This window comes from Perna viridis, chromosome 8 (genome assembly GCF_037379345.1).
Source record: "Perna viridis isolate PV_CMFRI_1.1 ecotype Kerala chromosome 8, ASM3737934v1, whole genome shotgun sequence".
Classification (NCBI taxonomy): domain Eukaryota; kingdom Metazoa; phylum Mollusca; class Bivalvia; order Mytilida; family Mytilidae; genus Perna; species Perna viridis.
Genome location: NC_142452.1, coordinates 36,461,640 through 36,514,796, shown reverse-complemented (window position 1 = coordinate 36,514,796; position 53,157 = coordinate 36,461,640). Strand labels below are relative to the sequence as shown.

Below are 53,157 nucleotides of genomic sequence, written 5' to 3'. Positions count from 1 at the left end.
GTCAAGTAGGTTGAACATTCAAATGTAAGGCTTGAATTAAATCAACAGGAAGATTTAATTGCAACGGTAACTTGTGTACATGTACGTAAAAATAGCATTCTTGAGATGGTTTCCAGTGATACCTGTAAGCCTAACCGGAATATTATTCAAAATGTACAGTCGTTTTCAATGAACGCATTCCTGTATTTTTTTTCTGCTTCATGAAATACTCATGAAAAAATTCAAGAAAGTTTGAATGTACTGAAAATTGTACTTACGCGTCTCTCTATGCTATTCCACTGGCTGTTCATGAACCTGAACCGCATTGGAAAAAATATAGTCCCGACTGTATTGTTTTCAAATCATAACATAGCTTTTCTAAGATGGGGTAGGCAGTCATATTTGAAATTTCTGTAAAACTGTCAATTGCGTTTACCTTACAGGTTATGTGAAAAATAATCCCACCATCCGCGTACATATTCTGAATTGGACCCGCTTAATCTTTAAATGGACTGCTAGTAGTAACGTTTTTATATAGTGCTGAACTCAATGAGAATAAGTAATCCTCTCCTCAATTACTTGTTTAGTGATCAGGTACAATAACATGTAGTATATCTTATTATACTCGACGTCACATACAATACATTTTCGAATTGAAGCTCTACTTTTTAAACCGTCGGGACTTACCGCTAGAGTTGTCTCTCTTTTATTTAATATGAAGATAGTTCGCATATATGCTTGACGTGTTAGTACCAACGAGTCGCTTATTAGCTTAAATCATGCGTAACAAATCCTTACGGGAAAATCCCATACTAATATCCGCCATGTTGGTTCCTACGGCACGATTTGTTTACAAACGAAGTTCGTAAGTTCCCGTCGAACACCGGTGACAATCGTCTGCTTGATCAACTTCTCGGTATTGTACGTTGTTAGCGTAAAATAAATCCGAGATATCCGAAATAACGCCGAAATGCATTCTGGGTTCTTCGGTTTTTGGACAAACCATTTAAACGTAAACAACATCTCCTAGCACCCGATCACTGTAAACATGGCCGACTTTTTACAATGTAAATATTGGCACCGAGAATTAAAATCTGACAGGAATTTAACGATTCAATGTTTAGGGAGAAGCCGTCTGGCTAAACGAATGAGCAGGTCATTTAAGACAATTTAAACGACGGTAGGTGTCAATAAAGTCGTAGAAAATATTTTTATTCAAATTTCAACAGTATGTTATTTATGTGACGCCGAGTATAGTTTTGTCCTCCATATTATTTAAAAAAAAAATCCTAACAAAAATACCTGATATTTGATTCAATCTTTAGTGGACCTTTAAACATCTTAGGTTTCCGATTAATACACTATAAAACATGTTACAAAGATATTATATTTCCGTGTACATTCAAATGTAGCTAAACTTCAATTGCAAATAAAGTTCTTATGTTTGCAGATATTCGATTGGATTTTTACTCTATACAAAGGTAATCAATTTTACCGGGAAACATTGAAAAATGAACTCAAGTTTCTGATATTAAAAAAAACAACACATTTTATCATGAATGGAGAAGAAAATGGTAGTTTTGTTCCACAATTCATAGTGAGTGTAAACTATGCACAAATGCTGATCAAACTTTTTCGTCACAAATTATAAACCGGTATTTGTTTCATAAAGATCAAATTTGTGAATTTATTTTGCGTCGCACCTATATGCATCTGTTTCCGCCGAGATAATTTATATTTTCATAGTTCCGACCATGACAACTTGACTTGAGATGCTTGGAAAAAAATCATGAATATGTTAAATATTTAAAGAAATATAAGTTTTATATCAGTGCAGACGAATATTTAGTGGCGCAAATAATTTGTGTTGTTGAAAAAAAACACAAAACAAAAAAGCAACATACAAACAATAAACAAAAACTCCTAAGAATAATGAAAAAAAAAACAAAAACAAAAACAAAAACAAAAACAAAAACAAAAAAAAAAAAAACAAAAACAAACAAACAAACAAACAAAACGAAACAAAACAAAACTCAAATCTTAAGTTTCCAATGTTTCTTGTTCAAATAAAGGACATTCTTGTTATGTGTGAATTCATGTTATTTACAGTCAGATATAAATGCTATACACTATGAAATGTAAATTAACCGATAAACACAGACATTTCATAGGTATCTTCTCCAATGACTTCAAGTTGGGAGTCTGTCTAAAAATGAATATAAGGTAACAAGGGTAAAAAAAGGCATATTCCTCTTGACACAATATTATAAACCAATGCCACTTTTAGTATGTTGGAGAATGAATTTACGTAATTCCAACATACAGTATTTTAGATTGATGATAATAATGAATAAAATTCACCATGAATTAGTGTCTACATATAGAAATCATCTATCCCGATCTCTATTGCAATAGCCCTATTCCCCGATACACCTTTCCCTCTTGACCCATACTCCCTTTATTTGGATGTTTAGTTTTCCCTTTATAGGTACTGTACATGTATATAGTGAAAAAAGTTGCTGTTCCTTCTATCGGTACTCTTCCGTCATCAGTGAACACAATTTTTATTGTCGTTCGTATTCTGGTTTTCTTGATTTTCCTTCATACTAAAACATCGACTAATACTATTATATGGGATATGGGCTGTCTCTTATATTTCCATACTTCTTCACCATTAAATGGAACAGAATGTAAATTTGTCAGAATCTGTATAGCATACTCATTTTGTGCAACTTCTAATTGATTTTTCAAATTTTTCCGGGGTTTAATTTAAATATGTTTGCAGGTGGAGGGGTCAATTTAGTGAGAATTCTCATAGTGTTTAATGTTAAGATATATTCTGCAAAACTATTCACTTTTGTAGTTCGACGTTTTCCTTTTTTTAATAACTGTTTTGCATAAAGTATTGATAACAACATGCAAACGCAAGTTGCCTTATCTAAATATATAAAACATGTTTGTTTCATGTATGTAATTTGAAAAAAAGTAAAAAATAAGTAGGCATATTACAATTTATCACTAATATTTAATCATTCAAAAGCATTTCTATCTAATATTAAAGAACAACAATATACCAAGGGAGGACGGATTAAAGAAGACACAATATATTTGACTGTGTAAAATCGCAATTTCGAATTCATTAAGTAAGTCTCACTGCTGCGTTAAAGACAGTAGTCATTCCATTAGCAGACACTGCACGGACAACAATATATCCGGTTATGTGTTTAACAGACTTTATCTTTGATGGAAGGATAAATTCTAAGAAGGTGTTCTTCGTTTCTTGCCATTGGATGATATCCACACTACCTAAAGTAGTTCCGGCTGATACTTCGTAATATATTGGTTCTGCTGCCTTGAAGTGGTCTTTCCATGACGCTGTGAGTGTACGATTGTCGACAACAAGCTTCAAATCTGGACTATCTGAAATCCGTATTAAGAAAACCCTGAGAAGAACATCATGCATATGAGAAAAAAATGTATGTTAAATTCGATAGAACGAAACTTACATAAAGAGTAAAATAAGAATATATAATACCACTTCCACTTTGATGTAAAGTTATGAAAATATCAGTAAAAAATACCAACTCAAATAACTTAAATGCATAAGAATCCATGGCATAAACGTGAGCACATGAACAAGAGACGTTCTACATGCACAATGTAACGAAGCGAATAAAAATGATAACACAAACAAGACGACACCCATAAAACTGTTACACAAAATAAAAATATGACCTCCCACAAAACAAAAAAAAAAAAAAAACAAAAATAAAAAAAAATAATAAAAAAATCTAACAATGTGTTAAATGATGCAGAAGGGTTTTTGTTTTTACACCAATTGTGTTTTTTTTATGTATTTATCTAACAACCGTTTAAATAATACCGAAACCGCAGCTACCTGTAAGTTGTGGTCGTAAAGGAGAAACTACTAATTCATCTTTGACAGGAGGACTTCTAAGGTACATCTTATTGATGGCTTTGATACTAGCGGTATAGTTGCCCATTGCCATTTCCAGCCCTTTGAGAAAACAGTACGATGTATCCTGCTCCTCTGCAGTTAACGATTTTGTAAATTCTGTTGTTGGGTTTTGACCTCGAAACGATAACTGAAAAATGATAAGTGATTTAAAAAGCAAACATAGTATACTTTGCGACTATTATCTATTGTGAAATATTTTGAATTAAGCAGTCTTGATCAGAGAATATAGTTAGAAAATAATAAATTTAATTTCTTTTTCAAATAACAAATATATATAAATAACGATATACACACAAAAATAATCACAACAATAAAATGAATGAAGCAGTCGACGATAACCTCACCATATAACTATCTATCCCTGTCACATCTCTAAAGCCTGTCCACTTCAGTCTAATTGATGATGTATCACCTTGGTAACGACCTCTTGCATCGTACTCGGTTAAAGATTGCGGAAAAATTTCAACCTCAGCATAAGTAGTATATGGGGGTAGATTTGATATCTTAACACCGTTAGATGATAAAGTTGATTGTAAACCAGCATTATTTCTGCATCGTAATGTGACGTGGATCATCTTCATATATAAAAGACGTTTTGGAAACACTTTGGAAATAGTCTTTATGTCATTCGGTATTTTCTGAAATGTTTGGATCTCATTGCCATACGGTTGAAGCCCTGCAAATAAAAATAAATGGCAATACCGGATTTAGAAAAGTAAATTTAAATTGATTTAAGCAACAACACGAGCACATTTATCAAGCGGTGAATAACATTTTCATAGCCTTAATCAAATATTGGTTTTGTTCACGTCAAAAGGGTATTACCCCAAAGTTCAAAAATACAATACCTGCCAAGGTAGAAGGCGTTATCTATAAAGTGTCTCCACATGGGATAAAATATTCCCTTCAATGTTAATAAATCACTTGCCTGCTTTGTGATGCATCATTAATGTTACAATCAATATCACTGTACCATGACCACTTCATAAGGATAAGAACGGCTATATAACCAACTTGATAACTCTAATGCAACAATTAAAATAATCGGTCATTTTTGTGTTTTAAAACTAAATTGTAGGAATGAAGCTTTGAAACTTACCTACAGCCCACTCACAGTAATGTAGACCAGACTCTGGATCACTGACGTCCCAATTTGCTGAGACTTCTTCTGTTGTTTGGGCAGCTATATCTGGACCTACAATCAAATGAAAAAAAAAAACATATCAAAAGTATATCTGAATATTACGATTTTGAGTGAAAATTTGCAATTTCAACAACAATAAATCATAAGTCAAACTTTAATCTGCTTTACACTAAATCCCTTAAATTGCATTATTTTTTAGATTTTTTCTTAATTTCAAATTTTATACTGTTACTCAATTTCGTTTTCCATCAAATACGAGCTTAAGTACCTATTCCGTCATTTACAAATGATATTTCAGGTGGAGTGAGATCAACAAGAAGATCCTCGGCATGCGCCTCGTGCACTAATCCAGCTGCATTTGTTGCTACAACTGTGATATGTATAATTGAGGTATGAGCCAGAGTCACGTTGTAGTTGTAAGCAAAATTACTGAGTCCTACGCTTTTAAATCCCTGGATTTCAGTACTCCCTTCTGTGTAGCCTAGGAAATAAGTAACATTGATCACAAATAACTTTTCTCCTACGGAAGAAAATTTTAAAATAATATTTTACACTAGTATATGTATCATCAACATGATATTTATACAACAAAATGTTGCATGCTGAGTTATATGAAGAATATTATAAATCAACCATTTTATTATGTTAGTCATCATTCAAAGCCATCGTAAAAGCAAAATACCAAATAGCTGAGTTTTCTCTCTAACAGAAGCTGAGTCATCTGTTACAAAAAGTTGTAGTTAACGGAAGGAAAGGCTAATTAGAATAAAGAATAAGATTATGCTATTAATCTTCATATCACTTTGTTTCAAATATTGTTAAACAGCATTCTTTTGCCGATTACAATAATATTTCTTCTATGTTTTCATCATGATTAACATACCAATAGCCCACATATAATCCACAATCGGACTCTCCGGATCCATGAAGCTCCATGATGCGTGTATTGACGACCATTGGTGAAGGGAAACGACATGTGCATGGACATGTTTACTGTTAATGATATCGTCATTTTTGTCATGCATGACTGTTTCTTGAACTTTCAAATCATCAAACAGGATACCAGTATTGCCTGTCATGCTTCCGAGCTTAAGCAATACTTCCTGCCAGTGTGACCGGAAGTAATAAGTGTGATGATGCCAAAAAAGACCGTCTGATGACATTGCATGTTTATCTTGTTTTGTGTAAACCATAAACACGTGACGTCGCCCCCCAAACTCTACATAACCTTCTTTATTTGCAAGAACTGCACCAAGTAACGGAGAATGTGAAGTATAGAATGCCATTCGGTAGAATGTGTCTACTTTAAGTTCAGACAGGATTTGTGATATTTGTCCGTCTACAAACAAGAAGGAACGTCCATCCATGGCCATATTCCTGCCAGATTTCAATACATTTACGCAACTTCCAATTGAAGTATTCCAACTTACTGGAAGTGCTTGTGGGGAACCTGAACAGAGACTCACATTCTTTATATTCTCCCAGTCAACGGGAATGATATTTGTATCCTCAAAAGACGGATTAGAGACGATGTTATGTTCTAAATGCTCTAATGATGTTGGTTCTGGATGGGTAGTGTCAATAACTACACCATTAGACTGAACAGTTGTGGATTTATGACCAATGACATCTACTGCATAGACCAGACTTTTGTACTCAGTTCCTGCAACAAATGTTTTCCCTTTTAAAAATATATAATCCTTTTCAAGCCCTTTAGACATGTTTTCTGCTTTTATATAAATGTTTTGATTATTGTTAACCTATTATTTTCTTTCACATAAACTACTTCTATTATTTACTCATTGAATTGAATTATTAGTTCCGAACAGTTACCTGATGACAAACTAGAACCGTTTAAGTTTCGTGATACAGACTTGTGGATGCCGATATTCTCCCAGCCTCTTATATCGCATGTCCCTTCTGAAGACGACTTGGTCTGTACACACCACATATAGTGCGATATGCCAGAATCGCGGTCTGAAAAGTCGCCCCACAATGCACTTACAGTAGAAGATAAGTTCTGATAATCGATGTCCTTTATACCTGAAAAAAATATATTTCATAAAAACTGGAGGGCATTTCCTTACTTTATTCTTTTTTTATTCTTTTTCATAAACCATGTGGCTGGTGTTATTAGGAGATTTGTTATGACCCTGCTTTTGGTACAATACATCAGGTTATATTTCAGGTGATCAGGTGACTTCCCTTTCCATGGAAGGGCATCTTTAAGGTCAAAGGCTAAAAGGCGAAACTATACCGACTGCGTCGGAAAGAATGACAACCGCGTGAAAACCTGACCTGTTTGCGCTATCTTTGTAAATATGCAAATATGTAAGCACTTAAACTATAGCATTTTCAACTCATACATCATGGTAGTGTCTCCTAAATGTGGTTATGATGATACAATGATGTCAGATTGTTGTGTTTAATCTACAATTATACCGCCAGTTTCGACACAAATCGTTCTAAAGATAAGAGGTAATGGTTCTATCACTTTATTGTCATATGATTTTGTTAACCTACCAGGTCTGCCATGGATCGTTCAAGTGAAATGATGTAGTTGCTGTACCATTTAACTATCAGTTGTCTATGTTTACTCACCAATTCCATCACAAATCGTTCCTAAGACGGGAGCCAGTGACTCCACAGTTTTACCGCCAGATGATTTTGTTTAATTGCCAATTCCATCACAAATCGATCATTAAACAGGAACTGGTGACTCCAACATTTTAACTATAAGATAATTCTGCCTACTTACCAACTCAATCAAAAATCGTATAAGAGACAGGAATAAGTGACTCAGCCATTTTACCGTCAGATGAATTTGCATACTAACCAATTCCATCATGGACCGTCCCAGCGACAGGAGCCAATGACTCTACCATAATACCGTCAGATGATTCTGTTGCATGGATACCAGACCGACTGTAACCGACAATATTACTGTAGAATACAATCCCTGGTGTCATTGGCACTCTGCTGATGTTATGTGATGTAACAGTTGCCGGTAAATCTAATTCGACCGCATGAATATCATGTCCTAAAATTGAGAAGACAAATTAAAAAAAAAATACAGTTATCATTACAACATTAATATTACACGTCAACCACCAAACACGTGTATTATTCATAACATGTAACTGATGTTTTAACTTTTTATATGAAAGTAAACAATGCTTACCGCCAGGATATGTGCTGACATATACTTTGAATCGGTCGATAATATCAGTGTCATCTTTGAAAACATTTGTCCATCTGATTGTAAATGGTGCACCTGATTTAACAAAATCAACATCTTTCTTCCAATGACCCGGGATCTGTTCGACAACCTTTAAAGTAAGCATTCAATGTATTAAACGATTCAAACAATTACCTGAAGTTAAAGGATGTTTTTATGCGGTGTATAACAAATTCGGCCCTGGAAAAAAGTTGCTCAAACTTGTGTAGACATTGCTTAAAATTTAATAACAATTCTGCTTTAATTGATAACAAAGGCTTTTTTGTTGTTCAATTATACAAATCATTGAAACTTTATTTTCAAGTGGAGTTATAGATAGTTGAATTATGACAAGTTTGGAGAAAATCTCATAGTTTAATTCACATGCTTCGACGAATTCAATATTTCAGTGGAGATAGCTATTGTAGCGGTAGAATATTTTACCAGATATTTACTTGTTTTGGAAATGCATGTGGCCAATATGTTCGGAGTGAACACTGATTACTGATAGTTGCATAGGATACTTTGTGCGGCAGTCTGATACACTAATGCATTCAAAACTCGGGCATATAAATCTATATGTCCATTAAGTAGCACTGCTCTAATAAATAATTAAGAATGAACACTTTAATATCATTGAAAAAAAAGTGATTTGTTTGAATTTTCATTGCCATCTCCGAAAACATTGTTATGTGCAAATATATCTGCGGTTTTTTGTAAAGAACGCTGAATATCACGATCATGGTACACGCGGATATCAATGATATGAAGAAATATATGATATTATAGTGCAATCATGATAAAACAGTACAATATACAGTAAAGCACAATAAAACTGCTTTGTATGGTTTCAACTTTCTATTTCTTATCCTAATTTCGGGGATTTGATACATCGCATCTACCCAAAAAAAATTGAGATAAAGGATACTACAGACACTGTGAAGTCAGCCTCATATCTTGACCTATACTTAGAAATCGATGGTAAAGGAAAACTGTTGACCAAACTTTACGACAAACGTGATGACTTTTCATTCAGAATTGTCAACTTTCCTTTCATCTGTGGCAACATCCCTTCGGCTCCTGCGTATGGAGTGTTCATATCACAACTCATACGTTATGCCAGAGCTTGCCGAAACTACGCAGACTTTTTGTATCGCGCTAGAACTCTAACAAATAGGCTTCTGGAACAGGGTTATGTTGCTACAAGATTGAAGTCATCACTACCGAAGTTTTATGGTCGTCATCATGAACTCGTGGATTATTATGATGTATCCATCAGCATCATGAAACTGATTTATTCAACGGGTCATAGTTTTCCTTTCCTCGTTTGTCTACCCCGGACTTGACTTTTTATTAGCAACTCGGCGGGTGTTTCTAGAAAAGCAGAGGACGCTTACCCTACCGGTACACCTGGTCCATGTTCCCAGTTTTTGGTGGAGTCCGAGTTGCTCATTTACTTTTGTTACTTTGTATGTATAATTTTAGTAACTTTATGTTCTTTGTTGTGTGTGTCTGTTTTCCATGTCTGGTCTTTGCCCCTGGATTATATTATTTTGATTACCGCTATAACCTTGGTTCCCTTGATTACTCTTTCAATACTTCAAAAACATACCGCTGATCCTCTTATTTTCCGTCTTGGCAACGGCATGGACAAGGCACACACTCCATCTGTCTTAAAGTCGGCATATGCATCATCACTGTACCATGCACGGATGACCATAGAGTATGCTATATTTGGTTCCTTAAGAAATCGTCCTGAAATAAGTTGATAAGTTGATAAGTAATCAAGTAGTTTCATATACCTCATTTCAATATGTTGTAAATAAACAGAAAATGACAGATATTGTAGCATTTCAATACGATAGTTCATAATACGTTACCATGTATAGAAATGAGGGATGGGAAAGTCTTCCTAGTAAATACAGTAACAATTTTGGTCATCGAATACTAAACTCAAAATAAATCTTTTCTGGATCTTTAAGGGTCATTTGATTGAAACGTCATTATCTATTGTTTTTAAAAAAAAAATAATTTGCTGGACATTTTACAAAATAAAATTACTTTTCGTGAAGATGTAACTTATATACTGCTAATATTCTATTTTATTGCAAAAAGTCCAACTAAAAAAATGTAAACAGGTATCACAACATAAAAAGAATGCAAAACTTGATGAAATTCATAAGTTTGAAGTCAACTTACGTGGATTTACAGTGGGGGTCGAAATATAATAGACACGACACCTCTTTGGAGCTCATTGTTTTGTAAAATTCAAACTGGACATTGGGTCGGAAAGATGCTCATGTAACTGATGTAATAAATGTGCCAAGTGTGTATCACAAATGTGCCCAGTGTGTATCACAAATGCAAATGAAGTGAACACATGTAGAAGAATCTGTAACTTTAGTTGTCATAGGAACGGAATTTACTACGATTAAAAAATTCGTACTATATATCCATCATTTAAAATAATAATAATAATATACCGTTTGTAACATGTAATATGGACGGAGAGTCTGCGAAGTTCTATATATATGTGGAACGTAAGACCAGAACTAAGAATAGCTAAAAGAATATTCTGACGATGGTGAAAAATTTGTCGACACGGAATCAGACGATTGCGTAAGTGTGGAAGCGTTGTTTTGTCTATAATACAACATTGACCTCCGTCTGTAACATGTATAGACAAAGCTTAAAATCATATTACCTCGTTTTAGATTGAGTATTGCCTGATCATTTTGTCCTGCATGATGCCAAACATCATCAGATTCTGTAAATATCCCCTCAATGTTAGTTGACTGTGTTAATCCAGCACTCCATTCATACCTTAAGCAGAAGGGTTAGTTATCCAGACGATTTGTTTAGGTTAAAAGAAGTTATTATTCAAGTCGTATTTTTAGATACCTATAATAGTCTTTTGCGAACTCTGATACAAGTTAGTTGTATTTATACTTTTGCATAGACATACAAAATTTACATGCATTATTTCTTTTACCTATTTTGCAAACCTATCATAATATCAAACTTTGATATAAGAAAGTTGCCTAAAGGATGTTTGATAAACTGAATATAAACTTTACTTCTATGCTTCTATATGTTCTCACCGTTCTACTTGATGGACTCAATTAGCCGCGCCTTTGGCTTTTCTCTCTGAATTGGTTAAACTTAACGTTTGAGATTTTGAATTTGCTCGTGACACCCTCTCTTATTTTGTTGATCACAGTGTATACGTATGTATTTCTTCAGTTAAGTTAGAATTAAAACTGTTTTTCAAGAGTAACTAATATCTAAAGCCTATGAAACGGGAGTTTATACCATGGGCCAAGGTATAATTTTTATTCAAGTCGATTTATAGTACAGTACTAAGGTATACTGTAAATATGACAATTTTGCATGAATATGCCTTCATTCAAAAGTACTTTAAACATTAACAAATAAATGAGTCAACGCGTTGCCAAAAAGTTAACACAAAAATGATAGCATGTTCCATAGGGGTTTAAGTCCTTGCGCCTGTACAAACACCATATTGTCAATTTTGTTAGACAATATAGGATCATATATATTGCTTAAACGGTGAAGTTAGATTTTAATCAAAACGAAGCATTTCAATTTTCACCAAACAATGAAAATAGCTACTGTGTTCCTGACTTGGTAAGGTCGTTTCAAAAGTTAAATAATAACAATATTACCGAGCTAGAAGACACACAGTAAGAAATAAACAGAAGGAATACGATACAATAATGAAACCACACAACTAGCAAATATTTATATACCATAGGGGTTTCAGTCCTTGTGCCTGTACAATGTGCCATTTGGCAGCCAGAGCTACGTTGGACGGTGTATATTTAACATCAATAAATGTCGAAGTTGGCCTAACGTTAGTTATGTCATACACACGGAGTAAACTGTTGTGATTAGCTGTGAACAGAGAAAAGGGCATACTTAACGCCATTACTGTAGTATGATATTTCATTGTTTATGTTACGCATCATGCAAAATTTTATTTTACAAAGTGAACAACATTTCGTCCTTTTCGTTCACGAAATTACCATAATATTATGTAGAATGGCAGTAAAAGGAATTGATATGCATAAATAATCATTATTTCAGACATATTCCTATAGGTATGAATACAGTATGTATAACGTCGAACAGATTGCTCCTTTTGAGGAGAATAATTAGTCACAAAATAAAAAACAAGTTGCCATATATAGGGATAAACTGTCTTCATATCAATGTTGCACTTTAATATTCTGCAGGTCTATCTATTTTGCATTTAGTTTATGTTTGCAATACAATGTATGTTAACAAGTCATGGAAATGTCAAACAAAAAGAAAACAAAAAACAAAAACATTCCGAATGACTTTCAGTTTCAAAAGATATCATTGCTTATGAACCTTAAGGAGTATTACAAACCACATCGTGATTTCTAAAGTTGCTTTTTTCAAAATATGGATAACTTAAACAAAATTTACCTAGATTGAAAGCAGTTGGAGATTTGTTTTGTATTTATTCCTAGAGAAATGTAAGTTTTTTACAATATTTTATAAGAAGCTTCTTAAGTATACCTTTAGATATGTCTTGACATTTTGTTCCATTTAAAGAGCATCTTTGTCCTTGTGCTGCACAAACACAATGGCCTTTACATGTAACTGCTGAACAACGACGTATAAGTTCAAGTGCACCACCGGGAACCAGTTTAAATTGAGAATGTATCATCATACTTGGAAGACCAATCTAAGGAACAAAAAGATTAAGGACAAGTTTTTTCTTTATATTCAGGTAATAAAAACTGTATATAAGGTATTTCATTTCGATGAAAAAAGACTTTTTTATTTTCCTAGACAGCGTCTTGATTTTTGCACTGATTCTTTCTTTTTTGACTTTTTTGTTATACGTGCTCAGTTTTGATTTTTGGAATAAAAATAGTTATATGTAAACGAAAGATTCATTTTAATTAATAGAATACCCAATTTGCACTAATTTTGTAGTCTGTACCTTACATAGAAAAGATTTGGTCAAATGAAACATTTATAAAATCATATATATTTTTTTAATGTAGTATAAGATATATTGTCAGTTATAAAGTATAATTCGGACACTGCCAATGGTTTAAGATATGCAGTGCAGAAAAGACGAAAAATAAAAAAAAATAAAAATAACAAACACACATATAAATAAAAGAAAAAAAGAAAAAATAAATACGTAAGCGAACAAAATGCCTAATACCAATATTTTTACGTTACAATAGTCCTTACTGATTTAAGATCGGAATATTTGAGAAAACTATACAAAAAGTTACTGAAATTACCCAAATAAAGTCAATAAGTTTTGCAAAGTACCAATACCATATGCATTCTTTATATTTCTTATAAAAATGCAGCAACCTAATGAGAAACTAAGATCGGTTATCTATCCTATTTCTATTTTAAGTGTAAGTTTGAGCACGAATGGGAAAAATCAGTAACAATATAATTGCTTTCTCTAATTGGAAATGCCATTATAGGACCGTTATATATCACTTATGAAAGCTCAGAAATTGCTCAGTAGAATGTAAGAACAATAAGGTTCTTGACAGAATTATCTGCTCTTGAAATATTAATTTTCAGTGCATTTCAATGAATCTGTTTCTCAATTTTGCCATTTCCTTCATTTTATGATTATGCAATTACTTAAATCAAAGTTTCAAATTTTTCGTGCCACTACTGATTCATGCTAAGATTAACATTTAATAAATGTACCTCATTTACAGCCCAAACACTGACAAACACATGCTCAAATTTCGCTAGACTCTTCATGTCAACTTCAAAGGTTTGTACAAATCCTTCATCTTGCTTATCAACGCCTGATTGGTTGTGTAAGAATTCTTGTGGAGAACCAGACATCTGAAGTATGAATTATATTTCCTACAATCTGTTTTTCATTGAAATATGGGCGGAAATAAAATATGATATAATATATAAGTACATCACATTAAGGTTACACCTGTATTATTTTCTTTTTATATCTACATGTGCTTCCTCAAACAAAACATGTATTGCAATTTCAATATTCAGTTAATAACAAATGAAAGACCAACACGTGATTAAGATATCTTTTATTAAGTTTTAAGTAATTTATTAAGTGCTATTTTTTTCTTTCCTTTTAAACTTTCATATAATTGGGTAACCGTCCGAATTATTAAATTAATATAACATACAATGCCCCGTTCTCAATCCCAGATTTTCAATCCTCATTCATATTCAATATATAATGTTTATATTAGTAATAAACCGGAAATATACATGTTAACACATTTGTTTATTAATTATCTTTATTAAGTAGCAGTCTTTGTAAGAATCATGCAAATTCTGCAAAAAATATTTTTACTATGTAATTTAAGTTGTTGTATAGGACTATATTATGAAATTATTCATTCCAAATCTGTCTGCTCTCAGGAGATAATTCACATTCAAAATCTTACAGTTTCTATTGTATTTAAGTGTCATTTACAGAGTTATCTCCCTTAATGATGTATACTACAATACGTTCTATATATTTTTTTCATCTGCTAAGAGCACGGCTTATATGAAAAGCCACATTTTAATATGTGTTTACTATATGATATAGATTGTACACTTTTAAAATGTGTGCATCATCAAAACTTGCCTAACTTAGGTCATTTTGCATTCTTTGCCCCACGCCCCTGTCCATGTTCCCTATTGACCAGTACCCCGTTAATATGAACGTTTATCTATTACAGTTACCGTGAAACAGTCATTTAAGTGTAATTTAAATCTGTCTACCTTATTCAAATCATCAATCATATACTGACTACCAACAGATACATAATATTTGTTTATTCCTGTGTGGAGATCTGCGAAACCAAGCCAGGACAACCATAGTTTGTATCGAGACCATGTCATCCAGCCCTCAATATGACGATGTAAATCGGCAGCATGATCCGTCTTTATGGCAAACATACCTGTTTAAAGAGCTTGTAGTAACTTTGTGTTATAAATAGAAACTACTGTTTGTTTTTTCTTTATAGGAGAAGAATCCCACATAGCTGTAAATTGTTAAATATTATGTCTTTTTTTATGTTTTTTTTTTATAGGAAACAAAATCATTAAATCACTGTTTGTTAGTCTGCATTTTATGCTTTTGTTTGGTGTTTAATTTCGCATTTGTACTATCTAATTTGCAAAACGTAAAACAGAATACAATGTGTGTCAAAATGTAAAGACAGACAATATTTTTTTTATAATACTATGTGCGAAAGGTTTATTAATGTTATGAATGAGCAGCTGATCTTTAAATTACGATTTTATCCATTGACATGTGATATTTAATATTTCTCACTTCATTATACCTGGTGTAGGAGGGGAGCTGTCGACTGTGATTTCTGAACTCTCATCCTCGACACAAATCTTTGCTCCGTTACAAACAATAAGTTTTACTGTGTAATCTCCGCCATCGTGAAGATCCAAGCGTGAAAATGTATATTCTCTTATAATCCCGTTTATCTGCAAATAAAAAAAAAACTTTGAATTTTCTGTCAAAGCGCCTTTATGCTTTTTTTCCTTTGAAATTGGTTACAAACAAGCTAAAAAGAACAAATAATTTAAATCCTTTTAGGAATGAATAAGATATCGTATGATAATTGAAATGCTTTTATCATGGTGACTAAGTTACCTCCGTTGAAGACGTATTGAAATGACCTCCTTTATGTGACGAAATTGACAAGTACTGACGTTGTATGTATGATTCGGGATCTTCAACTTCCCATTTTACTCTGATTGTGTTTCTGAACACCAGTGAATTATCCTTAATTGATCCAAGATCCGTCGACAGGTATGGTTTAACATTAATTTTGGGAGGTGTATTATCCACATAGAATCCATTAGAGGAAGATTCGGTGCTAAGTCCTATAAAAGATTTGATTTTGTACAAATAGTGGTTCTTTTTTGAAATGATAATTAAACACTAAGTTAAAATTGCAGATATACACCAAACTGAACAATAACACGAAATTCTCCATCTTGAGCCCACAACAATCTTTAAATTAGATTTGATCACATATAATTCAACTTGTGTTACGCGTCATTTCTATATATTTACTATGATTTCTGTCTAGTCCTTTTCATTGGATTACATTGTTTTTATTTCCGCGTGAATCTTGGTTCGTTCCTGAGATCATTTGTTTGGTCATTTTCACGATAACAATAACGTTGACGTAAAGTGGTCATTATGAAAATGGAAGTTCGTTGATTATTTACACATTGTGATCGTTAAGTTGTTCTCAATTATCGTTTCAAATTGTCGATTTTCAGTTATAATTGTATACGAAACAAATTCATACCAGCTTTATTATAAGCTTTGACAGTAACATAGATCCTTTTTCCTATCGGTAAGTTATGCTGAAGATCTGGTTCAACCATAATATCAGTAAGAGATAGATGTGTTGATTTGACGATATCATCAATCCCAGGCCGTGTCCCAGCTCTCCAAGTAAAGTGATCCAATTCTGATTGTGGATCTGTAAATCCATACCATCGGGCCGCTATGTAATTTCTATGGCAAAATAACAGTTTATGAAATCATGACACAATGAAAATGGTTTGTATTACACAAATAAACTTCCATTTCAGTTAGTGGAATAATCATTTTATAAACAGAATCACGAAAACAGGAGGATAATTGAACATTGGAAATAAATATGAAGTACCTTAAAGACTGATATTCAATATCATTTGTGTCAACACCATCTAGAATAATTCCTTGCGTGGGTGGGCTATTGTCAATAACAACACCGTCTGACGTTACAGATGTACACAGATCAGCTGTATTACAGGCAGTTATCGTGGTGTAATACCGGATCCCTGGACCGAGATGCATATGACACAATGTAAAATCTGTAAAATATTATATCTTTTTCTCAAATATCATTCAAAATGAGATATTCTGAGTGCAACGTTGTAATTACTGCTACGACTAACGAAGAACAATCTTTGCCAAAATCTGAACAGTTCAATTTAAACGATACTACCACAACTCATCAAACAGAAAATACAACATGCCAATGATTGGCTCTGAACCACTGAAAAATATGTACACAATATACAAGTATTATGAATAACATCAGCTGCAGATTATTTCTTTTACATAATTATTGTGTTTACATATGTCGTTAAAAATACTGATGTTCAGTTTTCCAATTTACGAACAAGATACCTCTTTACTGAAACCATTGCCTATCTTCAAGTCTGAATTAAATAAAAGACAAATCATACTATTTGATATTCCTATGCCTTGATTTGTTAACACATCTTCGCAATTGACACAAGTCCCAATGCTGACATAATATGCCTTGATTGTGGAGTGTGGATCGTGGAATCCTTCCCAGTAGCTAGATAATGTTTTTGTATCCGTTTGATAATCAATATCCTTGAAATAGCTTGGGACCTTGTCTGGATTTCCATCATATACATGGCCAGGAACTGGTGGAGACATATCATAAATGTAAGCCCAGGACGAAGTTGTGCTGACCAGTTTTGCTCTGTTTATGGCCTAAAAGAGGGTCGACTGTATTGATAATTTCATTTTCAACTACATCTTGTAGTACAAAATTAAAAAGAATTCTATGATACAAGTTTATATCATATATTTGGTTATTTGGTTTAACATAAACTATAGTAAAACAGTATAATATGTATGCTTGGATCAAAATATAACTAGTTTGTATATGTATGATAAGTGCTTATTTAAAACCTATATCTTCTACACTTTGTTGCATACCAATATTAAACCTCTAGACCTATATCGCATAGCGTATATCACACCACTAGACCTAAATCGCATACCGTATATTACATCTCTTCACAAAACATACCTGAATTATGGTCAGAATAAATGATAAAATGAACATGACTTTTTAAGATCTGGATCGCATACCATATCAAACCTTCTACCTATATCATACCTCCAGCCGATAGCCCTTTGTGTGAAATATCAGTTTAGAAGTTTTTGGATTTGAATGAATATGATACAGAGCTTAGTATGTTAAAAAATATATATCATTCATTTATACATTAACCAATTGATATTTAAGGCATGTATGCGTATCATAAATTAACAGGTGTAATCTGCAGTTTTTGAATTTTAAAAAAAATTAAAGGGAAAAATACGAATATGAAATAGCACCTTTCCATCTATGTTTTAAATTCCTTTTAAATGTCACAATGACCTTTATATAGTCAAAAAAAAAAAAAAAAAAAAAAGGAAATTATATCAGACCAATTACTTTTCTTGCACATGTAATTATAAATATGTTGGGAATTAAAAATAAGTCCATACATTACAATTTTGAATTTTGTTGCAATGTTTAATAAAATACCTAAGTGAATTTAAATCGGAGACACTGAAGAATCTTTTGATTTTATGAAAAGTGTAATAAATTGATAAGTTAAAAGCAACCTTAACGGTAATAAAGTAAGCGTGCCCTTCCAGTATGCGAATTGACTTATCCTCCGCCGATACTCCACAGTCAAGTGGTGTCTGCGTGAAAGAAATGATATCGTCATGTCCAGGATGTGAACCCACAGCCCATAGATAGTGATCTATACCACTTTCAGTATCCATGAATACGTCTCTCCAACTACAACATAGGTTTATAATATTGACCGTAGTATCGATACAAAAGAGTAATCAAAGGAACCAAGGTTATATTGGAAATCAAAACAATGTCATGCAGGGACAAAGACCAGACATGGAAATTGGACACACACAACAAAGAACATAAAATGACTAAATAATACATACAAAGAAACAAAAGTAAATGAGCAACTGGGACTCCACTAAAAACTGAGAGCACGAGCCATGTACACTACTAGGGTAAGCGTCCTCTGCTTTTCTAGAAACACCCGCCAAGTTGCTTATAAAAAGTCAAATCCGGGGAAGACGAAAGAGGAATGGAAAACTATGACACATTGAATAAATCAGTTTTGATGATGCAGACTTAGCTTTAACTATGTTTTTTTTCACAAACTTCACATGCTTGGAATTACAATTCATTGTAGCGTGATTTATGTTATTATCACTAGCGTCAAATAACAAATTAATTAATTATAACAATTACATCAACAATTTATAGAACTTGTTTCTATGACAAGTATGTTCATTCTCACCAAGCGTCAATTTCATTCATATTGGAAAGATGTCTTCCTTCAATTGTAATTGGTTCGGTTGATATTTCTGGTGGGCTGCTGTCAATCTTGATCGGGTGTGAGGTTGTTTTCGAATCCCTCTTTGCCAAATCAAATGCTAAATACACAATATCAAATAGTTAAAAGAAAAAACAAAACAAAACAAAACAAAACAAGTTACTATTATAACAATGATAAACTACTGTACCTTGATTTATGTTTGAAAACTAGAACTGAAAATTTTACGAATCAGACAATACAATTATTGATTTTTATATTAATTATATTTTAAAAAAAAACAGATTATAAAGTTACTGAAAATTCTGCAAAAGTGTGTTTTTCAAGCAAGTTATTACGTACTACACTTGTTTGTTTTTCTAACAGGGTAAATGACATGAGAAATTTAAAGCTAGCTGTGCACCTAACCTTTAACAGTAGCATAATACTCATGCCCATCCTGTAATCTAAGATTATGAACGGTTAAATGGTTGACAAGGCTAACTGATGTATATGGTACTATATCTGTTCCTCCTTCGGTAGAACCTTTTGAAACAATTAAATTTGGTTTTTATAAAACTGAATAAAGAACCTTAGAATGAAAATCAATTTTGCAAATTTGCGTTCTTTTTTTCTGAACAAAATAAAAAAAATTATAAGATTAAAAAACCCACCCGTAAAAAAAAAACCCGAAAAAAAAAAAACAAAAAACAACAAAAAAAAAAAAAAAAACAACAAAAAAACAACAAAATACAACAAAAAAAAAAACAACAAAAAAAGAAAACAAAACATATTTATGTTTTGCATATTACGAAGGGTAATAGTGGAACAGTATGGAATGGTTTAACAATGAAAAACAACATTGATAAAAAATTTTCTCTTTGACTTTGATTTCAATACACTATTTATTTTCACAAATATAACTACTTTTGTACAATATCGCTCTATGTTTTTAATTTAAATACATTCTTACCAACGCCTATGAGGTATCCCTTTATTCCAGAGTTGTGCACAGTGTTTCCGTACTCTTCAACATCAGTAAAAGATTCCCAGCTTATGAACATATCCGATGTTGAAGTCTTGTTAAAACAATAAAATAAAAACACCTTAACTTCTATGTAAAATACATTTGTAGATTGTTTTTCTTTTTTAGGGTTTTAGTCAAGTTGTTTGGTTGTTTGCAAATATTTTAATTAATTGCTTTTAGTGAGTTGGTTTCAAGTTCTTTAATCTGTTCCGAAGCATATTATTGGAGTGTAAAGGTTATAGAAGTATTATATTTATTGCAAGTGTCGATTTAAGAATGAAATACATAATAGACGTTACTATAAATATTTTTTATTTATATAAAGTAATTTTACCTGATATTGTTTACTAGGATCGATACCAATCCAAACATGTCCAGGCGTTGGTGGCGTCAAGTCAACAGTGACTCCATCACTACAGCTTTTCACTTCGTCCAGAACTTCAATCCATTTTTCGTATTTTATTTCTCGTATTGGGGCATGAATACAAACAATATAACGTTTACCGTGAATCAACTCCTCGTTAGCGTTGAAGAATGCATTCATATATTCCTTTTCTGTAAAATATATAAGTAGTCGCTTCCGAAATTTAAAAATAAATTTCCCCACTCCTTCTCATTTAAGCTACGCGTGACTATTGAATATTACATGTTAATTTGTTCATCTTTGTTAAACCATTGTAAAGGAATGACCAATGAATAGGAACACTGGAATGCATTAGAGATAGATATCAGGTAACTCTTTATACCATAACTACATGTGCAATAGATATTTCAATAAAGCATATACGGTTTCATTTTGTTTGATAAGTTATATGCTATGCGTTTGTGTATTATCATGACAAACGATGTATGATAGGTGGAGTTGCGATTAACGATTTTTCTCTTAGCTAAGGACGGTCTTATATATAAATAAAAAATGAAACATATATAAATTGTTGTCTTAAAGTGGTGTTATAAAACAAATATGGATAATTAATTTCAGTCCAACACATAATGGTTTGATGTACATAAAGGAAATCGAACACATTGAGACATTATTTAAACGATAAAAGAAATTGAACACATTAAGACATTATGTAAACATAGTTTCAATGATTTCTCCTAATAATTGTTTTTACTGATGTTGTTCATATTTTGAGTAAAATGTCATAAATATATATTTGGATACATATTACCGGTATTTCCACATTTAATTGCATTAGGATGTGAACACGGATTAGCCAGCTGTAAGGTGTCATCATCCTTATAATAGCTTGTTACATCTATATTTTCAGCATCAATAACAGCCCACGTATAATTGTGATTGCGCAAAAGAGGCCATGTTGCCGATATGACGTTTTTGAATGGTGTGTAATCTACATCTTCTTCTTTCCAACGGTCGTTGATTTCTAGATACACGTCCTTTCCGTAGCCATCATGCTTTATTCCATCTAGTTATCAAAGGAGATCAACCATGATTCAAGAAATCTTAATATTCAGCAAAAATATAAAGATATTTACTAATATCTGCAAATGTCGAAATATCAATAACATGATAATTCAGCTCCATCAAAATCTTATTACAGAGTATTTACTATCTACTTGCACCTGTCGAGTACAGTATAACACGATATTATAAAGAAACTGAAGATATGAAAAAAAACGTAGTACAAAGCCCTCAAGCAAAAGCAATATTAACTGAAAAACAACATGTTTGGTGGTAATGAATGACTTACATGTAAAATAAAAAAAATAATAATAATCTTGATACATATAGGGCAACTCAACTAAACAGTTGATCTTGAAAAACTCAAATTGGTAACTTATGCGAAAGATTGAAATATGTCGTGGAACTAGTAATTCCTTCAAGATTGTAATGCAATTAGAAATATTTGTTTAGCAAATATAATAAACGGCCTCCTAAGGTTTTCAAGCTTAAACGATTGTGTGAATATTATTTTTGCACTAATGTATACTAAAGATCATACCTAATCCGGCTTCTTGTTGCCCAATTGCATCGATTACTACATTTGGAATAATTAAAGAGTTTTCATCCACAACGGAGCAAGCTTTCATCTCTTTAGACACTGTTGACCATACTCCAGCCTTATTATATCCTCTTATAAATATTTTACGACATTTTGAAAAGTCAACGGTAGTGTTAAGAGGAATTTCAAATTGTATCTGAAATGTGAACAAGATAGTCAATAAATTTTAGTTCAACTTAATCAGTTGCATGACAGAATATTGCTTCATTATACTTGTTTAATAATGCAAATACAAACTGGATTTTGAACTACTTCAAACTTCAATTATGTAGATTATTAATGTACCACACGTATGTGAAAAGTAAACCTGGAATTTTGGACAAACAACAAAACTATGTTAGTCATACAGCTGTTAAACATTTGGAATAATTTTTATTCCCTATGAAACAACAAATTAATAAATAATGTATTTTGTGATAATGCATTTCATATAACAATGTAATAAATGATAATGGCCTACAACATATGATACCAACAAAATGAATCCAAGATATCAACTGATATTTGAATGTTCATTACAGATTCTTAAGATTTTATCTATACGTTTTTATTTTTATTGTTAATGAAACTAGGTTGTGTTTTCAAAGTTTATTTAATGCAATGCATTTGATCAATATCAAACATATCAAAATAGAAATGTTTTGCCAATAGAATATCAATAAATTCTATACTAATTGAGTAAAACTAGTTTTTAAAGTATAAATATAAAATAGTGTTACATGTATGCATATCTTATACAAATACATTTGAATAATCTTATATGTTTTCTATATTTTTTCTGAAAAATTATTTTTTATATATGTACATATTCTTCCTATCTTACATGTTTCTTGTTCAACATTGTAAAATTGTCTAGTGCATGCCAGATTGTGTGAATGCCGACATTATCGCCAATTGCCCATTCATATACATTGACAACGTCGGCTGCCTCTTCATACTTCTTGATATCTGGATCAGTCATACGTTCAAATTGTACATCCAACTGCATGAAATGTAAATATTGTCTTTATTAAAGGTAGAACAAAAATCTGAGGTCGGCCTTTTACTTAAAAATGTTTCACGGATTCACATAATGTATACGTTATATGTTTTTTACAGATATTAAAATGAATTTAAATAATTTTGTTTAAGACTGTACATTTGAGGAATATTGCAATTTTAAGTAGTACTCCAGCTAAGCATCATGCAAAACGTGATTCATGGTTGGAAAGCCATCATATTTTTATGTTCGACATTCTGTTCAAAATGTTATAGTGACCGGGAATTTACGTGTGGGTTTTCATACATATATAACCTCTGTACATAGGAGATAATTTAGGGAGATAACTGTGTAAATAATATTAAATACAATAGAAACAGTTGGATTTTTTATTATGGATTATCTCTTAAGATCAGACAGATTGGAACGAATGATTATACATTTCATCATATATACGTATAAAGAAACTGAGTAACAAAAATAAAAATGTCGAGGTTTTTGAGGATGTTTCGCATATTACAGACTTTTACATGATTCTTAGCTGGAGTACTACTTAATACATAATGACTTGGTTGGTGGCAGTTTGCACAGCGGTTAATGAACTGTATGCTGTGGCCACAATTAAGATATTATCAGTTTAGAAAAATATAGCATTACTTATGATTTAGTTTCAAATGGATAATAGTCCAAATAATCAAAATGAATTCGTATTTAATCTTTGTTTTGGATTATTTGTTAGAATCGCTTACTGCAGACCTGTCCATGTTATTGCCTCCGCAGTACTGAACCAAAAAAAAAAAAAAATGCTAACCAATAAACCAGCTTATCGTGTTTCTAGTGATTTTAGTGTCATACCGCATTATGAACTACATTTTGGATATAACTGAAGTTGCATTATATTGATAAATTATATAATGCAGAAAAGCACATTTACATAAACATTTCAGTACTCGCTGATATCGTTAAAAGGACGATTTACAAACCTTGTTTTCTTTAAGAGCTACGGAAACATTTCCTGTCTCTGGTGGATTAAAAATGACTGTAACCCCATTACCATGAATTACAGGAAAACAATAACCTTCAACGCATAATTTCAAAATAGGTCTGTATGTCTTGCCGGGTTCTAAGTTAAGGTTGAGGAGTGTCACGTACATGTGCTTTCCGACAAACTGAAAATCTGAAAACTTGAGCCATACATCTGAAAAAATGTAGTTCATTTCAAAACCTGTATTAACAGAATAAGAGGAAATTAACAAAGAATCTTAATTGCTTTCTTATGAAGTTTTATGCCGAAATTCTCAACTTGCTTGAACTTGTTTTACACAAACAATGTTAAATATTTCATAAACTGGTATAAATGTTGTAAGTTAAACACTTACGATTCCTCCCATTAAATTGACAAAAAAGTGTAAAAACTAGAAATGCCCACAAAGAGAATACTTCCAACCCACACTCAGTTCAAATGATCCTTAATTTAAAATGCTTGTTGGATTATCTTCATTTGGAGTCCTCAACGGTAACTTCATTCATAAATAACATCTACATATGATACCCAACATTGCTTTGAAATTTGAATAAAATCCTTGAGCAGTCCAGGAGGAGTTGCAGTTATGATGTTTTTACATGTTAAACTCGTCAACTGGATAATTTTCCTTTGGTGTCCTTCAATAGTAATTATGTTTCATCAATATCCTTTGAGGTGTTTAGGAAAAGTTGGATTTTGCGAGGTTTAAACATGTTAAACCCTTAATTTGGGTTATTTTCCTTTTTCAACAGTAAATTAATTCTTGTACATGTGCATATGATATCCAACCTTCCTATAATAGTACAACGAAATACCTTGATTGGTTAAGGAGAGATCATGCTTACAATGTTTCATCATGTAAAACCATTTGATTTTTCCAACAATAATTCAATTCTTTGTTGCGCATTATATTCTTAATTGCACAAATACATATGTTACCTTCCTAACCTTCCTATCAAATTTCATTAAATACCCTTCGAGTACTTTAGGCGAACTTGAGCTTACAAGATATGTGGACAAACGAATAGACGGATGAACAGACAAACAGACGGTTTAAGCACCTGAACAAATCGTGCTTATTGAATATTACAAATTATCAATAAGTATAATTGAAACTGTACCATCCACTAATCTATATTCAAGTTTGACCCAGGCTTCCCTGACAAAAGATTGATATTCATCCGGAATCGTCCAGTAAATATCCAAGGATGTTACAGAAGTCTGGAAGTCAATATCTTCATTGCACTTTGGACGAGTATCCTGCAATGCAAGAGATTATTTTCCCTTTTGGACTACAAACGCTGTAGCCATATGCACAATAACTTGTATGATCAAAACATTTTTATTCGTTGATTTCATAACACAAAAATCCCGTTTCTTTAATTCGAAAGAATAAAACAAAACAACATTTAAATGCGTTAAATTTGCAAAACAATGTTAAATAATTGTTACCTTTGAGAAAGAGTAATCAAGGGGACCAAGGTTATAGCGGTAATCAAAAGAATGTAATCCAGGAAAATGTATAATATTTTTGTGATATCAATGTGCATGCGTTAAACGCTTATTATATTTCCATGTTTTTTCCTTACGAATACTACAAATTTAACATTTCAAACGATACTGCAATGTTTTGCTTGTAGATTATCAAATAAGTATTATCTTTATATAACAGTTTATGTCAATTCATATGCATAGAATATGGGAAAAACTGTGACTCAATCATGTTGCATGCTATGATATTACCTGTTGATGGTGTTGCATATTCATTTCATCCGCATCTATATATAAAAACAATATAAAACCTATACTAGTATGTGAGACATGAACAGGTTTACATTCAATTCATTTTACACTGACCGTTTAAATATTTTTACTGTTTACTTAAAATTATTGGTATAAAACATACTCGAAGTCAAGGTTCGAGTGGTAATCAAACGAAAATATTTCAGCAATGAAGGAAAGACAAGGAAAATAGTCACAGACAACAACAACCGTGAAATAATGAAAATAACACGTACAGATAAAAAAACACCAACAAAAAAAAACAGAGTAAATGAGACTCCTCTAACAACTGTGAGCATGAACTAAGTGCTCCGGTAGGGTGCACTTCTATAATGACGAAAAAAAAAAAAGATATACAAAAAATGTATAAAACAGAACAAATCAGTGTTTAATACCTGAACAGTTATTTCCTTCCCTGACCACTATTCCCGTTAAATTTCGACTAATATCCAGTATCCTGATACCATTTGTACTGACTGATACACTCCCTGCAGAGGTGGCAGCCTCGATAGTCACATAGTACACCTGGATGTAAAAATAGGTGTGTTTATGCGTAATATGAGACACCTTTACATACAAATTTCCAGTTACTGTGGCCTGACTGATTACCACACAAGTTATATTATATTTTGGACAACTTGTCATAGGTCCATTATATTCCTTATGTTATCATACAAAACTGGCATACTTTACATGCAGACTATTTTTCTTGTTTGGGAATACTCGGTCATTTTGTCTACAACTATTCCATAAATCACAGTAAGTTTCATATGTTTGTTGTGATTTGTTTATAAACAGGGTAAATAAAGCTCGACAAAACAGGACTGATACATTCGAAAACCATAAATAGATAAAATAAATAGACACTTTAGGCATTACCTGAAAACTATGCAGGCTAAGTCCCGTAAACGTGTGTAACTTCAATAATGAGGAGGCTTGTACATATTTTTGAACGTTGCAAGACTTTGGAGATGTCCCAACGCAGGCACTGTAAGTAACATCTTGATGTGGATGTAAAAAGCCCGACCATTGGACCGACAGCGCTGACTTGTTTGTAGTAAAGTCTATATCTACTATGTCCTACAATGGAGTAGAATGTCATAATCTACATAGAAATGTCAAATATGTAGCATAAACACAAAATAGAAAAAAAAAAACACTGAATTGATATCCCCACTCCTACATCTGATAACATGAACCTTTTGATCTCAAATTGATTTGGATAGAATTATGTAGGAGAAAGATAACGATAATAAACCATACAGAAGTGTAGTGGACATTTCAAAACATTTTTCTTTTTCGAGTTTCGTATAATGGTATGACTCACAGCAGTTTTCAGTCTCATTTGAAAGAAACAAAATCTTTGGACTTTTGAATACGCGTTATCTCTGACTCATGATAAACCCAATTTCAGTTTACATATGTTGAAAAATTCAAAATAAACTGTTCAAAAGATACATTCGATTTACTACTTGAAAAATGGTCCAATTTGACCTAGTTGTTTCACTGATTACTACATACTCGTATCTAACTTGAAGTTCACACTGTCCAAGTATTAAAAGACGTGTTTTTATGTTATATATTTAATAACTACTTTCATGTTAAATGAAGTATATACATATCTGATTAGTTTCATTGGTGAATTTGCTGAACTGGATTTGTCACTAAAAATTGTCCTTATCATGAATGTAGTTGTTGCTTGAATTATAAAGCCAGGACTTAACTAAAAATTCATGTACCTGCTTTCATCCGGAAAATTTTAATTTAAAGGATGTTGGGCGGTTACCTTCATATATTATCTGTACTATTGAGTTGTAAAAATTGACATATTTGTTTTTTATTTATTTGATGATCGGTGATAACAAAATTACCGAATAGATAAATTTTGGGGAAATGTAATGAGCATGTTGCAGGTTTTACAGGTACTTTATGTTAGCATTTAGTGATGATAGGACACTATGCATGGTAGATTAGGACTAAAGACAGTCCGATCGGTTTACAGAGAATGATTTTATTATTTAATAGGAATCAGAATGTTTGAAATAGTTACTTTCTTTTTGCTAATCATGGTCAAATTTGGATAATTCTGAAAGATGTTGGCTGGAGCACTTACTTCCAATGCTGCATTATTCTTTGTAGGAATAGAGGACCTTGATTATCCGGCAGACGTCCTAGTACGAAGTTCAGTATTATTTATAACTGCTTAGGTCAAGTTGGAATGGCCTACAGGACGTAATTCACATACCTGAGACATTGGCATGGTTGATGTAAATGAGGGTTAATAGCAAAACTACCGAACATATAAAATCTAGGTAGAAGTCAAAGGGATAGTTTAAAAGGGAAGTATATATAGGAAATGGCAAAATCAGGGGAAAACGGGAAAATTGGAAAACTACCGCATTTATCCTGACTTGGTAAAGGCATGTCAAAATGAAAGGTGGGTTAAACAAAATTTTATATATTGTAACACGCTAAACCGCTCTCTTCTATTACGGTTCATTATTTTCTGGTATATATCAACACGAATGGGCAGCAGCAAATTGCTACCAGTCACATCAAAGTCGTTAAAACCAGTAGTAGAAACAGAACAGAAGGTACAAACAACTAATAGATGAAAATAAAAGGAACTTAATACAATAAACATGATGTAAATACTACCATAATAGAGTTTCAATAGGTCGTGAACTCATGTTCGAAGATGCGTTAAGTTCAAGATGGAATAGTGATAACATACAAGTACAAAATTTGTAGACAATATTAAAATCCATCATCTATAATCTGTTCATAAAAAATCATAAAATATGGATATCGGAAATAACGACTTTGTTGGTTAAAGCTGACTGTTAACACATTAAAATCTTACAGGTTGTTACCTGTAATGCCACTCATTCAAAGGTACCACACATTTACTTCGAATATAATGAGGTCATTTGTGTTTTTCGATGTAAATTCTTTTTTAATATAATTCTTATTTTTTTGAAAGATACAGTGTACTTTGTAAGTACAGTATTTGTTCTGTAGTAAATTTTATTTTTTGATTATAAACCATGTTAAATAGAAATAGCACGTAGGAAATACACAAAAAAAAAGAAAAAAAAAAGAAAAAAAACTACTATTCTTTGTCCAAGTCGCAAAGTCCAGTTACACAAGTTTGTCGTTTTCTTATAAAACATTTTCACAATTTTAAAATGTTGTACATTCAAAATGTATTTGTTTTACAGTGTTTTTTATTACAAGGACAGAACATTCAATTCTGTAAATGTCGAGGCTACCTTTATGTTTCAAATGTATAAAATGTCAAACTTTGACCTCTACTTGATCAAGTCACTATATCACTGTCAGAAAATCAAATTATGTTAAATATTGTTACATGTACTTCAAAGCAAAACTTAGATGTGAAGATATTATTTGATAAATGCATGTTTGATTTTTTTTATATATAAAAATAAATGCGAAAACACGTTTGGAAAAAAAAATACATTTTGAAGAAATAATTGATTTCGATCGTCCCCTGAACACGATGGACAGCGACAACATCAATATTGCAATGGGCCATCATCTGCTTTATCCAAGGGTATGAAATATAGCCGTGTGTTATACTATTAAGGCAAAACTACCCTCCTACCTTACTAATTAAATTATTTTAATATATTTATTAAATTTGATTAAGCGGCGTAGAAGTAACAAAACAAATATGGATAACTCTTAGTAACAGCAGAAAAAATAACCAAAAATTAAATAAATAACAAAACAAACATAACATAAAATTACAAAAAAAAACAAAAACAAAAACAGACACACTTATCACTATTTACTCTGATTTGCTAATATGGGCATAGAAAGAGTGGAGAGAATAATTACCATAAATTATTTAAATAAATGAAGAGTCGGTTTCGTCAGGTTTTCAACCAATGTAAATAAGACAATCTATCTGCAAAGACATATTTACCTTTTCTTTTTCTTGTAATATCGTATCTGTTGGTACATCAAAAACAACACCCTCTGCTGGAAGTTGTATATCATGTTCATATGGATCAGATGCTTGATATACGGAAAGCCCAGCAAGATTTGTAGCTTTCAGTGTGAAATAATATTTATGATGACCATGGAGGGACCATTTCAGGCTTGATATAGGTAAAGCAGTACATGTTGCAGGTATCGTTTGAAGACATGGTCCATCAAATATCAACTTACTGAATGACAATAAGTCCTGCATATGTGGCTGATGACCTGCACAAATGATTAATTTGAAATTGATATAAAAACAGAAACAAAAAAAAACAACAACAAAAAAACAAAAAAAAAAAACAAAGAAAAATAAAAACAAAACAAAAAACAAAAACAAAAACAAAGGCAAAATAAAAAAAACAAAAGCAATAAAAAAAAAACCAAAAAAAATAAAAAACAAAAACAAAACAAAAAAAAACAAAACAAAATAAATAAACAAATAAACAAACAATAAACAAATTGACAAGTGTAAGTTTATTTGAAAATGTTGTCAATTTATTTTGTTTATATCGTTACCGTACTGCCCTCTGAATCCGAAAAAAAAAATCATGTTTCAATTGACACGATAAATGTCGATTAATTTTAGAATCAATAACTACCAACTGCAAACTTGAATGTCATTGGATACGGATCATTCACGTCTTCGAACGCTTCAGCAGACCAGTTGGCAACTAGATAATTTCCTACCAGTTTTAGGTCAATTCTGTCTCCAGTAAATTGTGGTTTAGTTGTATCAACTATAAAGGGACCAATACTCTGTAGAGAAGATAATAATATAAAAAAAAATATTTCTAAACCTGTATGACAAATATTGTAAATGTATACATTGTAGAGGTCACATTAATAACTTTATTTTCGATAATGCAATGAAGCAACCGTGAACCAAGGAGTTGTACAGGAAGAGATATAATACATTATATGATGAATTTTAATATCACTTATGAAATCAAGCTGTTCCTATGATGTAGACCGCACACTGAAAACTTATCCCACGTAACTGTACAAAGATATCTGAGAATCGACAATGCATGGCTCAGAAAATGATATTTCCCTTTCCCTTAGAAAGAGTTAATACTCTTTTAATGAATTGCAATGATTTTTTATGAACTCATTTTTCTTATAACCGTTGTAGTTAATACTAACATACAACTTTGAGAAATGATACATTTGCGAAATGAAATAGATATTTTAGAAAATTGACTAGTCATGTACTATTCACTGCTCAGTTTTTGCGTGGGAGCCCTCTTAAATAATAAGAGGTAAATTTCAAGCAAGAAAAATGCATCCATGGTTTCATATAACATAACCTTAACATGAAATCAATAATGTAATGCACATTCCGAGTTGACATTTTTAAACTTTCCCCCGCATCTATGTTTATCGAAAACATTCAAGATATCCCAAGTAAATTACATTAAAAGATAATTTGTTTTTCTTCAAATTTTGCTCCTTCAATCATTTTTTTTCTTATGACAAGAATATGACCTACATATGATGAATGTACGAGCCTATATATATTGGGTTATACTAGGGAATATCCTGACTTTTTGATATTCAAATAAAAGATCTAACACCTAAAAGTGTTGACCAGTTAGACATTACCTGTATTCCTTCCATTCCACTTTTACTAACAGTTTTTATTTCGATGTAAAATTCCTTGCCGACCGGAACATCCGGGTGATTTATCCGGAAGTGCGTGTGGTGTTTTGATGTTCGAAATGGAACAATGTCAGGCGCATAACTATTTTCTGTGGATGATAAGCCGACTTCATAGTCATAAATAAGATGATCGGCTACAGTTGATTTCCATGACATTTTAAACTGAAATGTATATTTGGTTGATATCAATACTAAAATGGTAAAAAAATATACCAATTTAGAATGGGACAGAAAATGATGACTTTTTCCATTTTTGAAAAATTCCATAAAATAATATTTCTATTTAGAAAGCAATAATGGGGAACAAATCCATGAAGAGGAAATTCAGCTTCATGGCAATCATTGGTCCATCGGAAATAATATATTCTTCAGGTATGCACCAGTCAAGTGCTGATTAGTGGACATCAACACTAATTAAAGTGATCTAATTTCTTATTCAGAAGCAGTTCTAGATTACAAAGTTTGACAATCCCTGGTTGCACTGTTAAGATAAACATCTAGATTGTGTATGATATTGGCTCTTTAATTAATTAAAGTGGGCGGTAATTATATAGTTTAATAACAAATACAAATCTAAAATCCGAAAACATCAATAAAAATATTGGAAGTATTGACCGAGAAAAGCACCGTTTTTGGAAAATTTTATAATGAACCATTAATTACGACTTGTTGTCGGCAAAACAATTGCAAAACGGAAGTATACCTGTGATATACGGCGCACGACTGCAAGCAAAGGTAATGACTTAGAAATGGCACATTCATCAGGGGAAAGTTCGGATATTTCGTGAGCTTCAGGCAAAATGGATACATTGACAGCCATCCCTGAACTGAAATAAACAAACATTTGTAAAAACAAAATCTTTTGTTTTAACTCCAGTTAAGTGATTATTAATAAACTGACCCGATTTCAACTGATCGTAAAGAGTAACAATATTCCAAATGATAGACTGATAAAAGGGGAATACTAAAGATAAATGGTAATGTAGAGATAAAATCAGGAAAGTTGAAAACAAAAAACACAATGGACCATTTCTGTTGAAAATGGTGGGTAAAACCAAATTTTATAGTGCGCTTAACCCAGTCAATTGTGTTCGGTATATATTACAATATAAACAGGCAGAATGATATATAAAGAATCGCAATAAAGACCTACCCGCAACTAAGCGAAAGATTAGTAACAGCATGACGTCGAAGAGCGCCATCCAGATACCATGCGATACCTCTGTCATTTACAAGCCTAGGGTTTGTCGAGGCACCATCAAGGACAAAGTCTTTTACATGTGGTACTTCCGTTGTTATGGTTACACCATCGGAACAAACAACGTTTGAGTTTTCCTTTGCTCTGTTAACAGCTACCACAGATATGATGTATGTACCCTTAACAGGAGCGTGATAAGAAACAAAGGTGTTGTATGTCTCTGTTGTCTGAAAGGATAAACACGTAATTTAAAATCTGAATATGTTCACATGTTTGTTTCATTTGAACATACTTGAACTTGATGAGAATGATATTTGAATCGTTCCAAATTACACTGTTAACTTTCGAAGTCTGGATGAGAAAAGTGCTGTTGTTATGTCCATTTTTCCTGCGCTTTTACCCATATCCTGTATCCCATCAAGCAATCCCCACTAGTATGAACACATTAAATCTGACGAAAAATCGTATCTATCTATACGAAAGACTGAAAACTGTTAGAACGGATCATTTTTTAACATAAACATGAATCAGTTAATTGGTTTAATCTTATAATAAATATGTTGTATTCATTATTTTTTCTACATTCAATGTGGATAGAGCTAGTTCGCTGAAAAAACCTATATACGTTATTCTAAATACATTCGTACCTCATTACTGATTCTAAACTCGTTGTTAGTAAAACAGTGGTCGCTAAAAATATACTCATAGAACTCAACGCCGCTTTCCCTGTCGAAGAAACTTTCCCAATGGGCATTCAAGTTCAAATCCTGTTGGTAATCAACCTCAGGATTCCCTCTTATTCCGTCATGAACTGTGCCTTCATGAGGTGGTGATACGTCAATGGTAATCTGTGAATAACAATATTTGCATTTTTTTACAATTCTCATGACCATTTCGAAACAACGATTAACATACATTTAAAGCATTGGATTCAAAGTATGATGTGATGAGGTATTTACAATACAAGGCAAGATTTATTGTTATCAGCCGCCTGATATCTTGATTTCGGTCCCGAGAGACAACCGATGAGTGATAACAAGGACAGTACGAAAAAGGTAATGTATTAATCGGGTTATCACATATTTTTATATCGATAATGAATTTATTTACAAAATGTCTCTTTTAAAACTAAAAACAATCGTAAAACAATTAGTAGTGTAATGTCTTTTTTCTTGATTCTATACTTTTTTTGTTACACTGACTTTTGTGTTTATAGCAACATGGTACTCTATTATGAGAGCAGATGATTATATATCAGAAAGTTTTTTTTCATTACTCTTATTGCGTCGTGCGTTTACTGATCCGCGATTTCAACTAACAACTAAATATCAAATCGACTGTGACGGGAGCAATAAACATTATAACGTTTTGAACGTCGGTAAGGTTCACGATAAGGCAGATACTGCATTATTGCCCTGGAGACAGATAATATACATAAAACAATGTCTTTACATTGAAAATCCATGTTATGTCAATGGAATGTATGATAACTGCTTTTATCTTATCTTGTACATGCATTTTTGTATATTTCAAATCAAAAGAGAAAAAAAATACCTATTCATTGTTTCAAACCTTAGTGATTCCTAATCATAGAGAAACTTGCTTACTTGAACTTTATTAGGATTGTGGTAAACTTTCGTGTTATACAGGTGATTTGTGCAACAATTGTTATAATCGAAATAATAAAGAAAAGTATCTGTTTATGATGATATTAATTTCCGTTCTCAGTGTATCGTTCAAATGTTAAATGAAGATATCTAAATTACCAACCGTCGCAAAATAGTATACTACAATTGGTAAGAAACGTAGATATGCCGAATGCATGAAAGTATTTCTGATTACGAGTGAAATCCTAAATCGTTCTTGACTCAAATGGTTTTATACCTTATTATTATAATTTTTGTAGAAAATATTATCAACATTTTGAAACAATACAGTTTGAGTATGAACTATCGGAGATACATTCACATGTGATTTATTGCAATGTACTGCCCGGTGCGCAATGCGATAATTCCTCGTTATTGCACACAATAATGAACACATTTATACCTTTTTAGACAAAACCGTCTTTAACTTGGCTTTGTTTACGACAGTAACCTCAATGTAGTAGTCAGAATCATGCACTCCTTTGTCTTTACCAACAATCAATCCCGAGTGATTGTTTATCTTTGGAATCACAACAAAATGTTGGTGAAAACATCCATGGAAAGAAGTACAGTAGCAATCTGGTCCTCTGGGTGCATTTTCATATTTCCTTTGACATTCACTGATGTTCTTAAAAATTAAAACAAGCAGATACATTCGCCAACTATGCAGATGAAGTATTATCCTACTTGCGTGTATAAGTCTATAATTTATTTGCCGTGAACATTTTTGTATTGTTAATACCTATGTGGGCGTAATATAGGATAGTGTGCACCTGGTCCATGCTCCGGGTTTTCAGTGGATTCCAGGTTGCATAGTTGCTTCTGTTTCTTTGTACGTGTAAGTTTGGTTATTAGCTGTTTTTGCAGTCTAGTATTTATCCTTGGAGTATGTTTGGTTACTCTTATTCGAAATCTACTCGGACTTACCATTGCATTCCCTTGAGAATGTAAAGTGTCATGACCATGTAAAATGTCTGTCTTTGTGAAATTGTCAAATAATCTCCATTGTACACTGTCTAGGCCACTGTGGTAGTCAACGGCATTCCATTCAATCCTTACAAAATAGATTAAAGTTATAGAAAGAAAATGACCCCTCCCAACTCTTAAGAGTGTTGTTTAAAAGCATAAGGTGGTATGAAAGTGAAAAAAATAGACCCCCTAAACATGTTATTGTTATCTAATCCCTGTCAAGTGATTAAAACAATCACGTAACTATTACAAATCGGACGATTTTTAGAAGTTATTTTATCTTTAAATATGACCAATTGCTTATCGTATTTAAAGTCTTAATCTCATAATCATTTATTACAAATTTTGTTTTGAATTATATGATTGGCTATGTTTTTAATGTCAATGACTTGACAGCCGAATGTTACCAAAATTGGCTTGTGTTGCGTATAATATTGTTTGCAATTTATATCATTTTGTCTAACATATCATGTTTATAGATACTTACGTCATTTTTGAAAAATCGTCTACACTGTGAACGGACACATTGACTCTATTACCTCTTGACAACCAAAGATTTTCAATGACTGGTGGCGTCGAATCCTTATAAACTGATATGCTATCATCAACATAGACATTAAGTATGTCGAATGCCCTGACGGTTATATCTAGGCGATCACCATCATTCCATGTAACAGGCAGTGTTGTAGATTCGTCAAGTACATTTTCAGTTTGTTTAAATGTCTGCAGTTGGGATATGGATGGTGACAGAACAACAAAACTTGTTTCGAATCTGACAATTCCTGCAGATAAAAGCCTTAAAAAAGTGTATTCAACGTTCGAGAAAAAATATATACAGTTTACGAGGAAGGATAAATTTCTAAGCAATTCAGATAAGGAATAGAGCATATTTATATAAAAACAATAACATTGATTCAATTTTTCCAAGTGGGATATATGTATCGTAATTTCATTCAAAAGGGAAACATAATTTCATTTTATAGCGTGTTTATCGTTTTAATCGCCATTGTTGTTCATGAATATATTTCTACAATCAAATTTTGATTTTGATTAGTTACATGTTCAATAAACAAAGATGACATGTAACCAGATGTGAAGTTAACCAATAACTGTACTTTGTACATGAACATACATGTATATATACTACTGTTATAACCATTATAGAAGCGGGACGTTTGGTTGGCAATGAAACCAATCATTTCATCTTGACATACCTGTACCGAGTCGATAACTCAGAAGTTCATTTCATTTTTCCGCTATGTCGCTGATTTTGCCATATCGTGAACTATTCATTATCTTCTCTTCCTGATTTTTATTACGAAACGAATAACTTCATTGACTTCAACAAATATGTAACAGAAAAAAAAAGATACCTTTGCGATGCGGAACAGCCTCTGTAGTTCTTATACCATAACGATCGTCATATTCTATGTCTAAATTAGGTCTTGGTTTGATGGTTTCGAGCCAATTCTTTGCATAATGCCGGTCATTCTTAAATTTCCCATTCCAGGTTACTAGTAAATCAGGATCGTTCACAACTACCCATGTGAACTTTGTTGTCGATGAAGTTTGTTTCACTCGGATGTGCTTAATGGGGTTCGTTTCAACTTTGGATACATCGTCATATAAAAATACTGTCCTTGATGCTCTATCATTACCCGCCTTGTCAACAGCATAAAATACTAAGGAGTACATGCCCGGCGAAGTGACGTTGAATGTAGTCTAAAATCAACACAAACATGAGTGTTTAAGATATAACAAATACTGGCACTTAGTTAAATACAGGAAATAGCAATATTATCTCGTTTTTTTGTGTGTGCAAATCTTGTCATATATCTCCTTGCATGATTTTGTTTATAATGCAAAATATTTTAAGCAAGTGATCATAAACATTAGGAATAAAAACAAGATTTTTATTGAGTCAGTTGTTAAATAATTAGCGTTCTGACGTTGAAAAGTAAAAATATCTTAGTTTTTTTTTCCAAAGAGTAATCAAGGGAACCAAGATTATAGCGGTAATCAAAATAATGTAACTCAGGGACACAGACCACACATGGAAAACAGACATACACAACAAAGACCATAAAATAACTAAAATCATACATACAAAGTAACAAAAACAAATGAGCAACTCGGACCCCAAGTTTGCCCTTTTCTGATGTAACCTCAACTAAAAGTTTCATTTTGTTTGAACAAATTCGAACAAATAATTCAAATACTGTCAGATTTCGGACGTTTGGAACATTTAATGAAAATTAAAAGGGAGTGTTGGATGTACACAGTTAGTCACATACTCTTCCATCTGCTGGCGACGTTATATTCCCATCTTTTACTTTTTTATCTTCTGATAACTCGGACCCTCTGCTTGAAAGTTCATAGAGCTCGTACAGATAGAGTTCAACCCCGGCTAAATCATCAGCCCAACCTCTCCATTCAAGCTGTATAGCTGACTGAAATAGAAACCAATTACATGTTTCTGTAATATATCTGAATTACTATAGTTTGATGTCGTCTGACGACGTAGCATACGATTTTGAATGCTTTATGCAATTGAACCTGTCTAAACTTCTTTCCAGGGGAAAGCAAATTCTTGATCTCATAAGTCAGGTGCTCTTTTCATACAGGTTAAATTAACATGGAGTGCACTTCATAGGAACATTGATATCATCTTTAATACAAGTTATTGTTCAATACAGTTAGTTTTAAAGACAGAATTGACTGTAAGTGGATGAGTATAGGAAATCACACATTAACAAGTGGTATGTATATGTATAATCAGTAAATGGATAAAATTAAAAACAATAAAACAACAACAAAAACAACAACAAAAAAACAACAACAAAAATCAACAACAAAAAACACAAAACAAAACAAAAACAACAACAGAAAACACACAAAACAAAACAAAAAACAAAAACAAAAACAAAAACAAGACAAAACAAAGGTTATGATATAGAAAATAGAATAGAGAACGCCACATTATCAAAATACATTCACTATTCTGACTTACATCATTTGTAACACCTGGTGCGCTAACTGGAGGGACGGTGCAGTTAACACCATCACTTTCTACAAATGTATGATACGGGTCTTCTAAATCCCAATGAAATGTGAACTCTGTAGATACTGTTCTGCCTTTTAATGTGACCGGGATAGTGGGTGTAGTAACACTAGCCTCGGGATGTAAATCTCGATCTATATATTTTAGCCATCCTCCGTTTGTAATTGAATATGAAAATATGACTCTAGAATGAATTGAACAATACAAACTGTTTTGAAAGCTATTTTTAAATGCATATACAAATATTTACATGTAGCAGCATAGATCAAGAAAAGTGGTTGTTTCCTAATTTTCAATGCAAAAAAAAAATCATATATGATTATCCAAGCAATTTGTCTAAACTGCCTTTGTAAACGAACAAAGTGATTGTCATACTCATTACAAAAATAAAAAAAAATATACATTGTCGTACATGTTCATATGGTTTTGTGTTAACTTTTTACAGAAAAGCTGCCCCAAACAAACCCCTGTTGGGCACTAGTAATAATCGCTAAAAAGACTATGCAAATGTAAATCGTAGAAATTTTATATGAAAGCTAAACACAAACATAACGAATGATTACAAATAAATCTTCAAACATCTGCATCGTTTGTTGTTCTATTCATCGCACAATACTATGATATACTACTGTATTGCTTAATTGCAGGATATCTAAAAAGTTTCCATATTCTTAAAACGAAAAAGCACCATTCAAAACGTCTAGATATACTTACTTATCATCATGAGAAAAATGCGACAATGTACCCCATTCTGGATTGTTTTCCAGTGACACTTCATTCCCACAATCAAAACGATCCGTTGTAGGTCTTGGTGGGACACAATATATAACTATTGGTGTCAACGTGAAATTAACATCAGATTCTTAATGAGAAGAAAAAGGGATAATTAAAGTATGAAACTGATTTATAATAAGAGGGAATACAAGAATAAAAACACAACTCCAACTTGTAAAAAATAACACATGGTTTCGTATGTCGGACTTTCTCTTTTTGCATTGCTTTTGCTTTATTTTGTTTTTGGTTTTGTTTTTTTTTATTTTTGTTTTGTTTTATTTAGTTCAATTTTATAGTCTATGCTGCGTTTATCAATAAATGGTTAGTCGTTGATTAATTAGTTTAATACACAATTTTGTGTTTTACAAACAAAACCTGTAAAGAGAACACGCTAAAATTTTATATTTAAGAGCGATGCTATAATTTTAAACTAAAACTTTTAAAATGGAGCACATAGAAACGAATTGATCGTAGACTTTTGAAATTAATTCTTAAACTATTTGAATTCGTTTTATTACCCCTGATAAATGACAGTCGTACTTCTCCCCGTATAATACCATACTCGAATTCCGTAATGAAATTATTTTGTCCTGATTTATCCGGTTTGGTGAAATTATCTGTTGATTTAAAAACAGACGTTGAGTGCAGCTCAGCAGATTTGATGATCTTTTTATTAGTCCATTTAATCTCACTTTTAAGAGGCTCATTTGGATCTGCTGGAGTCTCAACCGGATCACTTGGACCTTTCAATTTCGCAAGAGCAAACGAGACTGTTGCGTCTTTAACAACTGAAATACAAGAAATAACACTTCAATCATTTAATAGTTATTTTAAAAAGGAAAATTGAATAAGGATAATAATTCTGAAATTTTATAATCAAACTTTTCTATATAAATACTTTAATTCATAGGTGTAGATTGTTGAATATTTAACAGAAAGTCTTCCTCACCAGATTCGATCACAACAAGGACGGTATCGCAGAAATCAGGAACCTTTATTATCCTCCCATATTTAGTATGTAGGTTTCGAGTCGTTTGTTATGACCTTTGTATGTGCTTCTTAATTAGTTGGTGTTGTGCTAGTTTTTCTATTTAAATGTTCTTGTTTTTTGATTTTCGATATTGATTTGTTTACGATTTCCACTATGTATACTGGGGTAGGTGGACGTATTGGTCAGTGGACATTTTGGCCTAGGACATTTCGGCTTAAGATGTTTCGGCCTACGACAATTCGACTAACAGACGTTTCGCCTGAAAATATATAAATTGTGGTCATTTTCTCTGCTTTGCAGAAACAGATTATTCTGTTTTTTTTTTATTAATTAAAATATCAAACAGGGTATCCTCGGTATTGCGTCATGTAATGTTCGCACAGGAATCATTGTCTTTTTCTTGCTAATTGATTAATTTAGATTTGACTGAATAAACAGAAAAAACTCTCAGGACCTATTAGACAGTTTCTACTATAGAAATTAAAAACTGAGTATATTTAGTTACCAGCAGTAAATATAGGAAAACCCTGTTTTTAATATTTTATTATTTTAAAGTTTAGACGTCTCTCTAAAGTTTGTATTTGTGTGGTTAATTCAAGTTTCATATTTCAAGTATGAAGGGTTGAAGACAAAAAAATTTATGTTCACTAATTAAACATTATATTTGAAACTTACTTTTGTCACATTGATGCCCACCAAATCCATCAATACATTTACAAGAGTCAGCTTTTTCGTGGTCTGGACATTTTCCTGGGTAACATCGAGTACTATCCTTTCGCCAGGAACACGCCTCTACGTAAATATAATAACGCGCATTATCTTTTTTTCTGTAATCAAACAAACAAAATTCCAAAGGTCGCAAAAATATTTCACCTTAAAGCAAAACAGATACGCTTAGTGAGCCTAAATCGCTCACTATGAGAGATTAAAACTTTGGCGGCCTGGACAATGATTTAATTAATAAAGAAAATATGGCATTTGATGGTGACTTTGCCTTTTCACATTCCATATATTTTCCACACCAATGAACGTTTCCTTTCACTTATAATTTATATTTAATTTATAATTATTTGTACTCCCCACGTCAAATTAAGTCTGCAGTTGATTAAGTATTATGTTTATCGTTTTTATTCAGTTTTTAAGTTCACAATAACCAAAATTAGTTCTTGTACTTTATATGGCTGATTGAAAGGGCATTTATAATTCCGTCGTATTTCTGGTAATAGAATCACGACCGGTTTGGCAATAAAAAGTATGGTGATACTGTCATGATACGTTATCGGATTTGTACATTTCCAATTTTTAGGGATAGTTGTTAAAGATTCAATTGAGCAAGTCGTTCTTTATATTTAAAACATTAGTAAGTAAACTTGTAATATTCTTTTATATTCTATTTTTATGTGGATCGTTATGGTGTATCCATCAGCACCATGAAAACTGATTTATTCAACGGGTCATAGTTTTCCTTTCCACGTTTGTCTACCCCGGATTTGACTTTTTATGAGCAACTCGGCGGGTGTTTCTAGAAAAGCAGAGGACGCTTACCCTACCGGTGCACCTGGTCCATGCTCCCAGTTTTTAGTGGAGTCCGAGTTGCTCATTTACTTTTGTTACTTTGTATGTATGATTGTAGTTACTTTATTTTGTTTGTGTGTTTTCCATATCTGGTCTTACATTTTTTATTACCGTTATAACCTTGGTTCCCTTGATTACTCTTAAGTCAATTTAAAATGGTCCGGACATTTTGTAATGCCGAGTAATCAAGAGAACCAAGGTTATAGCGGTAATAAAAAAAGTAAGACCAGATATGGAAAACAGACAAACACAATAAAGAACCTAAAGTAACTAAAATCATACATACAAAGTACCAAAAGCAAATGAGCAATTCGGACTCCACTAAAAACTCGGAGCATGGACCAGGTGAGCGCCCTCTGCTAAGAACTACATATCGGTTTAGGGACAATTACATCAAGTCGACATACAACTTAAATAAAATTATTCTTTCATAAACCTTAACAAAAGGATTATTGCGGCAAGAAAAAGGTTATTCCCTGTCTTGTATGGTGTCAAAAACATTGACTCAAAACACGATGAAATGCCAACAAAAGATAACAAAATACAAATAACAACACATACTATAAAATGTCATTCTTCCCTTTTATTGGGAAGTATTTATATAAGAATCTCTAACTGTGAATGAATTAACTCCTTTGGAAAACCTTGAAAAAAGCAAATCATGGTGTTAACAATTTTCTGATTGCATATCTTGAGCTACGGTTAACATACTTGCACATTCCCCAAAGTTTCCATTTATCCCTCTGATATAGGCACTCCAAGTTTTCCTATTGTACACAATTTCTCCATCACAATATTCACATCTGCAGTCTCTTAAAGAAGTACATCGGCGATGCAGGCAATTGGCAATTTTTGGACATACTGAAATACAATGTACGTATTTGTACTATCCCTGGTGTTTAAAGATATCATTTGTAAACTAAGCATAACACAAATTGAATAAATACGTATTTGTACTATTTTATTTGATTTTGACTTCAGAAGCAACGGACCATTAAACTGCTATATGATTTTAATTACAATTTTGAAAATTAAATTCAGATTCTGGCATGTTACTTACATAGCATGGACACAAAGATATAAAAATATGATCATCAGTATGAAGATTAGCCGTTACAATTGCTAATCACTTTAATATAATCAAATATCGACAAAAATATCGAAGCACCAGCAGTGGGATATGATTCGAATTCGTAAAAAAAACATGCCATAATTATAGCACATACAACATAGTCGATCCGCATACACATTATGGCGAACTGAACAAAAAATGAATACACATAAAAACTGAAGAAAACAAGACGAAACACAAAGCATAGGCATTCAAGAGCCTGAATCGCCTATCTGGTTAATTGTTTGCCTTTCAAGGGCAACAACAAGGAGTTGTCCGACAATTTTGACTCAAATATGTTTGGTGCGACTTATCATAAGGATCATTTCAGCAACTGAAAGTTTCATTCTATCGTTCATAGATTTCAAGATATGGCTGAAAACAATTAAAAAAACAAACAAAAAAAAAAAAAAAAAAAATCAATTTTTACCATAGGAGCTAAGGGCAATAACTCTTACACGGAGTTGTCAGACAAACCTGATCCCATTGAAACGGGCAATAACTCAGATTGAGACGAAAATTTTATGGCAAATAGATCTCATTACGCAGAACACATTATTCCTTAAATCAAAATTTGGCTGAACCTTCGGAGATATATGCGAAAAACCACTGTCTGACCCTTTTGATCTATTTTTAAAAACAGCAGCCAAGTATTTCCACGGATCAAAAATCCCCACAACAGCTTTATGAAAAATACTTTAATGAACATTTATACCAAATGTTTCGTTACGGCGGTCATGTTTTTGAAGGCTCAAAAATCCTCACATCAGTTATATGCAGGATACCCCAAAGAACATTCATACCAAGTTTGGTTCCAATTGGTCAAGTAGTGTCAGAAGAGAAGATTTTTTTAAGAAATAAAATATCGTTGAAGTCGTATTCCACAGTAAAACTGTTTTAAAATGACTAAAATTGTTTTTGTTCGTTTTTCATCAAAATACTTATTTTTCTACTTTCGATTTATTGGGATTTTCCCTTGCTAATCACGTTATCATTTCCTGACATCTTTCAACTCCATTATAAAATGCTGTTGCCTGACTTGTTAATCGGATTCACATTTGTTAAAATTTGTCAAGATAATTTGTATTTATGTATTTGTCCTGAATTTTGCTGGCAAAAGAAATGAACCGTCAGGTTAGCCAAGAAAATCGCATTAGAAATATATTGTGCCATGAATTTTTTTAATCTGTCAAAGTCGGCGTAAGATTATTTTGTTCCACTATTCCCCATGATTTTTTGCCAGATACAGATAGATTTCTTATTTTATTCTAATTCTATTGATATATGAAACAACAAATTCGGTTGAGTGCAACGGGTCAGGCGAGATGAAAAACAGACATAGTACATGTTCAACTTTCGTTTCACTTTTGTTTACAAACGCTCAAATGATCTATGTTTTTATTCAAGATTTAGCGACATAGTGGGTAATACGATATCCGATGTTTCTTTCACTTATGTACTTTTTCATTACTGTGCACATTCGTACCTTATCCACTGTATGGCAATGCATGCTTTAAGTTTGTAATACAAGTGTGCATGGTGCTGCACATTTCGTTGATCTATGTATAGCTCTGTTCGGCGTTGTGAAGGAGATGCATTTTATAGCATTTACACGTCTGTGTTCATAATTTAATGCATGTTTTAAATGTAGTAAATGTATAAACTATTGTGAGCAAGTGGGTAATATTCACATAAAAATGAAACACTGAGTAAATAATTATACTTAAGGGGGGGCGGGGTGCCGTAACATGTTCAAGCTTGTAAACAACTCCATTTTTCCATATATGGAAAATCAGCCGCGCGTACTAAAATCGTAAGACATGTGAAATAAGCAAACGTCTAAAGAATATTTAAGCTGAAATGATGATTGAAACCCTTGATTTGTTAACTTTTTTCTTCCAATGTATCTAGGTGGCATTTCCAAAAAGTGTTTGTTTAATGGAAAATTGTAATCGCCTGCAGACGTTGACGAAAACATTGCTTATGACTTCGTAGTATTTTATGACTTTGTTATTTTATGTAGTAGAAAATACACTTGAAGTGCCTTAACTATCCTGCTGAGCAATAACTCCAACATGGCTTACAAAATTAAATGAAATTGGACTACAGATACACCTCATCATGCTGAAAATTTTTACCTTGATTACAAAATTTGGATAAACCTAACGGTGTTCGAGATATATGCGAAAAACGAAAGTCTTACCCGTATGTTTAGTAACGGCGGCCATGGTTTTCGTCGCATCAAATATCCCCACATCATTTCTATGCAGGATACACAAAGAAATATTCATACCAATTTGATTCTAATTGGTCAAGTACAGTCAGAGAAAAAAAAGTTTTGAAAAACAAAACATAAACGGTATTTCCCTGGTATTGAAATTACATGAAAGTATAACTCGAATTGACGCAGCTGAGCTTTAATGATTCTATTGAATGAGTATATTGAAATGGCATATGATGTATTTGAAATAAATATCAGATAGGAATGAAAAGCTAAACTAAGAGTGGTGTTACTTCGAAAGATAATTGAATACATGTATTTATCTTTTTATCTTATTATTAGAACAATGGTTAAGTTTAATATTAAATTTGAACGGCCTTAGAATTTAAATCTCTTATAGCATATGTGATCTTTCCATCCATAAAACACTGCATAGTTCTTAGATGGATAGTTATATTATTGCAGTGAACGAAAAGACAGGAAAGGTTTAAACACAGCAATAAGTCTTACTTCTGCAATACGGTCCATCAGAATAAAACCCATCATTACAACCAACGCAGACATTAGGTGAAACACATCGCCCTCCGCTGTTATTTTCCTCACGATGGCCATGTTTGTCCGGGCGGTAAATAATTCGATCGTACGAATAGGCTATGTTACAGGCACCGTTAAGGTTTATTCGACCTCCACAAATGGCTGAAATACATATAGATACATATTCAGATTAAACTACTATCTTTCCTAAGAAAAAAAAAGTTTCATATTATGGAAAAGAAGAAAAATGAAATAATATGAGAAAAATATCGATAGAATGATGTGTAGAAATGATCAAAGTTATCGTAGTCTGCTGTTGCAATATTTATATCTATATATATATATCATCCCTTCTATGCTTACGTCATCTTCCCTGTATCTATTTGTTTAGATGGAGCAGTGTAGCGAATAGGGTCATCACATTTTGCGACGTTTGTATAATAATGATTTGTTGTGATATGCAGCATTAATTTGATCTTTTATCCTACATAATAACACCCCTATACACCTCTATGAACTGTCTTGTACTACCATATATCGTGCAAGTTAGTTACAGCCTTAGATTAATCCTACGAGAAGGAATGAACCGGCGAGGGAAAGCTATATTTTTGTATAGCCTAGCTGACCGAGTGGACTTTGTGCAGGCGATGTTGCCCTAGATGTCATAGCGGTACGAGTTCGAGTCCCGTGGAGGGACGGACCAAAAATGTGCATCGCAAATTCGACAGTTCTAACATCGTTGGGAATTTTTCTGATCTTTCTATACGTCTATATATCTTCCCTGTATTAATCTGATCCGATGGATCAGTGTAGCGAGTCGTCACATTCTGAGACGTCGTATAATATTGATTTGTTGTGACATGCATCATTAATTTGATCCTCTATCCTACATATTAACATCTAAATGAACTGTCCCGTGCCATCATACATCGTGTACTCAGTTACAGCCCTAGATTAATCCTACAAGGAGTAATGACCCGGCCAGCGAAAGCTATATTTATGTATAGCTTAGCTGGCCGAGTGGTCTATGGCGCTGGCTTTAGTGCAGGCGATGTTGCCATAGATGTCACAGCGGTACGAGTTCGAGTCCCGCGGAGGGAACGACCAAAAATTTGTATCGCAAATTTTACAGTTCTAACATCGTTGGGAATTTTTCAGACCTTTCTATACGTTTATATATCTTCCCTGTATCAATTTGATCCGATGGAGCAGTGTAGCAAATAGAGTCGTCACATTCTGAGACGTTGTATATATATATATATATACTTTCTACGTTTCAGTTTTGACCCATTATTTTACTAGTACCATGGGAACATTCATACCAAGTATAGTATTGATTCTAATTGATCATGTACTGTCAGAGGAGAAGAGTTTCAAAAAATGAAAACGATAAAGAACGTCAAGCTCAAATGGCCTTCGTATAGTGGCAAAATGTTATGACGTTTGTTCCCATGGTACATGTACTAGTAAAATAAAATAAACGTGTATTATATGAGTTTTTTTTTATATTCTCCAATAGAAAATTGAGACTTATATATATAAATATATATATATTGTATGTAGCTATTCAAGAAACACAACCTTTTACCTGAAGAGTGATTTAATAAAACTGAAAGCGTTGACTGCTTAAAGGTATGTAGACCGGTTCTTTCATTCCTTTTATTATTACGATATACAATATAAAAGACTATGCGTAAAATGTAAAGTTTTTATCGCATTTGTTTGTTTTGGTTTTTATATGTCAATTATATGAGTTACTTTTGAAACGGTGTTATCAGGTCACTACGATCAAATAATTTAAAGTAACTAAGATTAAGTAGCTTCTTTGATACAAAAAAGCGATAACAGTTTTGTCAAGTAACTTCCTAGTTCTTAGTCTTCAATCACAGTATAGCCGTCATCGACATTGTACATATTACACTTAAGTAGTTTGTTTAACCCTTGAGACGCCTATAAAATTTAATTTTACAAAATGAACTATTTTTTACCAGATGACTTCTAAAACGACCGTATCGATATAGTTGGTTTGTCGGAGTTAAAGTAACAATCACCGTATCTTCTTTGGCTAGTTGATTACACAAATGAAACAAAAAATTTCAAAATTCAAAAGCTTTCGATGTCTTGTTTGATACTTTTTTTGCTGATGAATATCGGCAAAAATACTGGTAAATACTGAGAAATAATGGTACAATTCCAGTTGTTATAGAAAGTTCAAACAAAAGTCTAGTTCCATCTATTTAACATTGAATGTTTTTCTTTTAAATTCCTATGAAAAACAAATAAACATTTCTTCTTTTGGGTAAAACATTTGAAGCACATTTTACATTAAACCATTTTGATAATATCTTTTCCATCATACCAGTATTCTCTTTCTGAAATAATAAAAAAGATATCTCTACAGTACAAGAGAAGAGGGGATAATTGTCACAAATATGTACGAAACATATGCACTTTTATAGTTAAATCTCCTTTTGAATTGGTCAATTTTGATGTTTCCAATCTAAATTTTAGCTAATAGTAAGATGTTATAAAATTGATACATTGTTAGGATATTCTAAGGTACATACGATAAGGACATTCCCTTGATCTATAATTGTTTGAAGAATATCCGGGACAACAACTCAGTTTGTAAGCTCTGTTCCTGTTATAACTGAAACATTACAATAGTTTAATGCATTGGAGCTCATTCCACACATACTTCAATAGTACTAATAATACTTGGAATAATAATACAATGGAAAAAGAACACAAAAGCAATAAGCATAAACAAACAGACAAATAATAAAAAAAACAACAATTTTCTTTCAAAGAAATTGATAAAAACAAATAAGCAAAACCAGGCCACTTTAGAGAGATACAAAGGGACTTAAATGAAAAAAAAAATAATAAGTATCATAAAAATATCATTAAACGAAGAAAGGAATGGCAAAGCTTACGGCCCTTATGCTTTTTTCAGCACCGATTAGCAATGCAAAATGAAAAATAGAAACAGACATCACGGACGAAAGCAAACGAAATACTTAAAACTATCCACCCAGATAAGTAAGTTACTTCACAATTTATATAAATATTTGCAAAATTAAACGGCTCATGCCTATGTCGCGTTATGTGTGTAATAAAAAAAAGAAGCTAAAGGTAATCTCATTTAAATGCGTTTTACTCTGAGCAGCTGTTCCACCACCACCATGACGTTGTACGTTTCTCGCAGTGATGGTTGAATTTGCACTTTCCACCACGGTAATTATAACAATATTCTTTGCAGACGTGCAAACTGAAATAGAAATAAACCATTTTCAAGTGAATTCACAGTACGTTTTTGCTTTCCTCCCCTACTTATAAAATACAGAACGAGCTGGTTTGGAAATATTTTCTTATCCGTATTAAAACGAAAAATTTTTTTTTTTTTCAATTACAAATGCTATTGGAAACTTCAATAGTATCATGAGAAGGAGGAAAGTACATGGAAGTCAAAAGTGAACCATCCATTTAATTTGTGTTTGATCATAAAAACTTTTTAAGTTTGAAATATGTTGTTAAAATTAGTTGATAAAATAATAATATCAGAACCCTAGTTGTATACATATCCGTCCTATAAAAACTTACTGACGAGGAGACTGAGAGCATTTCGAAACAAATATATTTAGGGGTTAACAATTATTTCACTTGGTGTCGATCTACGTTTTGATTTCAAACACTATCTAATTAAATTTATGAAAACATATTTTTCGTTGATTACAACATTGTCTTAAGGTGAGAGCTCGAGGTGCGTAAATCGGTACCTTGAACGGAGAAGGGGTAAATAACGTTTCATTTTATAAAGATTATCTCCCTTACCCCCAAAAAGGTCACTTGACGTCAACAACGAAAAGTAACTGTGTATTGGTTAATTTCGTTCAACATTTCACCATTTTGTCTGAAGTGTTTTTTGATGTTCTGCTTATAAATGTTACACCAAACAAATTTGCAGAAAAAAAAAAAAGTTTTGGTACATCTAACCAGAGAAAACCAGAAATGTCATCATTCACACAGAATTGCAAGGAACCTTAATAACTAATTACAAACAAAATACAATATCGCAGTTTGTTCTATCTGTAATGGAACAAAGCTTTCTATTTGAATCATTTAATATAGTCAATTTGTATAATAAAAAAAAGATAACTTGCAATGCCAAAATTTAGTTCAATTAGTTAATGTTTACGTGTAATTAGAGTGCTCTCTTTCACGTTTGTAACACATAGAAAGGCACCAGTAAAAATATCTATATTTAGCTTTTTTATAAACGAACATGTGCTGGATACTGAAAGTATAAAATCCTAACGGATTTAAGTTTTAACATACATACATTTGCTAATGTCAATAATGTATGTAATTTCTTTCAAAAAAACAGTTGTCCAGTGCTACGTAAAAATAAACTCTTTATCAATTTGTCTTACACATGCTCATAGCAAAAAGTCACAAAGACCTGTATGAAACTATGTATTGGGTTTAATATATGGACCCAGTATAAGTCGTAAAATGTTAGAGATAAAATTAATCTCGTGCTTTGATTCTTTGATTTCGTTCAATGTATAAATCTTGACTCGTAAACAGTTTGTCGTCATTACTGGGATTTGTTTTAAAAAGATATTACATGATCACTGAAATCCTTGAAACACCCATTACGATACATTCGAATATCAGCTTATAGATTATGCATATGTTAACCGTGTGTGGTTTTGTTTTTGACAGTTGTTAAACTTTGAAAATCCAATTCATAATATTGACAAGAAATCTTAATTCTCGCCCGGAATTTGGGGAGATACAGTGGCAAGCATGTTGACACGCTTTTAATTTCATAACACGGTGTCAGTAGATTCATTTTATTGTAAATTCTTTCAAATCTTGACGATTTGATGCAATGATGTAATACATAATTGAAAACGTCTATACAATCAAGTAGTTTAATATAAAATGCTGGGACCAAAATTACAAGTTGGTTTGATCGTAGCCTGATTTATATAACAATATATTGATAACTTTAAGGTAATTTCAAATTGCCTGTACAAATTTCAGAATCTCAAATCACATTTACGATTTACTGACTTCTGCAGCAAAGACAAGGTATTGACAGTCGACTGACGTTATATATTTTTGACCTTTTTTCTGATCTTTGAAACATGTCTGACGGTATCTATAGGTACAGGTAATCCGGTTACCATTTTCATATCTCATATTTCATATATAAAGCCGTATCCCGTAAAGTACATCGGCTACCTATTAATTATTTCCCGATCTGTATTTGTATTTTATCCTATTCCATACAAATGTGAAGTTTAAGAAAAAAATGTCGGATTAGTTATTTACGTACCTAATACCGTAACATGTACCAAAACAATTGTAATGTAGCGACCGCTTTACTTTGACATTTCGAAATTATATCAAATCATAAGATAAGTAAAATTAAAGACAGAACGGGTTTAAAGACATTCGCGTTTACTTAAAACTCTCTTTTGAGAAAACGTATTAAGACCATACATGGTATCATATTGCATACAGTGATCAGAACACATTTGAACGGTAAACCAGTGACTGGAAGAAATCACGCATTATATCCAAGTAAAATGTGAATAGGAGTACATTGTTTTTCTTATATCTTACCCGCCACTGTTCAATCGATGTTTTCGTCCCCATGTATACTGACTGAATGTTTGAGATAGAAAAAATGCAAATACTACAAAAATCCATACAACTATGGCACGCATTCTGATATATCATATGGGCTTTTTACTTCCGCGATCCGGTTTTTAAATTGTTGGTGCAAGTGATAGTAGATAAAAACTATTGATTACATGAAGTTTAAAGGCCGCTCGTTAAACGCGTGACATACGTCCTATTTCAGTAAAATTTATAATCATGCCTTGGCCCCTTTTTATACAGCATCTTGAATTGTTTCTTTATACTTTTAAGTTTTAAGTATCTATATTGTTTTCGCTTTTCTGTTCTTTCAGTTCCATGATTATTTATAGTTTGATATATGGGTACAAGTTAAGATTCATGCACTTTAATAAGAAATTATACTATACACATAAGTTCTACTTACATGATTGGTACCATAGCACAAGAATAAACGGGCATGCAATAAATAACGTAAGAGTGGGTTCTACTTTGTATATAAGAATGAACGATAATAACGTGCATTGTTTTTTTTAGCAAATAGTGACTCACTGCAATAAAGTAGACTTCTCCGGGAAAAAAATAGTACTTATTTTACGGTCAGTTATAGAGTAATCAATGAATTCAAGATTCGAACGGGAATATGAAGGGTATATACCATGGATAAGAGTAGACAGGGAAATGGACATACACAACAAGAACATGAACACAAAACAAAAAAAGAAAAACACCTACAAAGACACAAAAGTAAACGAACAACCCGGACTCCACTGAAAAAAAATAGGAGCATGGACAATGTACAGCTCTTGAATGGTATAAACTTCCGACATATATCATTGACAACCCCCATGCCCCATTCCCCATTGAAAAAGTCCCATCCTCATTGAATCCCCACTGTATATTTATTATTGAATACTCATATTATCAAATTGAAATTTACATTTTCAAATTCTTCAACATTTAAACTTTTATTTTAACTAAATTCAATACATATGTTCGTATCAATTAATTGTTTAAAAATATTTTCCCCATTCTTTCTATTGAAAGTCCCCATACCCCACACAGCATCCCCATTCCCCATTCTCATTCCTCATCCCCCCTTGTACAATAGAATGAGAAGCTTACCCCATACACGAACGTTACCCCGTTATGCTAGACAACAGGTTGAATACTGCTTGTATGTGTTATAAATCACCCCTAAGTCTCTCTAACATCACATCATGTCGCTAGTAAACTATTACCATTCTTTTTATGCATGCCCATCTCTACCTGCTACATGTATTACTTAATATTTGAAATTTTATTCTAATTGTTTTCATGTCCTTTAAGGTGTCTTGATTGATTGATGAATCAGGTTTGTTTTGGTCAGCGATGAATCAGGTACATATCTCATTGTAAGATAAAATACACCAAATCAAAATC

At 32.3% G+C, this 53,157-nt stretch overlaps 1 protein-coding gene across 2 annotated transcripts; it reads right to left on the bottom strand.

The window, feature by feature from the left end:
- Window positions 1-2,984: 2,984 nt before the first annotated feature.
- LOC148610364 (uncharacterized) lies at window positions 2,985-51,856 on the bottom strand. Of its 2 annotated transcripts, XM_088542888.1 has the most exons (53): window positions 51,721-51,856; window positions 49,244-49,354; window positions 48,651-48,733; window positions 46,060-46,245; window positions 42,929-43,078; window positions 41,318-41,434; window positions 40,170-40,439; window positions 39,592-39,739; window positions 38,827-39,061; window positions 38,111-38,266; window positions 37,190-37,538; window positions 36,304-36,598; window positions 35,775-35,901; window positions 35,251-35,475; window positions 33,849-34,049; window positions 33,157-33,428; window positions 32,707-32,830; window positions 31,947-32,165; window positions 30,944-31,100; window positions 30,286-30,566; window positions 27,216-27,416; window positions 26,732-26,861; window positions 26,298-26,332; window positions 25,676-25,814; window positions 24,514-24,728; window positions 23,375-23,533; window positions 22,492-22,687; window positions 21,700-21,954; window positions 20,859-21,079; window positions 20,471-20,576; window positions 19,927-20,043; window positions 19,483-19,618; window positions 18,773-18,953; window positions 17,590-17,866; window positions 17,025-17,211; window positions 16,659-16,870; window positions 15,992-16,224; window positions 15,669-15,822; window positions 15,103-15,281; window positions 14,059-14,202; window positions 12,886-13,054; window positions 12,090-12,234; window positions 11,024-11,142; window positions 9,932-10,074; window positions 8,284-8,431; window positions 7,939-8,142; window positions 6,936-7,145; window positions 5,986-6,765; window positions 5,371-5,583; window positions 5,058-5,153; window positions 4,303-4,634; window positions 3,878-4,085; window positions 2,985-3,399 (listed from the first exon to the last, which is right to left on the bottom strand). In XM_088542888.1, exons 1-53 carry the CDS (start codon window positions 51,822-51,824, stop codon window positions 3,119-3,121), a joined length of 10,335 nt encoding a protein of 3,444 aa, XP_088399014.1. In that variant the 5' UTR covers window positions 51,825-51,856; the 3' UTR covers window positions 2,985-3,118. The 2 variants fall into 2 exon arrangements, with proteins under 2 accessions (XP_088399014.1, XP_088399015.1); XM_088542889.1 differs by lacking the exons at window positions 48,651-48,733; window positions 49,244-49,354; window positions 51,721-51,856 and adding an exon at window positions 45,532-45,590 and having other exon boundaries at window positions 46,060-46,185.
- Window positions 51,857-53,157: the final 1,301 nt, after the last annotated feature.

What these genes read in the sequence shown, in the direction of transcription:
- LOC148610364 (XM_088542888.1), bottom strand. Translation starts at nt 51,824, where the DNA reads ATGCGTGCCATAGTTGTATGGATTTTTGTAGTATTTGCATTTTTTCTA. An exon ending in AATTAAATGTGGAAATACCG is followed by an intron (nt 21,080 to 21,699) that starts GTAATATGTATC and finishes TATATTTTACAG; the next exon opens with AAAAGGAATATATGAATGCA. An exon ending in CAAAGCTTATAATAAAGCTG is followed by an intron (nt 16,225 to 16,658) that starts GTATGAATTTGT and finishes AATCTTTTATAG; the next exon opens with GACTTAGCACCGAATCTTCC.